Source organism: Paroedura picta, chromosome 5 (genome assembly GCF_049243985.1).
Source record: "Paroedura picta isolate Pp20150507F chromosome 5, Ppicta_v3.0, whole genome shotgun sequence".
Lineage (NCBI taxonomy): Eukaryota > Metazoa > Chordata > Lepidosauria > Squamata > Gekkonidae > Paroedura > Paroedura picta.
The window spans coordinates 10,722,130-10,793,346 of NC_135373.1; the positions used below are offsets into that span (position 1 = coordinate 10,722,130).

The 71,217-nt window shown below is 48.9% G+C and overlaps 1 protein-coding gene across 4 annotated transcripts; it reads right to left on the reverse strand.

Annotated features, from left to right (window-relative positions):
* Window positions 1-746: 746 nt before the first annotated feature.
* On the reverse strand, window positions 747-53,299 carry LOC143837062 (pleckstrin homology-like domain family B member 3). 4 transcript variants are annotated; one of them, XM_077336484.1, is made up of 16 exons: window positions 53,131-53,299; window positions 37,238-37,520; window positions 32,326-32,472; window positions 31,029-31,169; window positions 26,916-27,044; window positions 25,831-25,986; window positions 24,534-24,644; window positions 21,152-21,238; window positions 16,936-17,034; window positions 13,842-13,935; window positions 12,930-13,098; window positions 11,615-11,702; window positions 7,500-7,556; window positions 6,458-6,677; window positions 4,618-4,703; window positions 747-1,762 (listed from the first exon to the last, which is right to left on the reverse strand). In XM_077336484.1, the coding sequence occupies exons 2-16, from the start codon at window positions 37,496-37,498 to the stop codon at window positions 1,628-1,630; spliced, it is 1,980 nt and encodes a 659-aa protein (XP_077192599.1). In that variant the 5' UTR covers window positions 37,499-37,520; window positions 53,131-53,299; the 3' UTR covers window positions 747-1,627. The 4 variants fall into 4 exon arrangements, with proteins under 4 accessions (XP_077192599.1, XP_077192600.1, XP_077192598.1 ...); XM_077336485.1 differs by having other exon boundaries at window positions 31,029-31,166; window positions 37,238-37,525; XM_077336483.1 differs by having other exon boundaries at window positions 37,238-37,525.
* Window positions 53,300-71,217: the final 17,918 nt, after the last annotated feature.

Consider the following 71,217-nt stretch of genomic DNA (forward strand, 5'->3'; position numbering starts at 1 on the left):
GTTGTGGGGAGAGGAAAGGGAAGGCGAATGGAAGCCGCTTTGAGACTCCTTCGGGTAGAGAAGAGCGGCATATACGAACCAACTCTTCTTCTTCTTCAGTAATATCAAGGCTCTCTCAGCCTCCCCTCCCTCACAGGGTGTCTGTTGTGGGGAGAGGAAAGGGAAGGCGAATGGAAGCCGCTTTGAGACTCCTTCGGGTAGAGAAGAGCGGCATATATGAACCAACTCTTCTTCTTCAGTAATATCAGAGCTCTCTCAGTCTCACCTCCCTCACAGGGTGTCTGTTGTGGGGAGAGGAAAGGGAAGGCGAATGGAAGCTGGTTTGAGACTCCTTCAGGTAGAGAAGAGCGGCATATAAGAACCAGCTCTTCTTCTTTTTCTCCATTTAGGACCTGGGAAGGGGAGATCCTGCTTGTCCTTAATCCTCTTTTCCGTGCTCCAGATTGCCCCTCTATCCCAGTTGTGCTCTTGGTGAAAATTCCAAAAGAATGTTTTTAAAATCAGTTCAAAGTCCTGTGGAGTTGGATTGTGGGCAAGGAAACAGACAAGCCAGTGCGATTTGGGGGAAAGCACAGAGAGATCTGGACTGGTAGAGACCAGCTGCCCCACCCCTGGATCTGGACAGGGCTGCCCTTAAAGCTCTGATCTGCTCTCCTAGGCATGCTTGAGAGGCGTGTATAGTGCAATATTTTAACAGAGGACAAAGAGAGAGGTGCCCTTTGCAAGTAAATCTAAAGAGTCTCATATCTGTTTCCATTTGACAGGTTTATGTAATAAATAGTCTACAGTTTTTACACAGTTCCCTTGAAACAGTGTCCCAGCTATTCAAAAGAGACCCAAAGCATACAATAAATACAAGAGCTGTACACTGTCTTGTCATCCTGTTTACAAGGTACGGCAGTTCCCTCAAGACGGTTCCCTGCACGTAGAAACATCTTCCATATTCCAGACAAACTCATGTCAAGGCACCATGGCAAAGTATTGTGGGACGAAAGCCTCAAATGCTTGCGGGAATCTAAGTGCGAGGGACGTGGGAATCAGAGCTGCTGTGAGCGGTCAAAACCAAGGCCTAATCTGACCTCGTGCAGAGTAAGTCTCATCTTCTACTTGGTGGTGAAGGCGGACAGGGCAGTCGAATCTTTCCCGCTCCGCGGAAGTTCTGGCCAACTCACTAGTTAAAATTCATACAAAATCTCTTCTCTCCAAAGTCTCTTGCTTCTTCAGCAGATGATATCCAACCAGGGCAGGCCCCAGAGATGTTGATTCGAATTCAGCGCAAATTTGATTTCATAAAACTGACAGCGGTTCGCATCCACAAAGTCCATCGACTGAGATGCAGTCCTTTCCTAATTGCTCCGATCTTGTTTTTTAAATTAGGATCTTCAGGCAGGCTCCAGCAATTCTATGATGGGGCCCGTTGGGTACACAGACACCGTCCTTTTGATCCAACGATTGGATGAACTACATGCTTCCAATCAAAAACACACAGCCTCTCCCGTTGGCTACTGTGCTGTCAACCCCCTCTTTGGGGGTGGAGTTCTACATCACGCAAGGAAGCACCTTGGGACTGGAGGTCATAGTGCAGAGGTCAAATGTGCAAAGTCAAGTCCTGGGCAGATCACGCCCATTAGTAGCGAGCATTCTCCTCTGCTGCAGTAACGATCGCGTCTATCCAGATGCGCATGGCCTCGGGGCTGGGCGCCACCATACAGAAGAGGCGGTCATAGGTCTTGACGCAGAAAGTCAGCTTGGGATTGGGGCTCTGGTGAAAGGAAGCAAAGGTTGAAATGACAAAAAAGAAAGTTATTTCACACATACATCATCTGGCAGTCTTTATTCCAGACCTCAGTTTAATTTGTTGGCACCTTAGATTTTTAAACTTTCTGGTAAATGATCCAAATGTGTAGTTTCCTATTTGGAGGGGGTGTTAAAAAGGAAATATTATATTATCAGTGGCAAATTTCCTATCTGTCGCAGTGAGAGAGCAGTTAAAATTGTCAGGTCAGTGTAAGAAGTGTATTTTGCTTCTCTGCTAAGAACTAGATGACATTTGAATTGGGTATTTGTGGTGTGGCAGTCGAATGAGAAAAAGCTGCCTTGGGTCCCATAGGGATGGGCATGAACCAGAGGCATTTGGTTTGTATGAGTTCGTGGTTCAAGGCCAAACCACAAACTGAATCGAGAGGTTCATTCTTGAACTAAACTGGTTTGTGGCCCTGCAAACCCTATTGAAAGGATTTGTAGTTCCTTTATACAGGTTTTGTAAAAAGCGCAAAAAAAACAGCTGAGCAGGTGGGAGCAGGCTGCTCCTCACTGCTCAGCTGCTTTTTGTACTATCTTGTGCTTAAGTTTAAAGAGAGTAAACAAGAAAGCATAAAAAGCTGCTTTAATTTTTAAATGGACTGCACAAGAAAGTGCAGAGCAGCTGAGTGGCACAGAGCAAACTGTTTTTGTGGCTTTCTTGAGGAACAGAAAGCAATGGTTTAAAGGGACTTGCAGTCCCTTAAAGAGCCTTGCAGTCCCTTTAAACATCTGTTTTCTGCTTTATCCACAAACCACCACACACTGTTCTAAAAGTTTGTAGAAGTTCATGATGATCGACCCATCGCAAACTTCAGTTCACAAACTGCAGACAGGGCAGAATTCATGACGAATTTTGCTTTGTGGGTTGGTTTGTGCTCACCCTTACCCAGCAGCAAGACTCACCTGGGCAGAGCAGAATGGGTGCAATGGCACAAAAATGCAATAGCCTCAGCAACAGGGCAGCCTTTGCTGTCTGGCTCAGGGAAGGTCAAAGGGTATGGATGGGAGCATGCTTGGGTGAAAGAATAATGGTTCAGTATTTTGCATGGTACTTTGCAACCTGGAAGGTGGTGAGGGAGGGGGGAAAGGCAAAAGTGCTCGATGCCAGCCCACAGCACTGCTCTGGGTCAGAGAGACTCCTGCTCTGTGGGGAGGCCTGGAGCATTTTTAAGATGTGAGACATGGCAGTTTTTAAAGAGGGAGTTGTTGCATCTGGCTGCCCTGCAGCACAGCACAGCTTTCCTGACCCGGAGCAGCAGTGCGGGAGGCATCAGGCATCTTTGCTTTTGGATTACATTATATTAGATTTATTTATTCTGGATTTCATTATACTGGAATTGCATTGTAACAAAATTACATTATTCTTTTTTTTAAATAATAAAACCAGATTGATCTGAACCTCCAAAGAGGTGGGTGGGAAGGGGGCTCCTTCATAATCAAAAGGTTGAAAAAGTCTGTCCTAGTACAAAATTTGTTCTGTACTAATTCAGCCCAACAGAACACAAGATTTTAAGTTGAGTTTCCTGTTTTGCATTCACAGGGAGAAAGACAGTGGGTGCTTTCACACATGCTAGATCATGCTATTTGTTATTGTTATTTGTTATATTGATATCTGTTATATTGTTATTGTTATTTTGATATTATTCTATGTAAATATTCTATATGTTTTATGTAAACTGCCCAGAGCCGTAGGGAAGGGCAGTATAAAAATATGAATGAATGAATGAATGAATGAATGAATGAATGAATGAATGAATGAATGAATGAATGAATGAATGAATGAATGAATGAATGAACGAATGCAGCTTCAAGCCACTCCACCGACAGTTTGCAAGTGGATTTTGCCATTTCTCACAGACTATTTCCATAGTAGGGTTATCATTTGGATTTGCATTTTTAAAGGGCCGAGTTTTCGTCCATTTCCGCACTGAAATTTACCTCTTTGGGCGCAGAACAAAATTGCCCCCTCACTTGCCCTGCAGCAAAGGAATCTCCAAAAAAACTGGCATTCATTTTTTAAACCAAGGTCTGATGGACTCCAATTCAGAGCTGCCCAACACACAAATGCATGCAATCGAGATTTTCTCCACATCCACCATTTTAAGTTGTTTGGGAACCCTTTCCTAGTCACCATCCTCCCTTCCCCTCCCTCCCTCCATTCCAAAAAATATGTTTTTTTATTTTTAAAGGGGTATCGTGTTATAACACTGTTTCTAAAAAAAAAAAAAAGCAGTTTTGCAGTATTACACAGCAGTGTAGTAATGTTATAACATTATAACATTAGAACCGTTGTTTAAAATTACATTTGGGACACTTTGGGGGAAGCAGGGAGGTGATCAAGAGCGCAGAATGGTGGGATTAAGGGGCTTTTGCAAAAAAACACCTTTTTTGAAAAGGGGAAGGGAGCAAAGCATGACGGGAGGCTGCCTCAGACTCAGTGCAGAAAGCACATCACAAATTTCAGCCTGGGAAATAAAGGGAGGGAAGCCAAATGTGGAAAGGCTAGAATCAACTCACAGCATCCAAAGGAAATCCAAAGTGTGACTAAAACAAGGAATGTCTCCTAATGTGGAAACGGTCACAGTCAAATCCAGTTGCCAAGTAGATTGACAGTGCAACGGAATTCCCAATCCATTTGGCCCTGCAATGAGCCCTGCAAATCCAGCCCCACAATGGGGTTTTCATAGAATCATAGAGTTGGAAGGGGCCATACAGGCCATCTAGTCCAACCCTCTGCTCCATGCAAGATCAGCTCAAAGCATCCATGATATTGAGAGGAGAGCCCCAGGGGAAAAGGAAACCTTTCCTCAATACCTTGAAGGCACTGCGGAGATGGTCATAATAGACTTCTTCAATCGCTTGGAAGTAAATCACACCTTTGAGCTTGGTCTCTTCTTTGTCTGGAATGAGAAAAAGACAGGGATTCGCATTCATGAGGGAAGTCGAAGGAAGTGGAAAGGGTGGTGGGACGGAATGCAGGGAAAGAGGGGGAAAGGCATGCCTCTTGGGTGTGCAGCTCCGTTCCCAAAGACACGCATACCACCCCGAGACTCAATGTGCCTAAGGACATGCAAAGAGAGGCCATGCTTAGATGGTGTTCGCAGAGAAATTCTAAAAAACATGGGGAGAAAAAGAGATTTTTCATCTGAGTTTTCATCTGAGTACCGCCCTGAGCCTTCGGGGAGGGCGATATATAAATATGAATGAATGAATGAATGAATGAATGAATGAATGAATGAATGAATGAATGAATGAATGAATGAATGAATGAATGAATGAACGGAGAAAGGAAATAAACACACACACGTTTTTAGGTGCATGGAGAGCACAGAGATAAGCTTGACTGTGTGAGAGGAGAAATCGCACAAACTGAATGGGTAACGGAAATAGTTCTGAAAAGATCAGGAATGGGAATTAACAAATTTGTTTTTAGAGCCTTGTACAGACGGCCTTGATCAAAGAGACACAAGATCAGAGAGGTACAGGAAACAGGGTGTTATGTGTGTTTGTTTGTTGTTTCGATTTATCGGCCACCCCTTCAGGCTCAGGGCAGATAACAACAAAGTAATAGTTACATAAAAATCAACAATAAGACCATTATGAGCATCTGCATTTTATTTTATTTATATCCCACTTTTGGGCTTGCAGTTTGGACTCAAATTGGCTTGGAAATTGTCTTCCCCTTCTCCGTTTCCCCACAACAACCCTGTGAGGCAGGCCAAGCTGAATGTTTGTGACAGGTCCAAGGTCACTCACTGAGCTTCTATGGGAGAAGTAGGGATTCGAACCTGGGTTGCCCGGGGTCCTCTATCCATGATACAGGCTCTCTAGTGTAGGGGTAGTCAAACTGCAGCCCTCCAGATGTCCGTGGACTACAGTTCCCAGGAGCCCCTGACAGCGAATGCTGGCAGATGTCCGTGGACTACAGTTCCCAGGAGCCCCTGTCAGCGAATGCTGGCAGGGGCTCCTGGGAATTGTAGTCCACGGACATCTGGAGGGCCGCAGTTTGACTACCCCTGCTCTAGTGTGTAGACAGCCAGGTTCAAATTCTCACTGTGGAATCACAGATATCCTGATGATTTGATACACTTAGCATATTTCTAGAATTCTTTCCAACTGTATTGAATTTCCCAGGTGGTTCACAATACATGTTTAGAAAATAACTGAAAATCGTTATGCAGGTAAATAAGAGAATTCATTCTCCGCAGCCACCACAGTCTAAATCCAAAGACCTGGAAACCACCTGGAAGTCATCATGGGTAGCATCACACTGGCTTAATACCTTCACAGTAGCATACCCCAGTAAAAATGGTTTCTGGGGCATTTTGCACAAGCTTCAAGGGCAGCCCCACTCAGACTGTGTCCCAGTAGTCAAGTCTGAGTGTTACTAAAGCATCTGTCACCAGCAAGGTTGGAAGATGGGCAAGACCAAATGCATCCAACAATCAGGCCTATGGAAAATCCAGGGGGAAAAAAAGATGTGGATTGTTTCTTGTTTGACATCAAAAGCTTGGTGGGTGGGGCTACAAGGAAGGTGTAAGTTTTTTCCGTTTTCCCATTTATTTGATCCGAACTGCCCCCTTGAGTTGCTGTTTGATCTCAGGCACCTTGCATCATTCAGCACACGCTGGACAGAGGATGTACTTTATCTCACCTGCATAGTACGCCAGGACACGCTTCTGCCGGTCAAAGGTGAACCAGCGCTTTTTCCAGGTCTTGATTCTTCCACCCATCTTGACAAGGTAACCTTTGCAGGCCTTGCTGCTTACCCACACCTGCGGGCAGGTATCCACGCTGTGCCCCGACGCCTCCAGGTGTTTACGCAGGTCAAACACAGCCGGTTTGGCCTCCCAGATCTCCACAGGATCGGGAGTCTGCAGGAGAGGGACACACAGAGAAGCTTAAATTCAAGAGAGGTAGAGGACAGCATAGCCTATTGTATGAGGGGCTTTATTTTCTCATACAAGGACACCCAAGACATTTGCTGGTTTCAGACTAGAGCAAAGATACATGCCCATCCAAGATCATTTCAAAGCTTTATTGGTTGGCAGAAGAGCTAGATTTAAATCCAGTAGCACCTAAAAGACCAACAAGATCTTCCAGGTAAGTCCTCTTTGCATCTTATGAAAAAGGAGAGCTGCGGTTTTATACTCCCTTTTGACTACCCACAGGAGTCCTAAAGTGACTTACAAACATCTTTCCTTTCCTCTCCCCCCCAACCACATCCAGTGAGGTAGGTGGGGTGGAGAAAGCTCTGGGAGAGCTGGGACTGGCCCAAGGTCACCGAGCTGGCTGCATGTGGAGGAGGAGCAGATAATCAAACCCGGTTCTCCAGGTTAGAGCCCATCATGCTAAACCACTACCCACCACTGTCTCTCAAGGGATGAAGGGAGTTTTGACTCTTGAAATCTCAAACCCTGAAAACCTTGGCCGTCTCTGAGGACTGAATGCCCACCCAACAGGCCCTTCCAGAACCACTAGCAATCTGGGAAACGCACTCCAGGCTTGCTTAGGCTGATTCCTGTCTTACTAAACAGTAAACGGGGGTTAACCTTAGCTGCTTCTGCTGCCCACCTGCGCGCACACAGGTTCTGGCACCGCGAACCCTGCCCAGGCTACCTGGCTCAAAAGGATGAATGAAAAGCCCCCGCCCAGGCTAATTCTATCCCAAAGACACCGCCCACAAGCCAACTTACCTTGGTCGACGGGGGCAACTCCATGCGCTTGGCCTCCTCGGCGGCTCTCTTGGCTTCCTGGGGGGAAACAGCCATAAGCCAAGTCTGCAGGGGCAAGGCAGGGCTGCAGGCATTGTGGGAAGGGGGGAGGGACAACCCCCCCCCTCGCCAGTTTCCTGGCATGGTTTAGAGCCCTGCCACCCAATCGTTCACATGAACGCTCAGACAGCAAGCTGACCGAGTGAAACTTTCAACTTCCTTGTTCTGGAACCCATGGGGAAGGCAGATGAAAAGGGTTACTTGAGGTCAGGAGAGGGGGAAGGATGCCTGGGTTCTATTCCTGAAATGGTGTCTGTCTCTAATGCGAAACAAGCAGGGGGTGGGGGGGGGGGTGCTAGTGAGTGAGATTCCTGGATTTTATATAATGGAACTTGGGAGTTGATAGGAAAGAGACTTGTGCATGAAAATCCTGGGGTCAGTTACTGTCTTTTGACAGGAAGGAAGAAATCTTAGCCTTTTAAGTTGAAAGGTACACTGCATGCCATTTTTAATTGATTTTAAGATATTTATGTAGGCAGGGTGTAAATACGCAAAGGAGGTGCACAGCAGCAGTTGCTTGGGCTAGTTACAGCCCTGGTAGTGTTATTCTGACCGAGCAGTCCTGTCAGGTCTCTCTCAGCCTCACCTACCACGCAGGGTGTTTGTTGTGGGGAGAGGAAAGGGAAGGCGAATGTAAGCCGCTTTGAGATTCCTTCGGGTAGAGAAAAGCGTCATATAAGAACCAACTCTTCTTCTTCTTCAGTAATATCAGAGATCTCTCAGCCTTACCTACCTCACAGGGTGTCTGTTGTGGGGAGAGGAAGGGAAGGCGATTGTAAACTACTTGGAGATTCCTTTGGGTAGTGAAAAGTGGAGCATAATTCTCTTAAAAACAAATATATTTATTGATAAAATTAATACCTTTGTAAAGAGGGAGAAGAGAGAAAGAATTAACAGTTTAACTGACTGGTGTTCTGGAGGCAATCAGGGAGGAAGTGTACTCAAAGGAGCAGGAAGTCTCCGATTGAACCTATCAGAATATAGGAGGAGATTATTTGAAAAACATCAGGAAGTTTCTAATCTAAATATGCTAACCACGCATCTCCTCGAATGCCCCCTGTAGGATATTCTCCGTGTACAGTTAAATCATGCACACTACAGAACTTGCAGATTCCAACAATTTGTACTCCGCTTCTCTCCAACAGGGGGCAGCAAAAGAGTGTAATGTCATTCTCCCTTGCTCCATTTTATCTTCATACCAACTTGGTGTAGTGGTTAGGAGTGCCGAATTCTAATCTGGCGAGCCAAGTTTGATTCCCCACTCCTCCACATGCAGCCAGCTTGGTGACTTTGGGCTCACCATAGCACTGATAAAGCTGTTCTGACCGAGCAGTAATATCAGGGCTCTCTCAGCCTCACCTCCCTCACAGGGTGTCTGTTGTGGGGAGAGGAATGGGAAAGCAATTGCAAGACACTTTGAGACTCCTTCAGGTAGAGAAAAGTGGCATATAAGAACCAATTCTCTTTTTCTTCTTCAGTAATCTCAGGGCTCTCTCAGCCTCACCTCCCTCACAGGGTGTCTGTTGTGGGGAGAGGAATGGGAAGGCGACTGTAAACCGCTTTGAGACTCCTTCGGGTAGGGAAAAGCAGCATATAAGAACCAACTCTTCTTCTTCTAACCTCATGAGTCAGATGAGGCTGAGGGAGTGACTGGCTCAAGGTCACTTGAGCTTCCATTGGCAGAGTAAGGATTCGAACCTGGATCTCCAACAACCTAGACTGATCCTCCACACACATCATCTCCCAGTGACAAGAGGGGGAAAAAATCTTTCTTCTGGAATAAACCTGACTCCACTGGATATACCACAATAATAATAAAATTAGCATCCTAAGCTATTTCAGAAGACATAAAATGTCAAACGCACAGTGAAATAAACCGGGGTTGTTCACCGGTAACTGTTGTTCACCGAGTATTTCCTCTGCAGGAAGACAGGGGGGACTGCGCATGAGCAGGCTTGCCTCAGTAAGGTTTTTGCAACTAAAAGCCTCTAGGTGGCGCTGCACGTCAGAAGCACAGCTCTTGGTCCTGCCCCAAGAAGCACATGCAGCACCTTCCACCCTCAGTACTGCTAGTGCCGGGGGCCGGAGGGAGGGCCTGTATTTCTGCTACAATTCAGCCCCACCCACAGCACCGTGAAACACCGGATAGCTCCTCCTAGTGGTGACTGTTGGTAAATGGCTGATATGTATGTTCAGATTTAGACAGGCTGTTGGAGTGAAAGGACTAACAACCTTAAAGCTGGCCTCGACCAGGACCTGGGCCTTTTCAGCTCTGGCCCCAGGCTGGTGGAACATGCTACCGGAAAACATTAAAGCCCTCTGGGACCTCAAACAATTCCAGAGGGCCTATAAAACGGAGCTGTTCCGCCAGGCCTGTGGTTGAGGATAGAAGAACAACATCTTGGACCCCCCCTGCTGAAAATTTATCCGCAAACTGAAAACCCCTCCAAGTTCTGCTCAACCCTGACCGGGGCTCATTTGAAAGGAGGCGGTTTTTACTAATATTATCGCTGTTAAAACATTTTCTTACACAACCGTTTTAAACTTTGTTGTTCACTGCCCTGAACCTATTAGGAGAGGGCAATATAGACATGTAATGTGTATTAATCATTTACTATTCCAACATGAGTTTTGGACTCAGAGCTCCCTTCTTCAGATGTAATCCTCCACTCAGCCGTGAGAAACATTCACACAGCTTGTAGGTTTTCTGCACTAGCAAAAGTATCTGCTGAGAGTCCAGGACGTTTGAGTTCATGGAAATAACAGGAGAGATGCTGGCCCCTCCCGAATCCACATCAGGGCCCTCCATATCAGCAGGTTCCTAATAAAAAGGCAGTCAAGAGAGAGACCCGTCTCCCAATCTCCCAGCTTCACATTTTGCCTTTTAGTCTGGGAGCAGTTTAGTGGCTGAGGGGGAGGTGGGTTACCAGCCTCCTGGTGGGGCCTAGACACCTCCAGATGACAGAGATCGGTTCCTCTGGAGAAAATGGCTTCTCTGGGGGGTGAACTTTATGGCACTGTATCCCACTGGGGTCCCATTTCTCCCCAAACCTCACCGTCTGCAGAGTCCACCCTAAAATCACCAAGTATTTCCCCACCCAGAGTTGGCAACTCAAGGTGTGAGGAGAGAGAGTTTGATAAGGCCATTATCACTTTGAAGGGGGTGAATAAGGAGGGGGTATCTTCCCCCACCCCCAAAGTTCCCAGTGCCACACATTAAAATGGATTACAGTTTCTATAAACCCACTGCGTTTTCATAGAACACAGCTGTGGAACTCACTGCCACAAGATGAAGAAGAGGAACTGGTTCTTATTTGCTGCTTTTCTCTGCCCAAAGAAGTCTCAAAGCGGCTTCCAATTGTCTTCCCTTTCCTCTCCCCACTGCTGACACCCTTTGAGGGAGGTGAGGCTGAGAGAGCCCTGATATTCCTCCAGAAGAAAAAGAGTTGGTTCTTATATGCCGCTTTTCTCTACCTGAAGAGAAAAGCGGCTTACAGTCACATTCCCTTTCCTCTCCCCACAACAGTAAAGGAAGTGAGGCTGAGAGAGCCCTGATATTACTGCTCAGTCAGAACAGCTTTATTAGTGCTGTGGCGAGCCCAAGGTCACCCAGCTGGCTGCATGTGGAGGAGCAGGAAATCAAACCTGGCTCACCAGATTAGAAGTCCGCGCTCCTAACCACTACACCAAGCTGTGATGGCTACCGCCGGAAATAATTTTTAGAAGGGACGGAGGGGGGATGTGATAAACACATGGAGGACTGGACTGATGGGGGCTATTAAATGGGAAACACGGACTGCCTGCTTTCGTATTCTGAGACCGTTTCATGAAGTGCTCGAAGGAAGGGTTGCTATTGATGTCCTGAACAGAGATCTGGTCTTTTTCAGAGAGAGAATGGCGAAACATAATTGACCTGAGATGGCCTTATGATTCTCCTTACGTGCTTAAGTGAGGATTCTCACAGAACACTGCCCCAGGCATCACCTGCGATTTGAGGGGGGGGGGAGAGGCTCGGATCCCTTCTCTCTGCTCCTCACCCTTTCCTGCAGCAGCCGTTCCCTCTCAGCCATGGCTTCCCGCACCTTCCGCTCCATCTCGGCCAGTGTGGTGACACAGTTCCCCAGGCTGCAGAGAGATTTGCATCTGGTTAGCATCAGGACTGGTGGGAAATTCTGGAGATTGGTAGGGGGAGGAGGTTTGTGGGCTCCAAAACAGATGCCATGCAGGAGAAGCACCATCTAATTTCCAAACTTAAAAGTGGGGGAGGAAGTAGCTATGGAGTACTCTGACTTTGAACAGAGAAGCAGCACCAGTAGACATGATAGCCCTCTTTAAGTATTTGAAAGGTTGTCACTTGGAGGAGGGCAGGATGCTGTTTCCGCTGGCTGCAGAGGAGAGGACACGCAGTAATGGGTTTAAACGACAAGTACAACGATATAGGCTAGATATCAGGAAAAAAATTTTCACAGTCAGAGTAGTTCAGCAGTGGAATAGGCTGCCTAAGGAGGTGGTGAGCTCCCCCTCACTGGCAGTCTTCAAGCAAAGGTTGGATACACTTTTCTTGGATGCTTTAGGATGCTTAGGGCTGATCCTGCGTAGAGCAGGGGGTTGGACTAGATGGCCTGTATGGCCCCTTCCAACTCTATGATTCTGTGATTCTATGATTCTAGAGAAGGTACCTAGCCTTCACCCCATGCATATCTTGCCCCAAATCTAATTCCCCTCCACAATTTCTTTTAATTTAAACCAGGCTTTCTCAACCAAGGTTTCATGAAACCCTGGGGTTTCTGGACAGCCAAGGAAGGGTTTCCCGAATGAGTGGGAGTTAATTCAGTTTCTATATATATTTTAAATGTGTTAAACATTTATCAGGTGACACTCCCCGTTTCCAAAATGGCCAATGAGGGTCCCTGGTTGGGCATGTACACCGCTCTGCTTCCCTATTCTGCATGACTGCGCCACTTCTGGGGTTTCTCGGAGCCTGGAGGATGTTTCAGGGGTTTCTCAATGGTTAAAAAGTTAAGAAGGGCTGGTTTAGACTCTGCAGGGTCTAGCAATGGCCAGCTAAATAGGAACAATTTAGACTGAGAAAATGGCCCTCACACAAAGATCCGTAAGGGCATTGCTCTTCAGCCCTATTCCTACCTGGCTTTGTGCTGGCACAGTTTAAATATGCAGTAAAACTGAGCACCAGCCACTTAAAGAATAAATCGTTGCAGGTTCTTTTTCATTTTTCCTCCCCACCCCTGCCCAATTTGGCCCCAGTTTCCACCCACTGGCCGTGTAAGCAAGTGTCAGAGGAGACAGACAGGTCTTTGCAGACGAAAGGCAGCAAGAAGGGCCCCTACTCACCTGTAAGTGCCTTGAGAGGTCCCTCCCAGCTGGCCCATGGCTCCCTGGCCACCCAACAGCTGGAAGAGGGGGTTGTTGAGACGCGAGTACTGCAGGCCCGTGCCACCAAGGTAGGACCCATTGCCCCCTCCGGTGAGCTGCACTGCCAGCACGCTGGGGTCCAGGGCGCCTGGGGATGGAGGAGGAGAGACAAGGAAAGAGCTAAGCACCCTCAAAGGCATTCTCAAAGCAGCACCTTCAGGGCCCCAAAATTGCCAGAATCCCAGAGCCTTCCAAAACTGTGGGAAGCACCCAGAAATGGGGGCCAAATGCAAGACTTCCAGCAGAGCCAGGAGACACTGAATGAAGAAGTCACCCAGCTGGCTGCATGTGGAGGAGCGGGGAATCAACCCTGGTTCACCAGATTAGAGGCTGCCACTCTTAACCACTACAACAAGCTGTCTTTCGGGTTACTCGTAGGCCAGATAACAGCCCTGAATGGGCCGCTCCCGGCCTGTGGGCTGTATATTTGACCCTCTATACTAGGCTATCAGAGCCTCTTCTGGCGCACAGTGGTAAGACAGCAGAAATGTTGTCTGAAAGTTCTGCCCATGAGGCTGGGAGTTCGATCCCAGCAGCCGGCTCAAGGTTGACTCAGCCTTCCATCCTTCTGAGGTCGGTAAAATGAGCTTGCTGGGGGGGGGGGGTAAACGGTAATGACTGGGGAAGGCACTGGCAAACCACCCTGTATTGAGTCTGCCATGAAAACGCTGGAGGGCGTCACCCCAAGGGTCAGACATGACCCGGTGCTTGCACAGGGGATACCTTTACCTTTACCAGGCTATCACATCCCTTCTGAGCTCCCTTTCCTTCCCAGCCTCCACCCCCCCCCCCTCCACCCAGAACTGGCACACTATCCTAGATAACCCTTACCATGGACTGAAAGCGGGCGCTGAGCCGTCCTACTGGAGTGGCGGTCCACACGCCTCCGGGGCAGGCTTCCAGTTCTCTGCAGTCCAATTGAGCCCTGAGCAGGAAGTCGACAGGGAAAGAATCAGGTCTGATGTAAGAATGTTACCTTTGATCCTTACTCTTTGCAAGAAGCCCTAATGATTTTTTAAATTGTTTGTTTGACTGCACCCTTGTAAAAAAGCGGTCAAAAAAACGGCACCTGGTAAACCATGTGGTCTCAGCATCTGGACATTCACAGGACATCTTGTTATGTTAGGCTAGACGGTTTCATTTCTACAAATGTCACTTCCCCTTTCTGCCTTGCGTGGAGTTTTATCTTTTCGCTTCGCTGAGAGAAAGAATGACACACCAACAACGCAAACAAAGGTACACGCACAATAGAACTCAGGACCGCCAAGCACGCAGCAGGCTGAAGACGTTCCCACGCTTCCAGTGGGGAGCAGAGGAGGAGCCGAACTCTTTGACCCTGCCTAAACTGAAAGGTAACCCTCTCTGCCACCGCCGAAAGACCTCACCTTGTTCTCCTGCTGCTCCGTATGCAGGGTAAGGACAGATCCGAGTGGGTAGACGTCTTGGTCTGAAGTAGCACCACAAAAATTTAGTCTAGTTGCACCTTTGAGACCACAAGGAGTGACACCTTGAATAAATCTTTGTTGGTCTTAAAGATGCGATTGGACTACATTTGCGTTAAGGGTAAGGACAATTCCCTTGCTATTTACACCTCTGCCTGCTCAGCCTTCCACAGAGGGACAGTGACCCATTCACCCAGCAGGTGGAGCTCTATGGCTCACCTGATGTCCCCGAACCCTGGATTTCATTGCTGGAGCAAACACCCCAGCATCCTCTGCACCCACAGAACCACGAAGCTTCTTTGACACAGGGAAAAATACATTCCCAGATTGCTTCAGACTCCTCTGCTTTCCTTTTGCTTATCTTTGCTTCAGCTGATGGACCTCTGAGCAAAGGGTAACCCGACCGCTCTGTCTCTGGCAGGGTTGCCTGGCTACCAATGGGAGGGTTATTGGGAGGGGGGGGGCAGTGTCCCAGGAGGAAAAAGAACAATAAGGCTTTGGTTGTTTACTGAAGTTCTGACAATAGAGTTCCTTGATATTCCTAGAGCAACCTGGAAGTGAAAAGAGAGCTCTAGCAATTGCCGGAAATTTTCTAGTAAGACTCCGGGAATTGTCAGAAACGTGATGGTCAGAGCTTCTGATTTTTCTTATTTTTCTTCTTTCTTCCCTGTCACTTTGGCCCCTCTTTCCCCTCAACGATCAGCTGAGCATCAGCAGGCAATGAATGCAATGGATTTCCAGTCTCTCTCTCTAAATAGGCAAATGCAGAATTTCCCAACCAGGGTTATATGTCACCCCAGGGTTACACTAGACCCCTGGAGGGGTTACTCCAGTTGGGGGGGGGGGATTTAATTTATATATGTATATTTAATTTTACATTTTCCCAAGGTGGTTTTCTCCATATTTGGGAAGGTCAACCCGCACCCTCCCCAAAGGTCCAATGATGGGCATAGAGGGGGTAGGAAGGAAAGGGGTCTCAGCCATACAATCCGTTGCTGGCCAAGGCTCCTCACATACTGTCAACCTGTTGGTGGCAGCTGGAGTCCAGCAAAGGGAGTCCTCTTGGTGTTGGTTGGGGAGGGGGGTCTTTTGTAGCTATTTTTAAGTCTGGGTGGGTGGGTAGGAGGGAGGGAGGAAGGGGGCCCTGCTGGGCAACTTCAGGGCTTGGGATGGGGGAAGAACAAGGGCCTATCTCCCACCCGCTGCAGCTGTAGCCTGGATTACAGCCATGGTGGGAGGCTGAACAAGCTACTGGGCAGCTTCAGGACTTGAGGGTGGGCAGGTAGGGAGCAGCGCCCGGCTCCTGCCCACTGCTGTGGCCTAGCATTTTGGTTCCAGAGGTGGTTGAAGCAGGCCACCATTCTCCTGTTGGATGAGTACTCTTGGGGTTGGTGGGGGGATCATTTCTTGTTTATTCTACATGGGTGGGGGAGTTGGAGTGAAGCGGGGAGGTGACATGTCCTTTCTGGGTAAGAAAGCGGGACACCAGAAGAGGGGGCCCTTCCTCCCTCCAACTGGGGTGGGGGCGGCGCGGGAGTAGGGGTGGGGCAGCGGGGCACACAAGCCCCAGCGTCATCATCGTGGGGTGGCCAGGTGCAACCATGGGGCTAGGCTGTGCTCAGCCACGGTAGCGGCATCTCGGGGCCCCGTGTGGCCGGCTGGGCTGCATCGCGCTGGACGGGGTGGCAGCCGAGCCTTGCCTTGCCGAGCAGAACCTGGCCTGGCCTTGTCGGAGGGCAGAACAAAAGAGGCCACCACGGCCTGCGTGATCCCTCCCTCCCTCCCTCAACGCCCAGGAGAGGAAAGCGGCCTGAGCCTTCAGCCCCTGAGCCACGAGCCCCAGCCCCACATATGACATCCCACCGCACCCTCTTTGCACCGACTGGGAAGGACACCCGCCAGGGAAGCTGAGAGGGAAACGGGGGAGCGGTGGGAAGGCAGCGGCAGTGGCAGCCTATAGACACACGGGCCGAGCAGGATGTGCATGGGCGGACAATGCGGGACATTCTGAAGATGGTCCGAGATGTGGGACTTCTGGGAAAATCCCGGGACTGCCCGCTATTCTCGGGACGTATGGTCCTATACTTCTGGGGTTGTGGAAGGGAGGCACATCCTGCTGACATCATTTCAGAGTTATTTTGAAACTTGCAAAAATATTCAGGTTAATTCACTGTCAAAAGGTTGAAAAAGGCTGGGTCAACGAGACTTTGCCTTCATGACACATTGCCAGTCCTCGGCATGCCCCCTACGCAGGGTCATTTCAAAAACCCATTGGCTCCACACACATTTTCCTAGGGTGTTCCCATGCCTTTCTAAAATGTCTTGCAGGGGATATCCAGCTGACTCTGATACCTGCCTCCAAATTTGGTGAAGAGTGTGTCTAAAATGCCCAGCCCACCTTCCCTGCTTTCTCTGCAGTGAAAACAGACAAAAGGAAAAGAGACATTTACAGTCAAACACAGACCAAAGAGGACAAGACGGACCTTGACAGAGCTGCGGACTGAGAAGACACAGGAGGACGAGTCGGACTGGTCGGAGCCCAACACAATGACTTTCCGATCTGTCTTTTGGGTGAATGTGAGCTGCAGGAAGACATAGATAAATCACTGTGGGGGCACAGATGAAAGGACAAAGGTGCAGACTGCTTATCACTACCAGAATTATGAAGTCCATTCTTGATTGGTTGGTGCTAGTCAGGAGAACAGCAAAGGAGAGAGACAGAGGTAAGATTTTTCAAATGTAGACAACTCCTGGAATTGACAAACTCTTGGGGCATCATCTACGGTAGCGGTCCCCAACCTGTGGGCTGCGGACCACATGTGGTCCTTCAACTAATTGGAGGTGGGCCCCGAAGGACGCCTTCTCTCCCCCCCCCCCCGGCCCTTTACTTCATCCCCCCCCCCCGGCCCTTTACAACACACTTTGGGTGTCATTGTCTCCCATCACTCCCAAATGGGACTATCTCGTTGCAGAGAAACAAGCTCAGGGTTCCCATTGATTTGTCATTGTCATGAGTTAAAATTTCCATGAAAATAAAATGTTCCTTATGTTCATTGTTGTGGCGTGTCTGTATCTTATTTTGAAGGGATGTTTAAACATTACCATAGCGATCAGAGAGCGTTAGGGCAGTGGTTGAGAGTAGAGGAGTAAACTACCCCCCCCATTGGGCCTCAGTAAAAGGCGTTGAGTGGTCCCCGGTGAGTGGTCCCCAGTGATAAAAAGGTTGGGGACCACTGATCTACGGTGACTGGCAGCTTCTGCCACCCTGGCATTCAGATAATCTTTCAGCTGGAGATGCCAGGCTTTGAACCTGGGACCCTCTGTGCACAGACCACCTGCTCTGTATGCCAATAAAGGTTCTGATTCTGAAAACATTGATCTGAGACTGAGTCACAGTCCCTCTCCTTTTAAGATGAAATGGATGAGAGGGTATGTTAGTGATCTTACACATGCTAGCCAATAGGTGCCCCTGTGCAGATGGCTGCTGGCTATTCTGGGGGGAAAAACAGAACTGTCACTTTCAAAGCACACCCCAGGACAAAGAATGGTCCCATCACTTTCAAAGTAAGAGATTGTAATCACCGTTAATTTAGAAAATGTGGTTCGCGTACACACACACACACATACAGCATGCTAGAGACACCAAATTCACAGGGGATCTTCAGCTGACTATCCTCTACCTGCCCTCCAAGTATGGTGAAGATCTGAGTTACAGCCCCCCAAAGAAGGTGCCTCCAGGAAACTGCTTTCTGGGGAAATCATATCTGACAGGTAGTAATTTTGTGAGATGAAAATTCAGGAGGTTCAGGAGTGTAAAGAATGAATCCTGTGTAAGTTGGAGCCACCAAACTTGCAAGGGATCTCCAGCTGACTCTAATTCCTGCCTCCAAATTTGGTGAAGAGTGGGTCTATGAGGTCTGAGTTATGCCTCCCCCCTCCCCAGAAGATGCCTCTTCCACCAGTTTCCAATGGATGAAAAAACAGCAAGAAAGTAATATAAGCCCAGCAGAACAGAATCAACACCCCCAGAGGATCTTTGAATTAAAACATAATAGGGGACATGTGTGCAAGCCCAGCAGACCCAGTGTCAATGTGGAAATGTCAGCTGAAACATGATCCAAGCAATGGACAGCATTTTTGCAAGCCCAGCAAAACCAGTATAAATATATAGAGTGTCCAACAGAGCCCACTGCCAATGTGGCAATGCCAGCTCAACAGGACTGATGTTAAACAAAGAGTCATAATCTAAGCAAGCCCAGCAGAACCAGTGCAAAGTACTAATGCCCAGCAGAACCCAGTGCCAATGTGGCAATGCTAGCTCAGTCACAATCCAAGCAAGGGATTGTATCTTTGCAAGCCCAGCAGTACTAGTGCAATCACAAAGTGCCCAGCAGAACCCAGTGCCACTGGCATGGCAAGCTTAAAAGAACTGATCTCAAAGCACAGAGTAAGGGCAGGAAGAGTTACAAGCTCTGTACAAGAAAGGAAGGTGGACAAAAAAGGGGGAAATCCTCTTGAAACTGACAACGGTGTTTCCAATCGTTGGAGAATTCTATACAGCCCATTGTTTTGAAGTTTGGAAAACCTTTTGTTTGAGTGGAGACTATCTGGAAATGTATCCATTCACTATCTGTCATTAACCACCATCAACAGCTTGAAAGTTCATGGAAAGTTTGTGCTGGTTAATCTGCCACAAACTTTGTTTTGTGAACTGTGAATTGGCCAAAATTTATCATGAACTTCAGTTTGTGCTCCGGTTCATGCCCGTTCCTAGTGACTGCTGTGTTTAGCCCACCCTGGAAGACTTTTGGCTATCAAGTATAGGATGTGGCTAGCAGTGTTACCTCCACAACAGAGCTAGAAATAAACTTGTGAGTACATTTAGAACTCTCATGCAGGGCAGTGGAGACATAAAATGGCTGACAGTGCAGGCAGATCCAGGCACATGGTAAAGGTAAAGGTATCCCCTGTGCAAGCACCAGGTCATGTCTGACCCTTGGGGTGACGCCCTCTAGCGTTTTCATGGCAGACTCAATACGGGGTGGTTTGCCAGTGCCTTCCCCAGTCATGACCGTTTATCCCCCAGCAGCAAGCTGGGTACTCATTTTACCAACCTCGGAAGGATGGAAGGCTGAGTCAACCTTGAGCCGGCTGCTGGGATCGAACTCCCAACCTCATGGGCAAAGCTTTCAGGCAGCTGCCTTACCACTCTGCGCCACAAGAGTCTCTACCAGGCACATGGAGAAAGCCCAAATCCAGAGGAGAAGTGGGGTAATTTTAAAAAAATGCACTGGGAAGGGGGACTGATAGAGAATAAAAACCAGTACTGTGGTGGCAGCTGCAAATGATTTGTTATTTTAGTCTATGTAGCCAATCAGATCTCCAGCAACGAATCATAAGGCCTGCTGAGCAGGAAGCCCATCCAGCTCTACCCACTTCCTCAAAACAGTCAGTGGGCACCAGGAAAGGTGTCTACAGGTACCATGGCTCCTGTGGGCCTTGCATTGGGGACCTCTGCTTTTGAAATATGAGCCATCTGGAACAGGCAGAGACAAACTTGGCTGAGATGTTGAAAACAGAAACAAGTACTTTGAAGGCCAACCTTCTTCGCTGGGACTTCCCATCCTTTTAGGTGCTGTTTGGCTATGGGAAATGGGAAAGTTTTACTAGAGGAAAACCCCTGACAGTCATGGTGCTTTCTCCTGTGACAAAGAAGAAATGCATTGTACACAGCAAAATATATTGTGTTGCCTTTGACAAGCTACCTTCGTCATAAATGGGGGAAAAGCTACCCAGTGTCAAATGACTTTCTCGTTATTCTTCAAACCCCAACTTAAATAAAGCCCAAGTGTATTTAACTTCACTAACACACACTTATGTATTCGGGTTAGCTGGTCAATTCCTTAGAGCAGGGACCTACCTCTTGCTGGGTTTTCTGCACATTTTATTCTGTAAAGTGCCTTATTCCTTTGTAGTGTACTATCACTCAACCAGTGTGTGAAATTCCACAGTCCTTTGTCCTAGCTAGGAAACACACAGGCAGATGCAGCTTTCCGCAAACCAGCAGAAAGTTGCTCCTGTTGAATTTCTGCCTGCTGCATAGCTGTTGATGTTACTAGAGCTTTACGAAGAAGTGGGAGAATCAAGGACTGGGATTCCATGTATCTAGGGCTGCCCACCTTCAGGTGGGTCTGGAGATCTCCCAGAATTAAACTTCATCTCTGGGTAGCACAGATTCTAGGAATGCCGGCCTCTAGGTGGACCTGGGGATGCCGTGGAATTATAGTTCATCTCCAGGCAACTGAGATCAATTCCCCTGGAGAAAATGGCTGCTTTGGAGGGTGGACTCCATAGCATTAGACTCCACCAAGGTCCCTCCCACCCCAAATCCTGCCCCCTACCCAAAGTCCAACTCCAAAGTCTCCAGCTATTTCCCAACCCAGAGCTGGCAACCCTAATCAGTTCCTCTGCTGCTTTGAAGGACAGCCTCTTGGGCATTGAACTCCTGCTAAGGTCTCCCCCCACCCCAAACCCCACTCCCAAACCCTCCAGGAATTTCCTAGCTGGGAGCTGTCAACGCTGCCAACATGACATACAACCAGACTGTTCAATGAACCCACTGGGAACAGGAGTCCTGGCCTCGATGGACATATAGACAGGGAGATGGTGACGAAAAAGGAACTCTCCAAAAGCACTCACCTGAGTGAGGGACTGCTGGCTGTCCGGAGAGTCCGCCCCTCTCTCCTCGAAATACTCTTGGCCCATATCCATGAGACGGTTCTTCTCCTAAGACAGACAGGCAAAAGGGTGACGCAAGAGCCTTGTCCTAAATAAAAGTATCTTGAGTTGAGTGTCCTAAAACTTGGATTGACAATTGCGCCTTCCTTTGGGAGAGGTCAGCCCTACCCACCCTGCTTCCTGCCAGCATGGATCACATCCCTGTGCCAAGGGCAAGGGGCTGGCAGGCGAACAACTCCAACCATGCCCCATTCAGGATATTTGCTAGGAAAGGGGGAGGGGGTGCTCATCCCGCTTTGTCTAAAGAGAAGGGCGCTCCGGAGACATCTTGTTTAGACATCTGTTTCACAGGAGTGCCGCAAAGGCCTCGTGGCGCCTTCGTGGTCTCTCTTTATTGGCAATTAAGCAGGGAGACATATTGGGAAGCCAGCTGACTTTGTTGATTAAACTTCAAATCCTCCATCTGACTCCCAAATAGCAAAAAATCCCAGCTCCTTTGTGCAAACTTTGTTTTAAGACAGTGGAGGGTTCCGTGTGTGCAGGAAAATGGGTACAGAGAGGAAAGGGATCTCTTAACGTTTTCTCTTGCGTGGTTTTTCTGTGGAAAATGTCCCTTCCCACAGATTCTTTGACCTGCCCTAGTGGGAAAGATATAGGCACTTTCCTGCAGGAAAAAAAAAGTCAAGGAAATGGGCGAAGATACAGCAAGTCCCAGCACATCCTCCTCTACTTTGCAGCATCAGGAAATATATCATGGGAATAGAAAACAAAAATCCAATAAAAGAAGTTGCTAAGCTATAGTTTACATGTGGTTCTGCCCTAAACCAGGGCCAACTACTAGAGGCCAGACCACAGATTTGCATTGACAAGAGGATGGGTTTCAGTCCCCTGAGCCCAACCTGGGTTCCCCTCAGCCACATAGCAGCTGTGAGGGATGGCCTTAAAGGTAAAGGTAAAGGTACCCCTGTGCAAGCACCGAGTCATGTCTGACCCTTGGGGTGACGCCCTCTAGTGTTTTCATGGCAGACTCAATACAGGGTGGTTTGCCATTCCCTTCCCCAGTCATTACCATTTACCCCCCAGCAAGCTGGGTACTCATTTTACCGACCTCGGAAGGATGGAAGGCTGAGTCAACCTTGAGCTGGCTGCTGGGATTGAACTCCCAGCCTCATGGGGAGAGCTTTCAGACTGCATGTCTGCTGCCTTACCACTCTGCGCCACAAGAGGCTCTTTAGGGATGGCCTTAAAAATATATATATATATACAGAATACTTCAGAAAAATACCGAAATAACTCCCCACCCTGAGATGTTTTCACTCAGGAAACCAGCTGAAGGAACAGGGATCCAAGTTGGGTCTGGGGAAGCGAGACCCAAAAGCCTACACATGGAGACCCATAAAATTACAGAATTGGAAGGGGCTAGACAGGCCATCTAGCACAACCTCCTGCTCAGTGCAGGATCAGCCTCAAGCATCCAGGAGAAGGATCTGTCCAGCTGCTGCTTAAAGACTGCCAGTGAGGGGGAGCTCCCCACCTCCTTAGGTAGTTGATGCCACTGCTGAAGTGCAACCCTACTCTGACTGTGAACATTTCTTCCTTAGTAGCTTCAGTTCTACATGTAGCCTATTGCAGGCCCTACCCTCTGCTGCCCACAGAAACCACTCCCTTCCCTCCTCCAAGTGTCAACCTTTCCCATACTTAAAGAGAACAGCCTCCTCTTCTCCAGGCTGAGTCTCATTTGGTGACAATAAGAAAAACACAGGATGGTCTCAGATAACTCAAACCAAGAAGAAAAGACCTATCTTTATAGCATTAAACAATTAAACAATAATAAAGAATGTTTTTAAACAATGTCCTTTCTTGAGTTTACTTTGAGTTTATTTCATTCCAAGGACGTCAGCCAGAATGGTTGCTTAATTGTTTCATGCTATAAGGATAGGTCTTTCCTTATTGGTTTGAATCTCATTTGGCCCAAAGTGACCCGCCTCGATCCAGCTGATCTTCCTACCCTTCCGAAAAATGTTCCCGTTTTGGAAACCAGCCGGAGAAAGGATCTCCCTAGATGTGCGTGAAGCACACATTCAAAGCTCATCTTCGTTGCAACACCCAGGAAAAAAAGAAGCCGGAATTTCTGTGGTTAATTGTTGTTGCTGTTGGTTATTTTGTTTTTTTTAAATCCTCAGGCTAGAAAATGAGGTTTAGCAATGGAGAACTCCTAGGTTTCGAATCCTGTTGTTTTTTTCGAATGGGATGGAGAAGGTGGTTGGTAGGTAGAAGTCCGATATTATATTGATCAGTAGAATTGCAATGGAAAGGGGGGGGGGGAATTGATCTAGAGTCCATCTATGTAAACTTTAGGGGAAATGCAAACTTTAGAAAAAAATGCATTATGAGGTGTGTGACCATGAGATCATAGATTCAGAGAGCTGGAAGGGACCTCCAGGGTCATCTAGTCCAACCCCTGCACAATGCAGGACATTCACAACTACCTGCCCACCCACAGTGATCCCAATTCCATGCCTGGAAGAAATTTCCTTCCCAATCCCAAAGTGGTGATCGGCAAATCTAAATAAATAACTAAGAGCCAAGCTCAGACACAATTCCTTCTGCCCACAATCTGTCTAAGTTCACAGAACCAGCATTTCTCTCCAATAATTATATTATAATGATGCAAAAGAATAAGAAGCCAATTGTAAAATATCAGCTTAATGCTCTTTTTAAATTATAGTCGTTCTGTAATATGTAATATTTTGGAGCTCCTCCGCCACGCATTTGGTTGAGGTCAACCAAAACAACAGCATCTACTGGGCCCCCAGAAAACCCCCCTACTCATTTACTGAATCCTGGACTGATCTACCTATGGAATCATTGTTACCACAGATAGCAAGTTAACGCTGTCACGGGAATTGTTATATGGAAATGTTATAGTAACTGTTGAAACCTCTGTTACTATTGTTTTTACTCCACGTCAAGGATTATGCTGCACTTCCTCGATGTTCTATATCAACCGCCCTGAGCTGGAAGGGAGAGCGGTATACAAATAAAATATAAAAATAAAAATATAAAAATATAAAATAAAAATATAATAAATATGAAATAAATAAATAATATGTAGTATTCTTCCTTTCCTTCCTTCCTTCCTTCCTGAATACATCAAAATTTAAATAGAAAAACAGAAGCGGCAGGTTGGCAGGCAGAGGTTGGGAATCAGGGAACCTGCCCCAGCTTCCAAATTCTGTTTTTATTGTTGAAAGCAAAGCGGAATCAGATTGGCACGCCAGAGGTTGGGAAACAGGGCTCCGGGTTTCTTTCCAGGCTCTGGGCAAGGTTGGGCATTTCTTACCGCGTTCAGACTCCTGACGGCCTCTCCCTTCTCCTGCGCAAACCGCTGGCTCTCGCCCACCAGCTGCTCCTGAGTCAAACAGGCCTGCCCTTCCAACCTCTGCACCTTCCGCTGGGTGGGAGGAGAGGACTGGGTTAGAACCTCAACGGGCTGCAAGAACTCTTCCGCCTCTGGCCCCCTGCCACAAGGAGCAGTAACCTGTAATCGATCTGCCGGGATTGGACACGCCTCTCATCAGGTGAAGTGAGCCCTGATTCGTGAAAATAACTCCTAGAACAGGGGGAGTCAACCTGTGGTCCTCCAGATGTCCATGGACTACAATTCCCATGAACCCCTGCCAGCATTTGCTGGCAGGGGCTTATGGGAATTGTAGTCCATGGACATATGAAAGACATATGAAAGACCACAGATTGACTACCCCTGTCCTAGAATGAATTGCGCTCATCTCAGGGGGCCTACTGGGCTTCCAATTAGGGAATTAAAACAGATCTCCAGATAGGGAGGATCCCCCTGAATGATCATCTCTGGTCCCTCCCCTCCCAAAATCCCATCCATTCCTGGCTCCACCCCCAAAGTCTCCAGGAATTCCCCAGCCCAGAGCTGGCAACCCTAACAGACAGACTACACTGATCTATTTTCTCAGAGAGTGGCATTCTATCCTGCTTACAGAAACCACCTGGGCAAACATTCCTTTTTCATTTGGAAAAACTTCACAATTATAATGGCTTAAACACAAACAAAGATGCTCTTTTCCCCACCAAGCCCCACTGTTTAAACCAGGGGTAGTCAACCTGGGGTCCTCCAGATGTCCATGGACTACAATTCCCATGAGCCCCTGCCAGCAAATGCTGGCAGGGGCTCAGGGGAATTGTAGTCCATGGACATCTGGAGGACCGCAGGTTGACTACCCCTGGTTTAAAACTGATCACGGCTCATTGAAAACTTACCTCCCCGCCCAAGGATAACTAGGAGCACTTTCCCAGGTGTAAGCCCCATTGAGCACAATGGGACTGACTTCAAAGTAGACCTGCACGGGCGATCTCCCTCAGTCTCTAGGCAATTACGCCTCTCCACTCCATGGACTGAGCTTTGCAGGTTTGATTTTTAAGGATCCGGATTTACATGCCGTCCCCAGGGCACGATGGCCTAAGCATCTGACTCATGCTACTATCGATAAGCACTCACTGAACCTATGCAAAGGGAAGCCTAGGAATGTGCTGGGTGGAAGTGGAATAACTTGTGTAGATCTCTGAGCCCTGGCCCTGGATCCCCAGAGAACGGGGACGCTGCTCCTCACCTTCCTCTGGTTGATGCTGTTCTGAAGCTGCGTGATTTCCTGGGCCAAGGCCTGGCAAGCGGCTTCTTTCTCCTCCTCCAAACGGCTGTCCCTCTCTAGCTGCTGGAACTCCAGGTCTTCATAGCTCCTCAGGGCTCCATCGAGCATCTCCGATGTCTGGGGGAGAGAGTCGGACCTGACTTCCAGCTTCCTTCCTCTAGGACAGCAGGGACCCAGTGGTTACAGCCCCTGTTTCTGGTCGGCATGTGATTAGTGCTGGACAGGAGTTTGGTTGGATAATGCCAACGGGAAATCTTGGGCAGGAGGGTGGAGGGGAAATCACATTTCTTAGGGTATACAAGCTTAGATGAAGGCAGTAGAATTGCATTGTTTGGATGCACCCTCCCTGAAGAAGGAGGAAGAGGAGGAGCAGGAGGAGTTGGTTTTTATACCCCACTTTTCTCTACCAGAAGAAAGTGGCTTACAATCACCTTCCCTTCCTCTCCCCACCACATATACCTTCTGTGGTAGGTGGGACTGAGTCCTGATATTACTGCTCTGTGGGAACAGCACTATCAGGGCTGTGACAAGCCCAAGGTCACCCAGCCAGCTGCATGTGGAAGAGTGGGGAATCAAACCAGGTTTGCCAGATTAGAAGCCACCACTCTTAACCACTACACCCAGCTGGCTCTCACCTGCACATTAAAAAACCTGCAAGTAGAAAATTAGCACTCGAAAGAAGATTTATAACCCTGATACCTAGCTTTCTACATGCAAGGAGGATTTTAAAAAAATAAGGGGGAATATCCATGTATTTATTTACCTGCTTCATTTCTATCCCACTTTTCTTTCCAATGGGTCCCCAAAGCTACCTAACTTTTCTTCCGCTTAGCCTTCACAAGAACCCTGCAATGCAGGTGAAGCTGAGAGTGTGATCAGCCTAAAGCCCCCCAGCAAGCTTCTAGGACAGTGGATTCGAACCCAGGTCTCCCAACACCCCAATCAGGACACCCCACAAGGGAGTTTGCAATCCTACAACCGCTCCCTGCTGGGCAGTCTCAGAAGAGCTCTCTTCCTGCAGGGTCTGAACCCCTCTCCTCGCTCACCTCCAGAAGCTGCCTCCTCATCCGCTCCCGCATGGACTCAGGCTGGTCCTCCAGATGCGTCTGCGACTCTGCGTGCTGCCTCTGCAGTTCCTCAACCTTGTGGCGTTCCTCCTGCAGCCGCGCCTTCTCCTGCCAAAAACAAAAAGAGGGCAGGGTAAGAGTTGCCACATTCCCATGGGAAACACCTCTCCAGCCGCCTCTCCCTCGCCAGGCAGGGCTTTAACCCCTCCAGGAGAAGCTGCAAGGCCCAGGTGCCTTTCTCCATAGAACTGAGGGATACCATCCATGGGGAGGATGGCCAACTCCTTGCCGGGAAACCTCTGGAGATCTGGGGGCGGAGCTGAGGGAGGGCGGAGCTTGTGGAGAGATGGCAGCAGAAGAGTTGGTTTTCACACCCCACGTTTCTCAAAGCGGCTTAGGATCGCCTTCCTCTCCCCACAACAGATACCCTGTGAGTTAGGTGGGGCTGAGAAACCTTCGGACAGGACTGCTCTATGAGAACAGCAGGACTGTGACTAGCCCAAGGTTACCCAGCTGGCTGCATGTTGAGGAGCAAGGAATCAAACCTGGCTAGCCAGATTGGAAGCCACCGCTCTTAAGCACTACACCACACTGTCCCGTTATAGTGCTGTACAGTTCACCCTATAGGGTTGCCAGCCTCCAGGTGGGGCCTGGAGACCTGCTTCCAAAACCAATCTCCAGCTGATAGAGATCCATTCCCCTGGGGAAAATGAAGAAGAGTGGACTTTAGGGCCTTGTACCACGCTGAGGTCCATCCCCTCCGCTCTAAACCCTGCCTTCTCCAGGTCACCCCCCCCCTAAAAAAAAATATGTCCAGGAATTTTCCAACCCAAAGCAGCCATTCTCTCCAGGAGAACTGTGCCAGAGGAAAGGGAAGGCGACTGTAAGCCACTTTGAGACTCCTTCGAGTAGAGAAGAACGGCATATAAGAACCTTCTTCTTCAGTAACATCAGGGCTCTCTCAGCCTTCCCTCCCTCACAGGGTGTCTGTTGTGGGGAGAGGAAAGGAAGGTGATTGTAAGCCACTTTGAGACTCCTTCGGGTAGAGAAAAGCAGCATGTAAGAACAAATTCTCTATTTCTTCTTCTATAATATCAGGGCTCTCTCAGCCTCACCCACCTCACAGGGTGTCTGTTGTGGGGAGAGGAATGGGAAGGTTACTGTAATCTGCTTTGAGACTCCTTTGGGCAGAGAAAAGCGGCATATAAGAACCAACTCTTCTTCTTCTTTATCTCCAGACCCCACCGACCATCGGATAGAAGGGACGTGAATACAATTCTTGCGGGGAGCACCCAAAAGAATCAGATAGTTATGCCAGAACCACAGGCAACCTTTGCCCTGGTCCAATTCTTCCGACACAACAGCACCTACACAAGCTCTATGGCGGCCAGCAATGTGACCGATCAGACGGAATCAGCGCTGCTGGGTTCTGAAGGCATGGACTGACAGGGAACTGTAATTTCTGCCTAATGAGAAACCAGCCAGAGAGGGTTCCCCTCTGTCCTCGGTCCTTAAATGGCAAACGTTTGAAAGCAGAAAGGAAAGACAACTCTGAGCCCTGGATGGAACCCACAGGCAGGCTCTCGCCAACCCCGACCAACGCATTTGGGACGTTCTTAGAGGTTTGGGGGTGGTACCTAGGGGTTGGGAGGGAGACCCTCTTCAGTCAGACATAGCTGATGTACAACCCACCCTCTAAAGCAGCCACTGCCACCAGGGAAACAAATGTTGCCAACCTCCAGGTGGCATCTGGAGATCGCATTTCCAGTTGACAGAGATTAGTTCCCTGGAGAAAATGCCTCTTTTGAAGGGTCTCTATGGCAGGCTTCCTCAATCAGGGTTTCTTGAAGGCCCTGGAAGGGTTTCCCAAATGGGTGGGAGTTCATTCATTTTGTACATATTTTTAAAATTTGTTAAACATTTATCGGGTGATAGGACCATATATGGTCATGTCGACCTCCCCCGCAAATAACCAATGACGGGCCGGAGGTGGTGGGAAGGGGAGGAGCCCCAGGTGGGCATGTCCACAGCTCTGTTCAGCCCCTGCAGGCAGAGAACTCTTCTGAGACTGCCCAGCAGGGAGCGGCTGTACAATAACAACCTCCAGGTCAGTGGCTCTTAAACCTCCGTAAATAATGCCTCTGAAGTGCAAAATAATTATTTCAAGAGCATCATTAAGATAACATACGTAAAAGCCACACAATATGAGTATAAATTGACATGCAATAATGCAACAAATGTAATACATAGAATCATAGAATCATAGAGTTGGAAGGGGCCACACAAGCCATCTAGTCCAACCCCCTGCTCAACGCAGGATCAGCCCTAAGCATCCTAAAGCATCCAAGAAAAGTGTGTATCCAACCTTTGCTTGAAGACTGCCAGTGAGGGGGAGCTCACCACCTCCTTAGGCATACAAAAAATAGTTCAGGCAAAAGTCCAAACGAGGATCCGGAAGTCCCCCGTTTTGCAGGGTGGCTTCTACAGTAGGCCCAGGCCAGTCTTGACCACTCAGGCTGGCAGCTGCTCTGTAATGTCTTAGTGTCATTTTCCCCGCTGATCCTTTTAACGGGAGAAGCTGTGTACTGAACCCAGTGAACTCCCACACCCACTGAGTCACAGCCTGATCCTCTGAAGCACCTGAGCACAGGGAGGTGCTTTATTTCAAGCCAGATGGTTGGTCTGTCAAGATCAGTATTGTCCACTCAGGCAGGCAGTGGCTCTCCAGGACCTCAGGCCAGGACCTCATACCTGATCCTTTGAAGTGGAGATGCCAGGGAGTGAACCTGGGACCTTCTGAGCACAGGAGGATGCCTTGTCCTCGGTTAGACCATTGGCCTCTCAAGATTACCTTTCGGAGATGGCACTGGAGGCTTTTCATATCACCTGCTCCCTCAGCCTTCCAGATGTGGAGGTCAGGGGTTTTGAACCTGGGACCTTATGCATGCCAGGCAGATGCTCTGCCACTGAGCCATGGCCTCTCCCTAACAACTAAATACATGAAGCTGCCTGACATGGATATAGATCAGGGGTAGTCAAACTGCGGCCCTCCAGCTGTCCATGGACTACAATTCCCAGGAGCCCCTACCAGTGAACGCTGGCAGGGGCTCGTGGGAATTGTAGTCCATGGACAGCTGGAGGACTGCAGTTTGACTACCCCTGATCTGGATCATACTATTGTCTACTGCATGGACTGCAATTCCCATGAGCTCTCCAGATGTTTGTGGCCAACTGGAGAGCCACAGTTTAGCCACCTGTGGTCTACTCCAATTGACTCTCCAGGGATGTAGAGAGACTTCAGCGGCTCTCCAGGCATTTAGACAGAGGTCCGTCGTATCATCTGCTACTTGATTATTTTAACTAGCAATGCTGGGGATTGAACCTGGGACCTTCGGCATGCCGAGCAGATACTCTGCCACTGAGCCACAGCCCTCCACGGTGCCCTGAGAAACAGATGGTTAAATGGTAAAGGGAAATCAGTAACAGACAGCACTCTCTGCACAAAGTTGGGGGTAAACTGTGAGTTCCTTATGACTGTGCTTGTCAGTGGCAGCTCCTTTTCCCAAACCCACGTTTTATTTTGTCTTAAATCCAACAGAATGAGCCCAACAGTGCATCCTCGTAAGGTAAAGGTAAAGGTATCCCCTATGCAAGCACCGAGTCATGTCTGACCCGTGGAGTGACGCCCTCTAGCGTTTTCTTGGCAGACTCAATACGGGGTGGTTTGCCAGTGCCTTCCCCAGTCATTACCATTTACCCCCCAGCAAGCTGGGTACTCATTTTACCGACCTCAGAAGGATGGAAGGCTGAGTCAACCTTCAGCCGGCTGCTGGGATTGAACTCCCAGCCTCATGGGCAGAGCTTCAGACTGCATGTCTGCTGCCTTACCACCCTGCGCCAAAAGAGGCTCTTGGCATCCCCGTACTTTTCTCCAAACACAAACAACTTGTGCATCGATTCCAGTTCCAAAATTAAGCAGGTAGATAAGCGTATACAACAAGAACTGCATCCTCCGCTCCCCCTGGAAGCAGCTGGCGAGAAGCCAGGCTGAAAGCCGCCCGGGGAGGAGAAGGCCACCGCGCCGCTCCTCACCTTCTCTCGCTCTGCTTGGCACCTTCGCTCCGTCTCCAGCAGCCGCCTCTGCAGCTCCACCAGCCGCTCCTCCTCCTGCTGCAGCTCCTGCTTCTCCCCCTTCAGTTCTCCTGCCAGCAAAGCCCCTTCCAAGTCCATCTGCTAGGGAAGGGAACCGAGTTAAAAGCCCTGGGTCCTAATACCAAGTCCAAGGTCTTGTTTTTGACCTTTAAGGCCATTTGCGGCTTGGGCCCAGCCTGTCTGAGGAACTGCTTGTCTCCTTATGCCCCCGGCTGGGCTCTTTGCTCTGCAGGTACTGATCTGTTAGAGGTCCCTGGCCTCAGAGAAGTATGCCTGGCCTAGACCCAAGCCAGGGCCTTTTCAGTCCTGGCCCCAACCTGGTGGAATGAGCTCCCGGGAGAGCGGAGGGCCCTGATGGAGCTATCACAGTTCCGCAGGGCCTGCAAGATGGAGATCTTCCACCAGGTCTTTGGTTGAGGCCAGGTTTTAAGAGCAGCGGGCGCCCCTCAGGCTGCACTATTCCATCGGGCGAAAGCCTCGGTGGGTGGCTGCGGGAGGAAGGAGGGATTCTGACATCTTGGTATGCTGGGACGGAGTTGATTTTAAGGGATAGAAGCATTCATGGGGATTGTTTTATATGAACCGCCATGAGTCTTTGGACAAAAGCTTTGGACGCAATAAATGTAATTAATCATCATCCAGTCTAGGTCCAAATCTAGTCTCGCATGTCCACCAGTGGGCAGAGGTGCAAACAGGGGGGACAGAACCCCATGTGCTGGCAATCCATGGACATCTGGAGAGCCACAGTTCGGGCACCCCTGCCCTGAACGTTCCTACACAGACCAAACCCCATTTTGGACCCCACTTTTTACTCCCCAAAGGAGTCTCAAAGCGGCTTACCGTTGCCTACCCGCTCCTTGCCTCACAATAGAAATAGGAGTGGCTGAAAACGCTCTGAGAGAACTGTGATTGGCCCAAGGTCACCCAGCTGGCTTCATGAGGAGGAGAAGGAAGGAACTGAACCCAATTCTCCAGCTGAGAAGCCGCCCCTCATAACCACTACCCCAAGCCAGCTCTTGATGCACTCCCCACAGCAGGACAGCCCCAGTGACAGATTCTTCCAGGAGGTTCTGGTTTCTGTCCTATCTGTGACTTTCCCCCAGTTCTTCCCCTGCACTCCACTGTCTGCCAGGGCGTGGTGCCTCGACAATACCTGTTATACAGGTGTTTGTGGCTGCCCTCCAGACATCCTTGTCCCCATGACACCGGGGAGGGAGTAGAACAGGCCCAGGCCTACCTCAATGTTCATCTCCTTCTTCTGGCGATGCAGCTCCTTGATCCGGTTCTCAAGAGCTGAGATCTTGCTCAGAGCGTGATGACGGGGTGGCGGTGGGTGATCCCATTTTGTGGGGCACCCATTCCTTCCTGCGCAGGGGCTCTCGTCCTGGGAACAAAGCATGGTACAATGAGATGTCACAGGCGCCCACGGGCAGCATGTGTTTTGAATCAGTCCTGCACGTCATTGTCGTTACCCAGTCGCCAAAGGGGTATCGTATAACTAGGGGGAAATAAACAAAAAGCTTAAAACCATCAAAGGGGTGAAGCGAAACTTTGAGGAACATGAAAAGAAGGGGGAGGCGGCTTGTTTTTCTGTTTCGGGAAAGGACAAATGAGGACTCGTCTAGAGGAGTCATCAGAGGCCTGGGATCGAACCTCAAGAGAGGCACAGGTTTCTGTTTAAATGCTTTAAACGTTTCGTGTTATTCATTCGTATTGACGGCTGTCTTTTAGGAATTCCGTTGCCTGCCCTCAGCCCCATGGGAAGGGCGGTTACCAAAATAAAGTGTCATTAATAAATTTATTCAAGATGTCCCTGGGGGTGAAAGTAAACCCTCTTGAAAAGGGGATTAGATTCATGGAGACAACTTCAAGAGGGGAACGGATAAACATATGGAGTAGAAGCACATCAGTGGCGTTTAGCCACAGGGGGAGATGGAACATGATGTTGGGGAAGAGATGCTTGGGAGAGCCACAGTGGGGACTTCCACAGTGCTGACCCCACTGGGTGGCCTCTGGATGGCCCCTTGCATTTGGCCACTGTGGGATGCAGAGTGTTGAACTGGAGGGGCCCTCTGCTAAAAGAAGCCTTCACATTCAGCAGTAGTAAACCTCTGAATCCTAGTGCCAGGAGGCAGCATGGGGGAAAGACCTCAGCCTCTGTGCCTTGTTGGCTACCATGCAAGACATGAGAATGGATTAGAGGGACCACGGGCCTAATTCAGTAGGGCTCTTCTTATTGTCTTCCTCTAGAGCAGGGGTGGCCAAACTGTGTCTCTCCAGATGTCCACGGACTACAATTCCCATGAGCCCCTGCCAGTTGGCAGGGGCTCATGGGAATTGTAGTCCGTGGACATCTTGAGAGCCACGGTTTGCCCATCCCTGCCAAACCGGCTCACTTTGACTAGGACCTGCCCAGACCTGAATAGCCCAGGCAAGTCCGATCCCGTCAGATCTCAGAAGCTAAGCAGGGCCAACCCTGGCTAGTATTTGGATGGGAGATCTCCAAGGATTTAGGTGGTAGTTCCTCCAAGGAACACCAGGGGCAAGATAGGAAGGCATGCAATGGCAAGCTGCCGGATTAGCCTTGGATCTCCTGGCTATATTAGCCTATGCCACAAAGCTGGGCTTCCCAAAAGCTCCCCAGTCTTTCCCTTATAGCCTGCCGTAATGCAGGGGTAGTCAACCTGTGGTCCTCCAGATGTCCACGGACTACAATTCCCATGAGCCCCTGCTAGAAATATTTCAGGGGCTCCTTCACAGTCAAAAGGTTGAAAAGGTAGCGGTAAGAACATCATGTTAGGCCAGGGTTCTGCTCTTCCCCTTTGCATGAATCTTGCTGGTTACCCTTGAGTTACACAGTACCCCTCAACCTCGCCTACCACAGAAAGCTGTTGTAAGGATAAGATGGAAGAGCAGAGAGGCATGTACAGAGACGTGAGTGCCTTGGAGGGGAAAGGTGCAGAATGTGGCATTCGGTATAGAATTTGGCTATCTGTAAAGAGATTTACAGATAAAATCAAAGTTGATTTTAAAAAAATGGAGGAAGTGCTGATGGTTGCAATGCAAACATGCTCAAAAACATCTGGGTACCGCTTGTGGGAAACTCAGAAACCAGGATGCTTCCTGAACCAGGCTTCCAGTTATCGGGAGCAGGGCGCTGTTGCCTTTATTCCTCCCCAAGATTAGGGAAGCCTGGATAAATTATGCAAAAATCACAAAAGCAAAAGTGCAAGCTCATGCAAACGTATCCAAGTCGCATAATATAGAATCCTAGAATGGGAAGGGTCCTTAGAAGCCATCTAGCCCAACCCTCTACTCCACGCAGGATCAGCCAAAAGCATCCAGGATAAGGATCTATCCAGCCACTGCATGAAGACTGCCAGTGAGGGGGAGCTCCCCACCTCCTTAGGCAGCCCATCCCACTGCTGAACTAGACTCATACAATCCGAGAGTGGGAAGGGCCGTACAGGCTATCAAAGTGTAGCAAATGTAATTAATTTTAAAAACCTGGGTTATAACATTACAATGTTAGTACAATAACATTACAATGTTGTAACTCCATAACAGTGTTGTGTAGGATTGCAAGACTACTTTTTTAAAAGTGTAGAAATTGCGTTGTAACGCAATCACTACGTTTTTTTTTAAAGTAGATTTTTCAGAATGGAGGGAGGGGGGAGAGCAACAAAGAAAGGTGCATTCCCAAACGACTGAAAATGGCAAGCACAGGTAAAAACCCGACTGCACACATTTCTGCAATTGGCAGCCCGAATTAGAACCAGCTTGGTGTAGTAGTTGATAGCGGCAGCTTCTATTCTGGAGAACCAGGTTTGATTCCCCACTCCTCCCCCACATGCAGCCAAGCTGGGTGATCTTGGGCTCACCATAGCACTGATAAAGCTGTTCTGATTGAGCAGGAATTTCAGGGCTCTCTCAGCCTCACCCACCTCATAGGGTGTCTGTTGTGGGGAGAGGAAAGGGAAGGCGACTGTAAGCCGCTTTGAGCCTCCTTCAGGTAGAGAAAAGTGGCATATAAGAACCAACTCTTCTTCCTTTTCAGTAATATCAGCGCTCTCTCAGCCTAACCCACCTCACAGGGTGTCTGTTTTGGGGAGAGGAAAGGGAAGGCGACTGTAAGCCGCTTTGAGCCTCCTTTGGGGAGAGGAAAAGCGGCATATAAGAACCAACTCTTCTTCTTCTTCAGTAATATCAGGGCTCTCTCAGCCTCACCTTCCTCACTGGTTTTCTGGGGATTCCTTTGCTGCAGGGCCAGCGAGGGAGCAATTACGGTCTGCGCCCGAAGAGGGGAATTTCAGTGCGGAAACAGACTAAAACCTCAAACCTTTAAAAATGCAAATCTGAATAATATCCCTAGTGCGGAAACAATCCTAGGTAATGAAACCGGCCAGCTGGAGAATTCATACCCATCACTGAACAAACACTCTCTAGCCAGTCAGCTGATCCTCCTTAAAAACAGCCCCACATCACCTCATACGGCCTGCGGCAAACATGTCCTGATATGTTTTTGGTTAAGTGTACACCTACAAGCACAAAGGGCAAAGGCGACAGGTGTTTCCAGAGATATGCATCATCTGGGGACATTAATCAGTGAATCAGGAAGCCACTCCCTTTATGCAAATGTGGGATTACTGAAATGGGTTGCCATGGGTTGTCAACCTCCCGGAGGTAGTTGGAGATCTCCTGGGATTACAACCGACCTCCAGGCAAGGAGATCAGTTCTCCTGGAGAATATGGCTGCTTTAGATAGCATTATGCCCCATAGAAGTCCCTCCCCTCCCCAAATCTTGCCCCTTCAGGCTCCAACCCCCCACAATCTCCAGTTGTTTCCCAATCCAGAGTTGGCAACCCAAGGTAACCCACTCTTCTTTCCATCATGTTTGCAAAGGCAAAGGCAGGCCTGAGGCTGAGGCCTAAGAACACCTCATCAGCAGGCCTCCCTGTCAGAACCCAAAGCGGCCATCTTTATGACCCCCCCCCCCCTTCTCCTTGATAGAAGAGCAGGCAACTAGTTAAATTCCTGGTTTAATATTTATAACTTGATGTACTTATTCTAAACCTGCATTTTTTGTGTCCTCTTTTTACATGTTTCTGCTGTTCTTGTGATCCGTCCTGAGTCCAAGGAGATAGGGCAGATAATATAAAAATGTGTTCAGGTTTGGGCATCCCAGTTGAAGAGGGATGTTGACAAACTGGAGCATGTCCAGAGGAGGGCAACAAAGATGGTGAGGGGTTTGGAGACCAAGACGTATGAAGAAAGGTTGGGGGAGCTTGGTCTGTTTAGCCTGGAGAGGAGACAAATGAGAGGGGTTCTGTTAACTATCTTCAAGTATTTAAAAGGTTGCCATATAGAGTGGGGGTCATCAACCCCCAGTCCGTGGCCCGGTGTCAGGCCACAAAGGCCACAGTACCAGGCCGCAGGCAGACGCGCCTTGCCTCCCCCCACCCACAGCGAGAAGGAAGGGAAGAGGCAGGCACAGCCGCCGGCACGGCAGTGACGCAAATGCGCATGTGCGCAGTTGCTGCGCATGCGTGTTAGCACCCCTGGTGGCGAAAACGTGCATGCACAGCAACTGCGCGTGCACGTTTTCGCAGCACCCGGGCCGTCGGCTCTCCCCTCACCGGAGGCGGTCCCTGACCTGAGAAAGGTTGGGGACCGCTAATGTAGAGGATGGAGCAGAGCTATTCTCTCTTGCCCCGGAGGGACGGACCAGAACTAATTCCGTCTAAACAACATGAAGAAGTTCCTGACAGTTAGAGCAGTTTTTCAGTGGAACAGGCTTCCTCGGGAGGTGGTGGGCTCTCCATCTTTGGAAATTTTTTAACAGAAGCTGGATAGCCATCTGACAGAGAGGCTGATTCTGTGAAGGCTCAAGGGGGTAGCAGGTTACATTAGATGAGTGATAGGGATGTGAGTGTCCTGCATAGTGCAGGGGGTTGGACTAGATGGCCCGTGAGGTCCCTTCCAACTCTATGAGGTCCCTTCCAACCCATTCTATGATTCTATGATTCTAAAAAATAGAAAAGCTGTAAAGCCAGAATGCTCATTCATGTTACAAGTGCCTCTCTTCCTCCTCCCCATCCTCGGCTACAGAGTGAAAACAACTTTGGACTCCACCTGCCCTAATACTCACCCCTTTCTGGGCGCTCTCTGTGCTGCTGGCCTCATCATCTTCTGTCGTGTCGCCGGCATTCTCCCCAGGGCTACAGCCACCCTCTGAGGAGAGCGAGTCGCCTCCCGTACTGCCACGGGTCGGGGATCCCTCCTTATCTGGCGACCGGCAACATTTCGGCAGACATGCATCCTCCAAGTGAGCCTTCTCCAAGTAAGCTGGACACGGATACTCCTCCGACTGGCTTAGCACCCCCATGGCATCTGCATTCTGGAGCACCATTGTTCAGGGGCACATGGTAGCTCTGCTCTGCAGGCACAAACAAACAAACAAAAAGAAATTGGTGCTATTATTAATGTTAATCATTGTCACCTTGGCCTGAATAGCTGAAAGCCCTGCTAGATCGGACCAAGGGTCCATCGAATTCACCGTCCTATTTCAGATCAGTCAGGTATTCCAAAAAGCCCAGAAACAGCAACCTGTGAAACATTTCTGGGGAGGAGTGAAAGAGTATTAAAGACCACCATTAAAGAAGTGAGAATTTTGCTATTTAACATTAAATATGTACTGCATAGAATGAACTGATATAATCTCCGTGCTCTCGATCAGTGCTCGACGATGTTATAAACAGGAATTGTTCATCTGGCCCAGACGGAACAGAAAGTGGGAAGGAAGGGACTGTAAATAAATGTATAGAAGTTAGGAATAGGGTTACTGGTAAGATTATTGAATGATAATGGGAGGGTGTGGAAAGCGTGGTGTAATAGTTAAGAGTGGCGGCTTCTAATCTGGCGATTTGGGTTTGATTCCCCGCTCCTCCACATGAAGCCACCTGGGTGACCTTGGGCTAGTCCTGATTGAGCTGTTCTGACCGAGCAGTAGTATCAGGGCTCTCTCAGCCTCACCTCCCTCACCTCCCTCACAGGGTGTCTTTTGTGGGGAGAGGAAGGGAAGGCGACTGGAAGCTGCTTTTAGACTCCTTTGGGTAATGAAAAGCAGAGTATAAAAACAACTTCTAGTTAGGGGTAGGTGAGTAAAAGAGATACGAAGGAGAGAGTATAAGCAAAATAGAGGGTGAGTGTCTAGAACTTGAGAAGAGAGGTAGTGAAGAGGTCAGAGTAAGTGAATAAAGAGTGTAGAGAGTAAGAGTAGTGAACAAAAGGTGACTGTATCGGATATGAGTGACAGAGAGGTAGTGATGAGGTAGGTTGAACCTGGAGAGAGAGCGGGATGAGAGAAAGAAAGTAGTTGGACAACAAAGAATAGGGAACTGATTATCAGGGTTGTAATAGACTAGGTAGACTGTTATTAGAGGAATAAATTGGTTGTTGAGGAGTGTCAGAACTGAATGAATAGAAGCACCGGTGAATGATGACTTTGACCAGACAGAGAGGGTGGTGATTATAAGGGAAAGGGCCCGACAGGGTCAGGGATCCCAACAATAAGAGGGCATGGAAAGTATGGTGCTGGGAGAAGCCTGGGCAAGATGAAGCGGGAGATGCAATTTGCCATACAGCAGTCATCCTCGGTATTCTCAAGGACAACTGCCATGTGTCAATGATCACACCCCATCTAATCCCCAGAAATGTAGCGATGGAGGCTAGGAGGATCAGCACATCTGCAACACCAGGTAAATTAACAATAAATGAATCCTCAGCTCTGCAAACAGAGCATGGGATTGACCTGGCATGCATGACCGAGACCTGGGTGAGGGAGGGTGAAACAGTCATCTTCAAGGAGGCTCCCCCGCCCCCGCCCCAATGCATTCTCGTTCCTCCATCAGTCTCAGGCTTCAGGCCAAGGGAGGAGGCTATCCTGGACTGGGAGGTTTACTCCTTCAGAACAAAAGATCCCAGGCATTCATAGAATCATAGAGTTTGAATGGACCTCCAGGGTCATCTAGTCCAACCCCCTGCACAATGCAGGACACTTACAACTACCTGCCTACTCACAGTGACCCCAATTTCAAGCCCAAGTTATTCCCCCCCCCACCAAAAATCTCCAGAATTTGGCCTGGCCTGGAGGGAATTCACCTACCATTCCACACTGGTAATTCCCTGGGTATGCGAGGAAGGGCCACAAGAGACAAACACTCGCACATCCCTTCCTGCCTACCCACTCACAATCTACTTAAGTTCATAAAATAACATTTCTGTCCGATGACTATCTAGCCTCTGCTTAAAAACCTCCAAAGAAAGAGAGCCCACCACCACCCAAGGAAGCCTGTTCCACTGAGAAGCCACTGTAACACTCAAGGACTTCTTCCAAGTGTTTAGCCAAACATTCTTTTGAATCCATTTCAACCTATTGGTTCTGGTTCGAGCAGAGTAAAGTGGTAACATCACCTCGTGTGATCTGGACACTACTTTTGATACAGCCCAAAATCCTGTTTGCCTTTTTAGCCACCGAGTCACACTGCTGACTCATGTTCAGTGCCTGGTCTGCTAAGACCACATATACTACTACCAGGACAACGATCACCCATCCTGTAGTGATGCATATGATTCATCCTATCTAAATGAGGAACTTTACATTTTTCACAATTGAAATTCATTTTAGCCCAGTTTTCTAGCCTGTCAAGATCATCCTGTATTCTGATTCTGTCTTCTAGTGTGCTTGCTACCCCTCCCAATTTAGTGTCATCTGCACTGAATGTGTTGGCGAGAACTTGACCATCCAGTGGGAATGCCATCCGCCTAACACACCACTGAGCGTCAAAGAATTGAGTCTTTTGATCTGCTGTTGGAAAAGACTCTTGCGAGTCCCTTGGACTGCAAGGCAAACAAACCGGTCAGTCGTAGAGGAGATCAGCCCTGACTGCTCCTTAGAAAGCCAGATCCTGAAGATGAAACTCAAATACTTTGGCTCCTCATGAGAAGGAAGGACTCCCTGGAGAAGAGCCTAATGCTGGGAGCAATTGAGGGCAGAAGAAGAAGGGGAAGACAGAGAATGAGGTGGAGTCACTGAAGCAGTCAGTGCGAGCTTAAATGGACTCCGGGGAATGGTAGAGAACAGGAAGGATCATTGTCCATGGGGTCGCGATGGGTTGGACACAACTTCGCAACTAACAACAACAACAACACACCACCAGATGCCCTGTTGAGCCTCCTGTAGACCACAGCCACCTGCACTTCACAGTTTCCCAGACTACAGATTCTGGGGGACTTTAATGTCCATGTAGATATGCCTACCTCCATGGCAACACTAGGGTTCCCGCTTGTCATTGCAGGCCCAACCCTGGATCTGATCTGTGCAGCAGGGGTTGAAGTGGATCTGGTGGCAGTTAATGCCATAACATGGTCAAGCCTGAAGGCCCACCTCAGTGTACCACTACCACGTTATGTAGGCAGAGGACGCATTTTGACCCACCATCAGAGACTTATGGAACTGGATGGTTTCCTGAATGTTCTGTGGGATTTGATGCCTCCTGAGAACTTATTAGATGACCTGGCACAGCCAGATGCTTCCTGATACCCTCTCCACCCCATCCCAAGCTCGCTCCTTGGTACTCAAGAGACGACGTGCGCTGAGACAGTTAGAATGTGTTTGGAGTAAGACTCGCAACGGGGCTTTGAGAACATCCTGATGGAGGGCCCTTCCAACTTTCCCCTGGAAACATTCACCAGATGTTTGAAAACAGTGACGGTCTGGTTCAAGTAGAGACACCTGAAACTCAGACCCTCCAAGACAGAGGTCCTGTGGCTGGGTGGGAAAGGACCAGATGAGGAAGCGCATTTGCCATGCCTAGACATTGTGCAACTGACTACTAAACAATCTGCTAGGAACTTGGGTGTGATCTTTGACGCCTCCCTTGCAATGGAGGCTCAGGTCACTGAGCCTCCGGGGAGGGCGGTATTTATCATACTTCTATGATAAATAAATAAATAAATAAATAAATAAATAAATAAATAAATAAATAAATAAATAAATAAATAAATAAATAAATAAATATGCTAGCGCACCTCCCATTTTTCCATCTTTGCCAAGCCAAGCGTTTAGTGCCTTACCTGGCCCTGGAGCACCTAGAACGGCAATGCGGAAAGGGGCCTGCTCAAACGACTCAAAATGGCAGAGGCAGGGAAATACCTGAATGCATGCATTTCCGCACCGCACCGGATTAGACGCAGCCTTTACTGATGAAATCACTAACATCGGGAATTCACAAAACGTGCATTAAGTCAGACAGCAATTTGAGACTGCATCTGGACAGGCGAATTTTAATACTGAAACGGACGGAAACGCCGTCCCTTTAAAAATGCAAATCTGAACGATACTGCTGGTGCAGAAATGGTCTGAGTGTGTGTCACTGGTCACCCAGCTAGCCTCCACGGCACAAATGGGGATTCAAACTTGGGTCTCCCAACTATTAAACTGACGCTATAATCATGACACCATGCCGATTCTTTATCCTTTATTTTATTAGTTTTATTATACTGCCTCCCTTGCGGCTCAGGGCGGTTACTGAATACATGAAGCTGCCTTTTACTCCTTTATACTTATACTGCTTTATATCTGACGAAGTATGCTTGCACACAAAAGCTTATATTTTGAATAAAACTTGGTTGGTCTTAAAGGTGCCGCTGGACTCAAGCTTTGTCCTGCCTTATACGATATTACATCATTGATCCTTGAAGGTCATTGTGTACTCTAGCACCAGCTCATGGGGTCTTTCCGTCACCTTCTCCTTGACCTTTTTAGCCGGAGATCTCAGAATTGAACCTGGGACCATTCACATGTCAAACAGACATGGTACCTCTAAAGCCACAGGCCCTCCCTGATCCTTACAGTCATTCCTCTATGAAGGCCATAGTCCTCCCTTGTTTTGGTCCATCTTCCAGCAATTGGTACTCAAAGGAACACTGCCTTGGGATTTGGAGGCTCCACTGTTCCACCACAACTATTCCCTGTTGTTCATTTTAAAAACAAAACAAATATATATAGAGAGAGAAGGAACTGGTTCTGTCCTTGGAACCTGGTCTCCTGGGCAGAGACGCCCTTTGAGCACAGAAAACAGCTCAGCAAATATTTTAATATTTTAAAAGAGCCACAAATTATACTTTAAAAGAGCCACAAATAAAGGCTAAACAAATCCCTTTGGCTCCGGGTGTGGACTCGAGCCAGCAGCTACAATGGCTTGGCTAGGATGGAAAAGCCACCCCGCCGTATGCAATACCTGCAGATGGCGGCTGCTTTGAATTTGACAGTGCAGCCCACACCCCGTGTCTACCTGTCTGCTTCTCTGGGCAGAGAGCACAAGAGGATAAGCATGAAAATGAGTAGGATTTTCCATGACAATACAAGCTAGTCGTCACATGAATAATGCATAATAAATAAATGTTTTATGTTTAGCCTGCCCTTCCGAAACACGCAGGGCTGGTCAACACAGTAAAATCAGCATGCAAGTGATTACCACAGAGCGGCGGGTAATAAACCAAAGCATCAGCATCATCAATTAAAATGGTTACAATATACAAAATGACCCCCTCTAAAATTTCCAGACAGGGGAGTTCTCTAGCAGGGATGTAATCTTCTGACTTCTCCTCCTAGCTGTTTTGGTGGATGTTACTGTGGGCCACAATCTGGAGGAACAGGTCAGTTTGACGGGCCCTGTAGAACTGAGTAAGGTCTTGCAGGGCCCTGATCTCTCCTGGGAGCTTGTTGCACCAGGCTGGGACCACTGGCAAGTTTCTCCTCTCTCAGGCAAGGGACCTGAGCAGATGTTCATCCAAAGATTGCAAGACTTTTGGGGGATTATAAGGGGAAAGGCAGTCCTGCAGGTATGCTGGTCCCATTCCAGCACTCTGGGCTGGCTACCAGTTTGCCTTTCTTTACCAAAGGAAGCTTGCAGTGAGAGCCTGCAGAAACACGGTTGGGGCAGGCCTATGCTGCTCCATCACCTCCATCGGCCCCCCAATGCTAGAAACAGGCCCCACCCCTCCGCAGTTAAGTTAACATGACAGTACTTACTTCACTGGACTCCAGTTGCTAGTACATGTGATGACCCTCGGTCAGCAAGGACTTGTATGGCCAGGGCACCTCCCCTTCTCACCCCTCCATTGGCCATTGGAGGGGAGGCTGGTTGACATAACCATATATCAGTGGCTCTCAACCTTCCTAATGCCGCGACCCTTTAATACAGTTCCTCCTGTTGTGGTGACCCCCAACCATAAAATGATGCACGTGTTCTTTCACAGATATGAAACCAAAACTCACCAATGGTGTGAAGATCCATGGTTCAGGATTGTATATAAATTGTTTTTGTTTTTTTTTACGGGGTCTCTCAGTTCAGTTCTGCCTCTTGTCCCACCATGCCGATCTCGCTCTTTTCCGCTGCTCCAGACAGACGAACGCTCAATCTCGATCTACCCTACAAGGCTGTTGTGTAGATGGCGCCCCCCCCAGCCAAGCTGCTTGCCCTGCTGCAACCCCTGTGCAAGGGTCATTCAACCCCCCCAAAGGGATCCCAACCCCCAGATTGAGAACCACTGCCATATATGGTCACATCACCTGATTTTTTTAAAATTAAAAATATATTTAAAAATAATTAAATTCCACCCAGTTGGTGAAACCCTTCCGGGGCTCTCACCAAACCCTGGTTGAAAAAGCCTGGTCTATTCAGATTGGCTTTGGCTCTCAAGTTGAGGTCTTTCCCATCACCTCTACCCCGTCCTTTTGGATGGAGATGCTGGGGTTTGAACCAGGGACCTTTTGCACGCCAAGCAGTTGCTCCGTCACAGAAATACATAGGGCTGCCATATACTGAATCAGACCACTGATCCATCAACTCTGACAGGCAGCAGCTAGCTCTCCAGGGACTCAGGCAGAGGTCTTTCCCATTACCTCCTACCTGATCCTTTCAATCCTGGAGTTCACCTGATCCTGGAGTTGCTCAGGATTGAACCTAGAACCTTCTGCAGGCCAAACAGGTGCTTCTACCACAGAGCCACAGCATTTCCCTAACAAAGGATCACACGAAGCTGCCTTACACTGAATCAGATCACTGATTTAACATAGTATTGCTTACTCTGGCTGGCAGCTGCTCTCCAAAGTGTCAGGCAGAAATCTTTCACATCACCTCCTACCTGTTCCTTTTATCGGGAGTTGCCAGGGATTTCTGCCTGCTAAGCAGATTCTCTACCACTGAGATATGGCTGCTCTCTCTCTCTCTCCTACCTGAGGTGAAAAAACAGGCCAAAGACCAGGTGTTAACATGCTGCAGGAAGCAGGGCGAGAGTTACCACCAAGGTGTAATCACCGTGGCAGTGAAAATTAAGGACAGCCCTCACCCCTGGACCAGCCATTTCCATTTCAGCCCCTGAGGTAAAAAGGCCAAGCACCACTTTCCAAGCCACCTCAAGCAACATGGGGCGTGGCCAGTCAGCCACAGTACTGCTCAAGGTTGTGTGTGAATTGGCTCTTGGCCTTTTAAAAAATAAATTCAGTTCCTGAAAGCTCGGCCCAAGAACAAAATGTGTCCTTACGCTTCATTGTGAGTTGACAGCAGCTGGCTCCCAAAATGCTCCAGATGTGGCCTCCATTCACCTAGCTAGGATGGGCTGTGCAATTCATCCTAAACCACCCCTACTGCCCAGTCTGAGACAATATAGTGGCTGAGGAGGAACCAACACTGCATCTGTGCTGGTGGTGAAATGAAGCAGTGTCCTTCCATGAGGAGTGTCTCTTGGACCACATCCACGCAATGCAGGATACTGTGTTGTAACAATAGTTTGAACCTGGTTTTCTTTTCCAGGACAAGGCGGCCCAGTTTCAAATGACTCCTACAGCGCAATGACAGTGCAACATCTAGTAATGTGCAGATGCGGCCTTTTGATATACCTCAGGTCAAACCAGATCTGCCCGCTTCCTGCTGTGCCACCCTTCACTTCACGGTTCCAGTTTCTGCTGCCTCGTCTTGCTTCATAAAGAGGCCAGAATTTGGCAAGCGAAACTAGCAGGCCCCATGAGGGAGTGTGGCACCAGTGTGGTATATAGCGACCGTTTGATCGGCCCTCTCCCTATTGAGGCTCAAGAGACATGTTGGAATATAAATACTAAAACTAAATAGCCATATCATCATCATATATACAGATAATAAAACTGGATCCACAAATATACACATTGGCTTGGATCCCAGCGAAATCCTCTCATTGAATGCAGTTTTCCTGCCTGCCCTTCCTGAAAATAAGCCCCCAGAATCTGCCACTGGGGGACACTGGCCCCTGGGGAAAAGCATGATGGGAAAGTTGGAGGACCAAGAGGGGCAAATCGACAAAAATCATCTCCTTTTTTACGCCTTGATCTAGGAGCAACCACTGAAGATATATCAACCAAACTGCACTAGGCACTAGATCAGGGGTGGCAAATTGTGGCTCTCCAGATGGTCATGGACTACAGTTTCCATGAGTCCCTGCCAATTGGCCATGCTGGCAGGGGCTCATGGGAATTGTAGTCCATAAACACCTGGAGAGCCACAGTTTAGCCACCACTGCTACTAGGCTAGATTTCCAAAGCAGAAATTTTCTTCTCTGCAGTCTGGATCCCTGAAGTCTGGAGTTTTCCAGGCCCCCACTTGGAGGCGAAGATGAATGAAAGGGAACCACAGCGATAAGCCATAAATCAGAATACCAATACTAAATTGCTATCATGGCATGGGGGGAAAACACCCCTTAAACCATGGGTAGTCAACCTGTGGTCCTCCAGATGTCCATGGACTACAATTCCCAGGAGCCCCTGCCAGCTGACAAAAGAGAATACGAAGACATAAGTATTACAAAAAACTTGCAGGAACCCTTTCAGATCTCTGAATCTTGCCATCTTGCAGCCTTGAAGGCAGAAACCTTCTTAATCTCAAAATTGTCAATAAGTCACAGTCTTCATTCAGTCTCCCGTGAGGTGTTGATGGAGAATATTTGAAACAAGCGAATTAAACCAGGGAGGTCCATTATCACACCTTTAGCATCTTATAAATTCAAGATCGTTATAGCGATCGTTATAGCGCTACATTTCTGCCTTCAAGTTCAAGACGGCGAGATCCAGAGATTGGAAAGAGAAACTGAGAAAAGTCATATTGACCGAAACGATCGTACTGATGTTGATGATTTGTTGTGAACATTTACAGCGATACATTGAAGGGAAAGACTTTGGACAACTACTCTTGCGGAAATGAAAACCGAGTCCTAAAGCACCTTTAAGACCAACAAATATTTATTCAAGGCATGAGCTTTCGAGTTCAAGCACTCTTCCTCAGACTGAACAGCCATCATAACTGTGTAAATATAAGGGAAAAGCAAATTATGGCAAATTAGTAAATTAGTGTCGTAACCAACAACAACACGGCTTACCCACTTGAATCTTGTAGAAATGGTTTGTTATACTTTTAGGCATTATTTGCACAGGCATTTCATAGAATCATAGAATCATAGAGTTGGAAGGGACCTCATGGGTCATCTAGTCCAACCCCCTGCACTATACAGTAGCGATCCCCAACCTGTGGGCCGCGGACCACATGTGGTCCTTCGACTAATTGGAGGTGGGCCCCGAAGGACACCTTCTCCCCCCCCTGGCCCTTCACTTCATCCCCCCCCCCAGCCCTTTACAACACACTTTATTGTTGTGGCATGTCTGTATCTTATTTTGAAGGTGAGTGGTCCCTGGCATTGAGTGGTCCCTGGTGATAAAAAGGTTGGGGACCACTGCTATACAGGACACTCACAACCCTATCGCTGCTCCATTGTAACCTGCCACCCCCTTGAGCCTTCACAGAATCAGAATTTCTTGTGTAGCAGAGCGGTTTGCCTGGATATTGCGATGCAAGTTTTTTGTAAAACTTATGTCTTCGTATATTCTCTTTTCACTTTTGTCAATCCACTCTTTGGGACACTTGTTCGATAAATATTGTTTAATGGTTGTTCCGCCACCCCCAAATTCCATGGAATAGCTATACAGCAATTTATTATTATTTGCTATTGCTATTCCCACTTGGAGGCTGGCATCCCTAGTCACTGCCAAGAGCTCTCCCCTGCAGATATCTCCTTGTGCAGAGGCACCTCGGAGCCACCCAGATCACTCATTCTCCGAAACCATGAAATGATCCAGCATTTTATCAGTCCACCCAACTCCCACAACAAGACTGAGCTATAGCCAAGGTTGTTGTTGTTATTGTTGTTGTTGTTGTTGTTGTTGTTAGGTGCGAAGTCATGTCCGACCCATCGCGACCCCATGGACAATGATCCCACAGGCCTTCCTGTCCTCTGCCATTCCCCGGAGTCCATTTAAGTTTGCACCTACTGCCTCAGTGACTCCATCCAGCCACCTCATTCTCTGTCGTCCCCTTCTTCTTTTGCCCTCGATCGCTCCCAGCATTAGGCTCTTCTCCAGGGAGTCCTTCCTTCTCATGAGGTGGCCAAAGTATTTGAGTTTCATCTTCAGGATCTGGCCTTCTAAAGAGCAGTCAGGGCTGATCTCCTCTAGGACTGACCGGTTTGTTCGCTTTGCAGTCCAAGGGACTCGCAAGAGTCTTCTCCAGCACCAGAGTTCAAAAGCCTCAATTCTTTGATGCTCGGCCTTCCTTATGGTCCAACTTTCGCAGCCATACATTGCAACTGGGAATACCATAGCCTTGACTAAACGCACTTTTGTTGGCAGGTCTCTGCTTTTTAGGATGCTGTCTAGATTTGCCATAGCTTTCCTCCCCAGGAGCAAGCGTCTTTTAATTTCTTTGCTGCAGTCCCCATCTGCAGTGATCTTGGAGCCCAGGGAAATAGAATCTGTCACTATAGCCAAGGTACCTTGTGCATATTTCTTAAAGGAAACACAACTGAAAACTACCACCTCTAAAGGTTAGCTCAAATCCATCCTCATAAACAAACACGATTCCTATGTGGGGTATGCCAGAATACAAGCAAACAGTTTAGTCTCAGAGCCTATTTGCGGAGTTCATTTTCACCCCACCATTCTCCCCAATGAGGATTCAAAGAGGCTAATCTCATTCCTATCTCCTCCATTTGACCCTCACAACAACCCTGCGAGAAAGGCCAGGCTGAGTGACTGGCCCAAGGTCACCCAGGAAGGCTTTGTGGCACATGTAGAGACTCAAACCAAAGTCTCCTCAGTTCTAGTCCAACTCTCGTCCCTGCTACGCCACTGCGGCTGTCCTTCCAGTCAACCTAGAACGGCACAAGAGCTGGATTCAAATCCTCACGCTCCATGAAATTTACTGGGCAGCACTAAATTGGTTGCCGCCGATCCCGATGGAGCCAACAGGATTGTGCTTACCCCTGCTCCATGGAGCAAGGGCAGGATGGGAAGGAAAGTCAAGGGAATAAAACGTAAATAACTTCTGAACATTCCCAGGCCTGACCTGAGCCACAGTGCCTCTCATTTACTGGCCGCTCCAGAGATGCAGACCTGCCATGAGTTCTTCAGCGCCGGCTAATCTAACGCAATGACGTCAAGTTGGCCTCAAGTGTCCGAAAGGACGGAGTCCGTTTCAGCAACCTGCATGTTTATCCCTCGCTATCACCCCCTGGCTGGTTTCTCTCCACTTGAGAGCCTCGCTGTGTTCTTTTTTTTTTCACAAAGGACACCAATAACAGCCAAGGTCAAAGTTTTCCGTAAGAGCCACGTTAACGTGCCGACTGAGAAAAGCCAGATCTGTGGCGATAGCATGCCGGCGTGCAGTTAAGCCACAGCATATACATTGAGGGTGGGAGGTGGGTGGGGGGAATTCACACCTGTCCCTGCAAACAGCTCCCAGGGGCTCACCTTTCAGAAGGTGGGAGAGCTTTTTAATTTAACCTCTTCCCAAACGCATGGACGCACTGCGATTACGGTGCGCCCAACGAAAATCAGCCTGCGTCTGCTCTTCTGTCAGCACCTCGCCCTGACGTAGGCGTGGCCGCATTATTCAGTCTTGTTTTTCCGGCAGGAGGGAGTCACCACAAAGAGAAAATGAAGGCAGGACACGGAAGACTCTGCCGTGAGAGAGGCGGAACCAGAAATCCTGAATTACACGAAACTGCCAAATATTGACTCAGACCATCAAGGTCGGTATCGTCAACTGCCTGGTCCTCTCAAAGAGAGATGTCAGGGATTGAACCTGTGACCTTCTGCGTGACGTTGTACCGTGAGCCAGGGTCCATCTCCAACTTCCAAGGGTCTGTTCATGGTAAGGCACCAGGGGTGGTCTGCTCATTGTAAGCCACCAGGGGTGGCCAAATTGTGGCTCTCCAGACGTCCATGGACTACAATTCCCATGAGCCCCTGCTGGCAGGGGCTCATGGGAATTGTAGTCCATGGACGTCTGGAGAACCACAATTTGGCCCCACCTGCACTAGACTCTCCTTTATTTCCATGATAGAACTGAGATTCATGCCAGACATGGTCAGTCACTGGCACAGAGCTCTGTCATGGTACCGATCCACAGGCACAAATCAACACAAAGGTAAAGTTTCTCTTTACAGAAGCCCAGCCGAAAGATCCCTCTTCCCACAGAAGAAGAAGAGCTGGGGGTTTTACACCCTGCTTTTCTCTCCCCGAAGAAGCCCCAAGGCAGCTTACAAACACCTGCCCCTTTCCTCTCCACAAAACAGATCCCCTGTGAGGTCGGTGAGGCTGAGAGAGCTCTAAGAGGACTGCTCTGCAAGAACAGCTCTAAGAGTCTGGCCCAGGGTCACCCCGCTGGCTGCGGGGTACAAGGAATCCAACCCAGTTCTCCAGAGAGTCTGTCACTCTTCACCACTACACCACACTGGCTCTCGGTTTGAGAGGAGATTAAATGGGGATCAAAAGTTTCGGAAATACTGGTGTTTGGGGATACCTTTTCTTCTTCGCCAGCCATTTTTTTATCTGTCCAGGCCTGGCCTCAGTTCTCGGGGGTGACACAGAAAAGAAAGCACTGACAACATACCTCCTGTTGTTCATTTAAACTGGGTTATCCGTATTTATCAGGGCCGGACTGGGCATTTTGTTCATCAAGCCCAGCAACCACACATTTCTATGTCAACTTTTCTTCTCAAGAGCTCCGAGTGGCATATGCGGTTCTTTATTTCCTCACATTTACATTCCAAACGAGGCTCAGAGAATCACCGATCCAAGCTCTCCCAGCGAACATCACAGTAAAGTGGGGATCTGAGCCTGGGTCTCCCTCTCCGACCACCATGCCCCCGTGGCTCAGCCGCCAGACACGAGCCACGTGGGAAGAGGGCCACCGTTCAGTTACTGCCTCTGTTGCACGGGCCGATTGCCTCGAACCCGGCTAGGACGACTGGTACAGCCTGATCACATGGCCACAGGAATTGGCCTTGATCAGAGAGCTTCACGGGCACAGACCAACAGACCCCTGCCCCTAGGAGGTTACACGCAGCAGTCCCTGTATCTCTGGCCAGGGCACTGAATCTACACTCTGGCTCGAAGGGTCGGCGTCCTAGATAAGGACACCCAGAGCCCCAGTGCCTTTGCACAAACAAGGAAGGAAGGAGGTGTGCATTTCGGCGATGGTCAAACCGGTGTCGATAACATCAGCACAGTTATTACGAAATATTTGTTTGTCTTTTGTCACTATTTTTACTCCCTGCACTTCTAGGCAAAGGCCGCTCAAGGCTGGGCACGGCCGGAAAAAAGCAGCCGTATTCATAACCTTTCATTTTTTAAAAAAAGAATATTTCAAATAATAAAACCGATGGGAGCCTATGTGCTCGTGACCTGGTTCCGCGCTGGAAATGGCAGCTTGAATTACCCGAGTCGGCTATTGTGTCACAAAGCGGCAACACGCTCTCATTTTCAGTGCCACACAGCAAGCTGCTCCGGACAGTGCAGAAGCTGCAGCCAGTTCAAAATTTGGCAACCTTAGAGGGGAAAGCCTTCATCTTGTACCCTAACACAGGGGTAGTCAACCTGTGGTCCTCTAGATGTCCATGGACTACAATCCCCATGAGCCCCTGCCAGCGTTCGCTGGCAGGGGCTCATGGGAATTGTAGTCCATGGACATCTGGAGGACCACAGGTTGACTACCCCTGCCCTAACAAACCTGCTGAAGCCATTAAAAAAATTTAAAGATCTGGCTTGTTTTCTAAAATGGACCGGTTTCCCTAACAAAGCACATTACACAAACCAGGTGCCACGACAGGGAAGTCCCTGCGGCCAACGAGGAGCTAGGCTAGATGCCCATAAAGAAACCTTACAAGTCCAGCACTATATATTTTTGGGGTTTTTTGTCACTTAACAACAAAGGCAGCCTTTAAACCTTTCTAGGCCTTTCGCCCATGCCCCTATGACAGGGGTAGTCAAACTGCGGCCCTCCAGATGTCCATGGACTACAATGCCCAGGAGCCCCTGCCAGCATTGGCAGAGGCTCCTGGGAATTGTAGTCCATGGACATCTGGAGGGCTGCAGTGACTACCCTTGCCCTATGAACTCTGAAACAGCAGCTCAAGAATTCTCCCCTATCAGGAGGAGCAAAACTCACTAATCCGCCAAACAATCGAATCCAGCCATCCCCCTGAGCTGACCGGAGGAGTTCTCCTCCCACAAAGCTGAATTGCCGTTCTTGGATCTAACCCAACGCTTTTTAAGGGATTGATTAAAGCACTCACTGGGTTAATGAAATGGCTTTTAATCAATGGCGATTAAATCTGCATATGTTTGCCCTTTAATAAAAAGCATTCTTTCTGGCTTTGAAGGCAGTATTCGGAGAAGGAGCCCTCTCAAAAAGGACGGGGAGGGATATCTTTCCTTGGATATCTTTCCACCTACCGAGCCGTAAGTATCTCTGTTCAAAACAATCCAACTTAAAATAATTAAAGTGGCCCATTGTTTGATTATCAGCCGGAAAGCTTTGGACTCAGCGCTGCTTTTGTTTCTCCCTCTCTCCCCCCCTCTCCCCCAAATAGGGTTTCCGTCTTGCCAGCGGAGTCCCGGGTTCAAATCCCGGCTGAGATGGAAAGCTGTCTGGGTGGGTGGGTGCTCCTTGGGTAAACAGCTCTCTGTTTCTGGGCTTAGTTAACCTCAACCGCCTTTTGTAGGGATAAGAGAAGGATTAGTTTTAATCCCTCTTCAGGAGACAGCGAGAAAGAGACCTCGATGGATGGTTCATATCCACTCTGGGGAGCATCTACCAAGGGAAGGGGGTGGATTTCTGGGCTATGCCAAAACAGCCAAGCCGGGTGGGCTCCTCCGCTGCCCTCCCTCGGTTTCCCGCAGCCCAGTGTGGCCAGAGAGAGAACTGCTGCGCCAGAGCCCTGGCCTGGGTTCGAAACTAGCCATGCTTCCTCGTCAGCATCCTCCAAACCCGGGCCCTGCAGCCCTTCGCCCAAACCGATCCGGTTCCCCCGAAACATCCACGGAGAAGGGAGCCTCCCCCCCCCACCTCCGGCATGGGTCCAGATTCGGGAGCAGCGCTTTGGGGGAAGGCGACTCTGGCTTCCATCAATCACCCCCCCCCCAAAAAAACAACTCTTTTCCAACAGCTGGACCCTCCGAGTGGTAGAGCTCCCTGTTTCGCAGGCCCCCTTCTCACCTGTACGCGCACCCCTCCCATCTGTCCCGCACCCGAAGTCAAGTCCCACCCCCACCCCCCATCCCCATCACCACTTTGACACGCCGATCTTTGGGGGCTTCGACTCCTGGTATGACCGTCCCCGAAGCAGACCCCCAATGTCTTGAAGGGGGGGGGGTGGAAGAAAGCTCCCGTCAATCCCAGGGTGAGTTTTTTTTTGGGGGGGGGGGTGCAAGCTCACTCTCCTATGAGAACTTGGGGAGTGGGCGTCCTGCCTTTGTTTCCTTCTCCCCCCCCCCCCCAAATCCCGGCTTCCACCCCACTCCCATGCCTCCTTGTCGTCTTCGTCGGTTCGAGACTGCCCAAGCGCACCGGCGCCCGCGGGCGACCAGGACCAGCGGTATGGACAGCTGCCACTCACCCGGCTGGACGAGGGTGCGTGGGGGGGGGGCGCAGATCAGCCCCGGTCGCCCCCAGCGCCGCTGCCTCCCTGCCCGCTTGGCCGCCCGGGCACTGCCGCCACGAGCGCTTTCCGCTGCCGGAGTCGCCCTCGCCCTCGCCCGCCTCGCCGGCGTGCAAACAAGTTTTACAACCCAGCTTGCCTTGGAAAAAAACAAGAAACCCGTGACATCAGAGCCCAGCGAGGGGGAGGGGGGGAGCATCAAAGCCAGCCCTGGGCAGCGGGGAGCCCGCAGCTCCGCCCCCGCTCTGGACGACAGGCAGACGTTCGGCAGGTGCAGCTTCCGGCCGACAAACGCTCCAGCTCTCTGCTAGTTCATAAGATTTCTCAGACACACACACACACTCCTCTGCATGCAGCCTGGTGGGTGATCTTGGTCTGGCCACTTCTCCCAGAGCTCTCTCAGCCTCATCCACCTCACAGGGTGCCTGTTGTGGGGAGGGGGAAAGGAAAGGTGTTTGTAAGCCACTTTGAGACACCTGAGGCCTGCTGGGAGACCTCGGGCAAGTCACAGTTCTCCCAGAGCTCTCTCAGCCCCACCTACCTCACAGAGCGCCTGTTGTGGGGAGAGGAAAGGAAAGATGTTTGTAAGCGACTTTGAGGCCTGCTGGGAGACCTTGGTCAAGTCACAGTTCTCCCAAAGCTCTCTCAGCCTTACCTACTTCTCAGGATGTCTTTTGGGGAGTAGATAGGTGATTTTAAGCCACTTTGAGACTCCCTTGGGTAGTAAAAAGCAGGGTCCAAAACAACAGCTCTTTTAGAATCATAGAATAATTGACTTGGAAGGGACCTCCTGGGTCATCTAGTCCAACCCCCTGCACTATGCAGGACACTCACATACCTATTGCTCATCTACTGTAACCTGCCACCTCATCCTTCTTCCCATCCTGCTCAAGGATCAGTGTCTGAGGGGTGAGATGCAGAAGGGGCCTTTGCATATAGCAGCCTGACTTTGGCCTAGGGCAGTGAGGCTACAGTCACCCTGTTTGTGCTTAGATGCTTTCTTGTTCATCACAAGATGTATTTAGAGGCAGTGGTTTCCCCTCAGGGGTGGGCAGCAGACCTCTTGGCCATCTCGGGGCTTTCCAAACAACTTGGCTCATGGAATCCAGCAGGTTTGGGGAGAAGCGAAGATTGCCATTGGGGAGCTTAGATGTGATGCCACATGGAGTCCACCCTCCAAAGTGTCCATCTCCTCGGGCGAAACTCTTTTCTACAGTCTGGAGACCAGTTGTAATTCCAGGAGAACTCCAGGCCTCACCTGGAGGTTGACATCTCTCTGGCTGTGCATCAAACTCCAGATGAAAGCCAGTCGTCCCCCAGAAAGAAAATAGTCAGCTCTGTTTTCCTACCCTGATGAACATTGTCCCAAGAATAATTTATACAATTTCATTTCCCTTCCAAAAAACGGAGCATAGAGTCCAGCAAGGAGCTGGACAACCTCTGCTTGGCATCCAGGCAGTCCCAGGTTCGATCCCTGGCATCTCCAATTAAAAGAATCAGGTAGGAGGTAGAATAATGGAATCATGGGATCTCAAGGGTCATCTAGTCCAACCCTCTTCACAGTGCAGGAACTCACAACTACCTGCCCACCCGCAGCAACCCCAGTTCCATGCCCAAGTGATCCCCCACACCACCACCACCAAAAACCTCCAGAATCCAGTGTGGCCTGGAGGAAAATCACCTACCATCCCACAGTGGTGATCAGCAATTCCCTGGGCAGATATGAAAGACCTCAGTCTGAGACCCTGGAGAACCACTGACTAACCACTGCTTCATGTGTACATGCGCCTTCCATCCTTGGCACTTGCCTGATATACTGGCCCAGCCAGCCTTAATTGTGAGCTTTCCTGCTCCCCTCCCTGGTAATGGAGGGGCAGGGATGTCAGCCACGGGTAGGAGAGAGAAAATGAATGCTCCTTTTCATCCCCTCCTTCTTTAATTAAAATACCCCTCCCCTACCCACCAAGGAATGCCTGTTGCCATATTTGAAAGAGGCCGTTCCAAGGGACGGAACAATCCCAATTTTCCTCCAGTTAGCAGCTACAAGACTCAGACCAAAAGTTAGATCAGCCTTTCTCGACTTCTTTACCATTGAGAAATCCCTGAAACATTCTTCAGGCTTAGAGAAACCCTGGTTGAGATAGCCTGAGCTAACTCAGCCAGGGTTTGCAATAGAAGGACTAGTCTGCAATAGTAAAACTGGACTTTAGCCCAGGGGTGCAGATTGTCAAGGGATAAGCTTTCCAGAGTCAAAGCTACCTTTGCCAGATGGCAAAGTTACACACATTTATTATATTATATAATAATAATAATAAAATATGTAGCCAAGTTGGTACAACGGTTATGCAGACAGCTAGGTCAGTCCCCCTAAATACTAATATCTGAGTTTCCAATCCATTCAGTCGCAGATGGAGAGAGTTCAAAAAGCTCCATCGCATCTCCGTGGAAAGCACGATGCTCGCATTTCTGCGACAGATGAAAAATAGTTTGGCGGGCTGGACCACAGTCACTTTGGGGGCCTGGCCTTTGGCCTCATTTCAATAACAGGTCTCCACAGCTGCCCAAGATAACAGGTAGTATCTGGTTCCGGTTCAAGGTTTTGGTTTTGACTTTTAAGGCCCTTTGCACTCTGGACCCCCATATCTGAGGGATAGTCTGTCGCCCTATGCCTTGTGTTCTGCAAGTACTAACTTGTTGGTTGTTCCCAGCCCTTGAGAAGCTTGCCTGGCCTCAACCAGGGCCAGGGCCTTTTTGGTCCTGGCCCCCACCAGGTGGAATGAGCTCCTGGGAGAGCTGCAGCCCCCGCGGGAGCTTTCTGTGTTCCACAGGGCCTGCAAAACAGAGCTCTTCCACCAGGTTTATGGTTGAGGCCGCAGTCCATAAAAGCAAACTCTTGAATACAGGAGGAGCCAGCATCGGAGTCGGTTGGAGAGTCAGATTAGGATCTGGGAGATCCAGGTTCGATTTCCCGCTCCTTCCATGGAAGCCTGCTGGGTGGCCTCCTTTCTCAATCTGACCTACCGCACTGGGTTATTATAGAATTCAATGGGATAAGAGAAGAATGAGGCAAGCCCCTTTGGCTTCCCTTTGGGGAGAAAAGCTGGGTACAGATGGAGTCATAAGTTACCGGTGCTGGAGAAGGCTTCTGCGGATTCCACGGACAGCAAAACTCACAAACAAGGAAATCCTACGGCTCAGAAAGCCCGATATATCATTAATAGGCAAAATCACAGAACTCCGGCTCGCTGACTTTGGCCGTACCATACGATCTGGCTTGTTGGAGAGAGAGCAGTGGTGCCAGGACTGGTCAGTGGTAAAAAGAAACCAGGCTGACAAAGAACGCAATGGTTAGATATGACCAGAAGGGACCCTGACCAGAGTATTATCCAACTAAAAGAAGCAGTGAGAGATCGAAAGACACGGAGACAGCTGAGACATGGGATTGCCAAGAATCAGACACGACCGAATGGCTAACATCATCATCAATAACGAATAAGTAAATCAGGACCAAGAGTTTTGTGAGTATTCTGATGGGGTATTTCTTCTTTCTGGTCTGCTGGCTTCTGGTTTCTGATTTGCCTTCTGAGCAAGGCTCTGCCTCCTGCAGCAGTGTGGCAAATGTGTTGAGCTAAGTCTTGGAAGACCCAGGTTCAAATCCTTACCCGTTCAGTGACCTCATCCAATCCCCACCACTCTCTTTCGACCTAGCCTACCTCGCAGGGGTGTTGTGAAGGTGAAACGGAAAACGTCTACCACCCTGAGTGACTCCAAAGCTGCTGGGGCAGGGGGTGTGGGGTGGAGAAGGGATGTGTGCAAAACAAACCTACACATTCCAGACCTCCCTGATATTTCTTCCATATTTGGGGCAGCCTTCCCTCCCAAACACAGTGGCTTCCACAGTGACGGCCGTTTTCTAAGCCCAGTAACGATCCCTGGAGAAAGCATCAATCAGAAAATGCCAATGTCCCAGTTTTTAAAAACAAGGGATCTGCACAGTCTTGCAAGAAAAAACAATTTTGCAGTTTAAAGCTCATCCGTGGTCTCAAGATCCCCTGCTCATGAGAAATAGCATGTTGCCAAGTTTCTCCCAAACATGTTAATTTCTTCCGTGGAGGGAAGGTTTTGCATCTTCATAAGGTTTTGCATAAGGAGGGCGGGAGCTGCAGAGGGAGGGCCAATCAGGCCCTGGTCCATCTCGGACAGCCAGGACACTCTCCGCCCCCAAGGCTGCTTCACAAATATTAAGAGGAACAATGGATATTAACCACTTGTTGTTAATATTTTTATTCTAAAAGCCTTATGGGTTGTTATGTGAGGGGGGTGTTTTTATGGGATGTTTTTATGGACATAATATTTTGCGAGCCGCTGTGAGCCAGCTGTGCTGGGAGTGGCAGGATAAAAGTATCATTAATAAAATAAATAATTCCTTGATATCAAGCCAGTACCGTTCTATATATAGCTTAAACTGTGGTTCTATAATCCTCTGCTGCCAACAAGATTGGCACTTGGAGGAAAGTAGGGAATGGTTCCTGTTGGCAGCAGGAACCATTCCCTGCTTTCCTCCAAGTGCCAATCTTGAAGAAAGCGATCATGTTTCAACCTCCTCTTCTCCAGGCTGAACATTTCCAGGTCCCACAGCCTTTCCTCCTAGGGCTTGGTTCCTAGGCCCCGGATCACCCTTGTCGCTCTTCTCTGAACCCTTCTCAATTTTATGCACATCCTTTTTGAAGTGAGGCCTCCAGAACTGCACATGGGACTCCAGGTGGGGGCTGACCAGTGCAGTATAACAGCAGGACTAAGACATCTTGTGATTTTGATGGGATTCCTATGTTGATACAGCCCAAGACTGCATCTGCATTCTTTACCACCGCATCATGCTGTCTGCTCATATTTAGCTTACAGTCCACAAGATCTTATTCACGCACACTGCTACCCAGATCTTCCATCCAGTATGCATGCTTCTCATTTTTGTGACCCCGATGTAGAACTCTGCACTTCACCTTATTGAATTGCATCTTGTTCTTATTTGCCCACTTTTCCAGTGTGTTCAGATCTCATTGAACTCTTTCTCTGTATTCTGGGTTGTTTGCTACTTCTCCTAATTTAGTGTCATCCTGCAAATGTAAAGAAGAGTCCCTCTACCCCCCTCCTCCAGGCCATTGATAAAAATGTTGAAAAATACCAGACCCAGTACCGAAGCCTCTGGCACCCCACTGCTCACCTCCCTCCAATCTGATGAAACACCATTGGCAACTACTCTTAGGGTGCAGTTTTCTAACCAGTTCCCTATCCACCTAACCATCCCAAAATGCAGTCTGCAGTCCTCCAGTTTACCCATCACAACATCAAGGGGAACCTTGTCAAAAGCCTTACAGAAATCCAGGTAAACAACACCAACTGTGTTTCTATGATTTAGTAATCCCGTTGTCACTCGATCAAAGAAGGAAACCAGGTTGGTCCGGCAGGACCTGTTGGAGTCAAATCTGTGCTGGCTTCCCTGGAATCAACAAATTGTCCTTCAGATGTTTGCAGAGCACCCGCTTTAATATCTGCTCCACTATCTTCCCTGCAATTGAGGTCAAACTCACTGGCCAAACTCACTGAGGTCAAACTCTCTAGTTTCATGGGTCATCTCTTCTTCTTCTTCTTCTTCTTCTTCTTCTTCTTCTTCTTCTTCTTCTTCTTCTTCTTCTTCTTCTTCTTCTTCTTCTTCTGGCACCTCTCCAGTCCTCAAAGAGGTCCTAAAGATGATGGACAAGGGTTCTGCAAGCTCTCCAGAAAGTTCTTTGAGCACTCTCGGGTGCACACCATCTGGCCCAGGGGATTTGAACTCATCCAGTGCAGCCAGGTGTCTCTTGACAACCTTCCTGTCCCTGTCAACTTGCAGTCCATATACTAGACTTTGCCTACTACCACGAGTACCCAAATTCTTCCAGGGAGGAAAGGCAAAATAAGTACTGAACCTTTCTGCATTCTCTCTGATTTCTGTCAGAGTTTCTTCATCTTCACCCAACAGCGGGCCTATTGCCTCATTTACCTTATGTTTGTTTCTTACCTATCTGAAGAAGCTTTTCTTGTTAAAGTGGGCTTCCCTGGCCAGTCTCAGCTTTGGCCTCTGTTATGGTGCCTAGCAACCTGCAGGTACTCTTCTTCAAAAGTCTGTCCTTCCCTCCATTTTGTGACAATTTCTTTTTCTTCCTTAGCTCCTCCTGAAGTTCTCTGTTCATCCAAATTGGCTACCATATTTCTGTCAGTCGTGGCTTGAGCACAGAATAGCTCTTGTTTAAGGAGAGCCCACCCATCACTTGCTCCTTTCTCTTTCCACATTCTTGTCCATGGGATGACTCTCATCATAGAATCACAGAGTTGGGAGGTACCTCCAAGGTGATCTAGTCCACCCCCCTGCAGAATGTAGGGAATTCACAACTACCTGTCAACCCACAGTGACCCCAATTCCATCTCCAGATGATGCCCTCTTCCCCAAGAAAACCCAGAATCCCTGGTCAGTCTGCTCTGGAGGAAATTCGTCTTCTCACCCCAAAGTGGCAACCAGAATTTCCCTGGGCATGCAAGAAGGGCCAAGCTCAGACACAATCCCTTATGCCCACCCATGTCTCTGAGTTTATTGAAGTCCATCCCACGAAAGTCTAACCTGCATGTCTGGCCACGAACTTCCTTTGAGACACCCCCAGTATGGCCTTCACTGTCCAAAGATGAAAGTGTCTTCAGTCCTCCATTTTATTTCTGGTTCACTATAAGCAAGACAGTAGAGCCTACCCAGAAAGCCTACCCACGAACTTCCTTTGAGACACCCCCAGTATGGCCTTCACTATCCAAAGATGAAAGTGTCTTCAGTCCTCCATTTTATTTCTGGTTCACTATAAGCAAGACAGTAGAGCTTACCCAGAAAGCTTTGCATGTCAGAAACAAGCCAAAGGCTGGCTCTTTGTGAAGCCTGTCTCCTGTTAGTGATTTCGTGGCTATCACAGGAGTGATGCAATTAATTTGCAGTATGATCTCTCCCCCACCCTAGCACAAAAGGAGTAAGACAACACTTGGCCAGTGGCTGATCATCTCAAGGACCCTGTATTGTTTTATCTTAATGTCTCTTCTTGGTGAAGTAATCCTTTGGGCAGCTTCTTTCTGTCTTTTCATTACTGGGACATCAAAATCCCAGTAGCAAAAGGGTCCACCACACCTGGACTCCGCTTCCAGTCAAAATGTAGATGTGATCAACCCCCAGGACTTGTCCATAGTCTTTCACCAGCTCCAGAGGTTCCCAAATAGTCCATTAGAATTTCTTGATCAAAGTCTGGTCTGCCCATTAACAAACCCTCAGTTTCTTTGTTATAGTTCAATTAATCTTGTCAGACTTTGTTTTAGGATTTATATGAACTGTTCCTAGCCCCCAAGGTCCAAAATTCACTATAAAAAGAGAGCAGAGACAACCCAGCTTGCCAGTGGACTGCTGCTTCTCTTCTTGTTGGATGGTAAATATACTTTTCTATGCCCCAAATCATGATCCTTTTTCTTTACATCCAATCACCTCTTTTGTTTCCTCTGTGTGTATGTGTTTAGTTTAAGGAAACTTTTTAGTTTAGATTTTAAATGAAAATCCTTTTAATTAATTCCTAAGTTAAATTTCCATCTTTATTTAAATAGGTTTCTATCTGAGTAAAGGAGCCATGGGTAAAAAAAGATCTTGCAGTTGGTCAGTCTCTCGCTATATACCTAAATTTCCCATAATTCCCCTCATGGGATCCATTTCAGATAACATCTTTGCCGCTCATCTCAAAGGGAATTCTAGGAGGACATGGTCACTTCCTCCTTTACCCTCACCACCAACTCCTGCCTGTTGGTCAGTATTAAGTCAAGTATGGCTAGGCCTCTCATAGGGTTGATAAACGAAATTGTTAGCCAGGCAGGTCAGAAAGTTGCGTGACTCTAGATACTGAGCAGAGCTTTTTTCCGCAGCAAACAGGGAAATTAAATCACCCATAATTACAAGGTCCTGTTCCCCGGATATTCTAACATGCTATTCAAGGAGGGCAGCATTCCATTCTTACCCTGGTCAAGCAGTCTGTAGCAGATGCCAACCACTATACTCTTTTTTCCCCCTCCCTTATCTTCAGCCAGATACATTTCACTGGAGTGTCTTTCCCTTCCTCTAGTATTTCTTAACAGGCAATCCCTCTCCTCACATACCTCCTCTTCAACCTTTTCTGAATTTCTTGAGCGACTCATATTCATCCATTACTGTATTCCAGCCATGGGAATCATTCCACCAAGTCTCTGCAATGCCTACTAAATCATCTCTCTCTGTCAGCATGAGAAACTCAAGCTCTTCCTTCTTATTGCCCAGGCTTCAGGGAATGGTGTACCGGTAGCTGAAACCTCTTATCTTTGGTTCCACTGGACCTGGCCTTCCCAGGCTATTTGCTGTCCTACTTTGAAATCCCTCTGTTGCATGTTTCCTTCCCCTTGTGGTGTCAGTTTAATGCTCTCCTGATTCATCTTTCAAGGTCCCCACCAAACACAGTTCGGTGTAGTAGTTAGGAGTGCGGACTTCTAATCTGGCGAGCCGGGTTTGATTCTGCACTCCCCCACATCCTTGGTGACCTTGGGCTTGCCACAGCACTGATAAAGCTGTTCTGACTGAGCAGGAATATCAGGGCTCTCTCGCCTCACCCACCTCACAGGGTGTCTGTTGTAGGGAGAGGAAAGGGAAGGCGACTGTAAGCCGCTTTCAGACTCCTTCAGGTAGAGAAAAGCAGCATATTAACAATCAACTCTTCTTCTTCTTCTTCATCCTTCCTCTTCTTTGACAAGTGAAGTCCATCCCATGCTATTGGCCTTCTTCTAGATTCTGGTGGTCCCAGAATCCGAATCCCAGAAAACAGCACCACCAATGCAGCCAGCGGTCCACCTCCATTATCTTCAGCTCCCAATTAATTCCTCTTCCCCTGACAAACTGAATCAAAGAGAATACTACTTGTTCACTCTTTTGTTTCAGCTGCCTCCCAAGATCTTCACAGTCAACCTTAATATGTTCAATTGTGTTCGTAGTCATGTCCTTCGTTCTCATGTGGACCATCACAAACGGGTAATATTCCATAGGTTTGAGCAGTTTCAGCATCCGGTCTGTAATGTCATTAATTTTGGTCCCTGGCAGGCAATACACTTCTCGGACTAGGGGATCAGGCCTAAACATATGAGATTCCATACCCTTCATGAGAGAATCACCAATTATTTCTATTTTCCTTTTTCTTCCATTGCTGTTTCCTCCTATCCTCATGCCCTCTTCATTCCGTCTTTCATTTCGGTTTGGTTCCTCCTCTGTCCTTGTTGCTGCTCCCATGTCCCCCACAAGGACCTAGGCCTAGTCTGCACACATAGGATAATGCACTTTCAATGTGCTTTGGCAGCTGCATTTTCCTGTGCAGAACAGGAAAATCTACTTCTAAAGCGCATTGAAAGTGCATTATCTATTGTGTGCAGACTAGGCCCTAAACTCTGTTCCTAAGCCCCAGTGGCTCTGAATGCTGTCTTGGTTGACTCCTTTGGGATCGTGTGGTAGGGATACTCCCATAGGGAAGTCAGCCCTCTCATTCCTCTCTGGCATGGTCTCTTCTTCCCTGTGCAGGTTTAAACAGCTTGTCAATGAAATCTTCTCCTTCCTCAATTTCATTTGATTCTGCTGATACAGCAAACTGCGCGAAATTGGCTTGGTGGTTAATCATGGGCTAGTTCCCAGAGTTGGGGAATGGATTTGTTAAACCTCAATGCCATAAATGTCGGCCAATTTTCTGAAACGGGGTTATTTTGCCAGTCCTGTCTACTTTGTGTTACGTAACTCCTTTCTTTCAGAAGCAGAACATACTTCACTGAGTTCTAGTTTTTGGCAAGGGAGTAAAAGACCAGAGGAAATTTGGATTCCTAGACTGTCATCAGCGGTAGGAGGTCAGAGACGGCTGCAGTGAGATGGGGGCTGTTTGGCTTACTCCTCTGAACTCCAAAAGGAAGTAGCCAAAATCAAATGGGAGAAGCTGAGATCAAGACTGGTCATTTTATTAAGCTCCAGGAAAAGGAGCTCAGCGCCACTCCCTGCCCTTTTGGTTGCTGGCAGGGGCTCATGGGAATTGTAGTCCATGGACATCTGGAGGACCACAGGTTGACTAGGTAAAGGTATCCCCTGTGCAAGCACCGAGTCATGTCTGACCCTTGGGGTGACGCCCTCTAGCGTTTTCATGGCAGACTCAATACGGGGTGGTTTGCCAGTGCCTTCCCCAGTCATTACCGTTCACCCCCCAGCAAGCTGGGTACTCATTTTACCGACCTCGGAAGGATGGAAGGCTGAGTCAACCTTGAGCCGGGTGCTGGGATCGAACTCCCAGCCTCATGGGCAAAGCTTTCAGGCAGCTGCCTTACCACTCTGCGCCACAAGAGGCTCTCAGGTTGACTACCCCTGCTTTAAAACATAGAGAAAGGGGATTTGTTTGACAGGCGGAAGAAAGCCATGTGTAATGCGAGTTGCTCTCTTCCGCCATTTCCAGCATCAGGTGGGGAGGATGAGAAGCGCAAACAGGTGGCAGACGAAAGCCAGACAGCAAAAAAGTGAGGAGGGGCTTGGAGGTGCGATAATGCCATTCAGCTGGCGTAATGCTATTTTTGCCGATGTGCAGAAATGCCCGGGGAACTGACTCGACACGGAAGCAGCCACTTAAAGGGACAGACAGTACTATTTAATAGGTTAGACCAAGCCCTGGGGCCATCAGTTGCCAAGCCCTAGACGAGAAGAAGGGCGGGGTTGTCTATGCGGCCCTGCCAAGGACCCAGCTTGAGGTCTGAGGAAGGTCCCCTGGCAGGCCTGCTGTGCCTCTGCTTGCAATCACCTACCCTTTCTCTCCCCACGACAGTCAGCCTGTGAGGTAGATGAGGATGAGAGAGCTCTACGAGAACTGTGCCTGACACAAGATCACCTGGCAGGCCTCCTGTGCCTCTGAGAGTCTTAGAACTGCCTTCCCTTCCTCTCCCCACAACAGACGTCCTGTGAGAGAAGTGAGGCGGAGAGAGCTCTAAGAGAACTGCGACTGGTCACCCAGTCGGCTGCGTGTGGAGGAGGAGTGGCGAATTAATCCCGGCCCTCCAGATTAGAGGCCACCAAGCTGAGTAGAGCAATTGACCTCAGACGAAGGTTGCAGATATAGTTATGCAGATACTTTGGGATCAGAGATTATCTAAGGGCTTTGCTGCAGTACTTTCACTATGGCTCATTCATTGTTCTCACCTCTTGTGGCCCAACAATAAAACTGATCCCCCGAAAGCCCGGTCCCAGGGCTGAGCCCGCCAAAGAGAAAATGCAGATCTTCTGGTGTCGCAGACAGAGAAGGAAAGGAAGGGAAAGCCGCACCTCGCCCTGTCTGCCTCCAGCCCTGAAATAACACCTGGGCCTGCTCTCCAGAAGGGCCACCACGCCCCTCTCTTTCAACAAGGCATTTGGTTTTTAGATATGGAACAAAGGCAGAGTGTTTGGTGGGACTCCAGAGATCAGGGTGGGAGTGGGGGGGAGGACGTAGGAGTCAGCATAATGCTCCCAAAATAGCACTTGGGGCCAGTAGATGACAAGCAGCATTCCATAGAGTTCTTCGGAAGGCCCAATGGGGATCTCACAATTTAAGGATCACGGAGGAGTGGTCGTTGACCAGCATTCCCCGCAGTACCCTCGAGCAGGGGTAATCAACCTGTGGTCCTCCAGATGTCCATGGACTACAATTCCCACGAGCCCCTGCCAGTGTTTGCTGGCAGGGGCTCATGGGAATTGTAGTCCATGGACATCTGGAGGACCATGGGTTGACTACCCCTGCCTTAGAACACCTGCAGAGCACGTACCCTCCCCATAGCATAAATCAGGTCAATTCCCGCATTTATGCACCTTCAAGTTACAACCAACTCCTGGTGACCCCAGGGCCCTGGGTTTTCCAATATATGAGCAGAAGTGATTTGGCATTGCTTTCCTCTGCAGAGTAGTAATCCTGATCTTCCTTTGAATCTACATGTGGAGGAGGAGTGGGGAATCAAACTCGGTTCTCCAGATTAACCACTACACCAGAATGGCTACTCTACACTACATCAGGCACCATAAGCCCTAAAAAGGCCAATGTCGTGTAAGAATAGCAATGCTCCACATGTGTCTTCTGCTTCCTAGTCGTAAACTCCCCAAATCTGGCAGGAAATAATGCAGAATTGCAGATCAATAGGAACAGCTATGATCTTCCAACTTTCCTCCAAGTCCCATTGTACATCATCAAGGTAATCCAATATTAATCCTAAAATGAATCCAAACATCACAGCCCCGGCTAGGCAGCTCTTAACTTTTGAACAGATAGCAGCTGATTGCACCCCCCCCCCCTACCCCCAAGAAAGACTAGACAGTTCTCCAGCAGCCAGCCCTGGGGAGGAGATGTGCTTTTCCCCATCAAAACTGAGCTGCCAGCATTACCATTTCATATTGATTGTCCTTTTTGATGATTCCACACTGATCTACTACCCTCATTCATGAGGGGAGGGAGAGGTAGAAGCTTGCAAGGCAGGTGGAAACTGGCCCATGGATGAAATCACATTCAGGCCCATGTGGTGTCAAGAGGAAGAGCGCTTCCTTATCCAGAGGCAGGGGCTCATGGGAATTGTAGTCCATGGACATCTGGAGGACCACAGGTTGACTACCCCTGCCCTAGAGAACCTATGGCAGGGGTAGTCAAACTGCGGCCCTCCAGATGTCCATGGACTACAATTCCCAGGAGCCCCTGCCAGCATTCGCTGGCAGGGGCTTCTGGGAATTATAGTCCATGGACATCTGGAGGGCCCCAGTTTGACTACCCCTAACCTATGGGCTATTGATACTAAAATATTAAAATAGTAAGATAAGGAAAGGCGATAGGATTTTGCCACTTTCGATACTACCAACTGTTTTTGGAGGATTCAACCTCTAATGAAGTCAATGAAAACTGAATTTATCTAGAAGCCATGATAGTTGTTCCTCCTGGTGTATAAAATAATTGTAAAAGAAATTGAATTGAAATTCATCGTATACATTATTACAAACATATTGCCTTGGAAAGGTTCCCAGTTTTCTTCGGTTGATTTTTCATTGTGAACCTTTCTTTTTTCGTTTTGTATCCTGGGTCCCTTGGGGAGCCTTCTCCATGGACGTGGGGCTAGGGCAGGATCCTACACACCTAGGCTGACTCTCCGAATGAACACAGAGTCTACCCCTCAGTAAAATTGTCAAGGGTTGACCAGATCCCCCGGTGATAAAAAGGTTGGGGACCACTGCTTTAAGTGACCCCATGCTCTGCTTTCTCTGGATATTCAAACTCTGCCAACATTTTAAAAGAACTGTCTGAACAATGTGGGGTGGAGAGGGGATTAGCTCTCTCTCTCTCTCTGTGTACTCTGGGCTTGCAAATGAAAACTGCTCCTTGTTCCTGGAGATGCTTTTAGACCTAAGAGGGAGGGGAAGAGACTGGCTCACTTTCTCTTCTCACACTGACCCATTTGGGGAGGGTTTGCAAAACAGGGGGAGGGACCCTTTGAAGGAGGAGGTTCACAGAAATCGCTTTTTGGAGATATAAAAGGGAAACAAGGGGATTATTCTCAGCTACTCCGTGAGAAGGGAGTATTTGGGGTAACTTCTTAAAACCCTGCCTTTCTCCTCAACGGGGGCCTAAATCAGTTCACATTGTTCCCTTCTCCACCCTTCTGTCTTCACAACCGCCCTGCGAGGTAGGCCAGCGAGCTTCCATGGCAAGAGTAGGGTACACAAGTCTTTGAGAACCTAATTTTAACTAGGAGGCCACAGTGGGTCTTGTTCTAGTTCCACGTAAGCAGATGTAGCCCCGGGTGGGAATGTACCCCTTATTCAAGAGTGCCAACCAGCCTCTAATCTAGTGGTTCTCAACCTGGGGGTCAAGCAGCTTGGCAGGGCAAGCAACTTGGCGGGGGGGGGGAATAATAATGAACAATGGATCTTCACACCATTGGGCAATTTTGGTTTAATTTTTGTGAAAGAACACTTAATTTTATGGCTGAGGGTTACCACAACATGAGGGACTCTATTAAACTGTATTAACTGTTTTCCAGGTATGAAAAGGACCCAGGTGTCTCTGGAAAACATGGAGCAATGCAGAATTACCAGCATTGGTTGCCCACAGGAAGAAAGAGACAGCTGTGGCATGCTTGGGCCCCTCTGCCCAGTCTGACAACCTAGGGATTGCCCCGAGCAACTTTGTGGATGGGCCGGGCAAAGGTAGCTAAGGCATTATTCCAGGGATCCCCAAAAGGAGTCTCAAAGGGGCTCACAATCGCCTTCCCTTCCCCTCCACTCCAAAGACACCCTGTGAAGGAGGTGGGGCTGAGAGAGCTCTGAGAGAACTGTGACTGGCCCAAGGTCACCCAGCTGGCTGCACAAGGAGGAGTAGGGAATCAAATCTGGTTCTCCAGATTAGATGCTGCCACTCTTAACCACCACACCAACCTGGCTCTCAAAGTAGAGCTGTATTTTTGTACCCCACTTTTTACTCCTCGAAGGAGTCTCAAAACAGCCTAGGTTTCCTCTTCGCCGACAGGCACCCTGTGAGGTAAGGGAGGCTAAGAGAGCTCTGAGAGAGCTTGGACTGGCCCAAGGTCACCCAGCTGGCTGCATGTGGAGGAGTGGGGAATTCAACCAGCTCTCCAGATTAGAGGCCACAGTTCTTAATCATGACATCAAGCTGGCTCTCAAGCATCACTGACTAGAGCTATCTGTGGTCCATGTTTTTACTGGTGCCTTTCTCTTATGCACTCAGCAGCAGCTACGTTTTAAGCTTCTAGGTTGAAAATCTTCCACAGAAACAGGTCTCCCATTTTTCAGCCACCCAGGGCATCCGGGAGGAGGAGAAGAGTTGGTTTTTATATCCCACTTTTCTCTGCCCAAAGGGGTCTCCAAGCAGCTGACATTCACCTTCCCTTCCTCTCCCAATAACAGACACCCTGTGAGGTTTGTGGGGCTGAGAGAACCCTGACAGAACTGCTCTTCAAGAACAGCTCTAACAGGACTGTGACCAGCCCAAGGTCACTCAGCTGCCTGGGTGGGTAGGCAATTGTTAGCCACTTTAAGACTCCTTCAGGCAGTGAAAAGCAGGGCCCAAAAACCCAGCTCTTCTTCTTTTGCAACCTTTTAAACTGGAGATAATTGTCTGTAAATTTTTCAAAGCCTTCCTCCTGCCAAACTCGTCCTCCATGATCTGCTCAGTGCCATGTCTGGCTGCTGCGGCAGATCTTGGGTTTATACAACCCCCGCGCCAACCTGGCAGGCGGCCAGCGGCACAAAGAGGATCAGACAAGGACGCATGTGGGCCGCAGATGTGGCGCGGGTTTGTTGCCCTTGCCAGCAAAAACAGAGCAGGAGAAAATTGGTCTGCTCTTTTCTTTGATGTGCCTCTTCTGGGGCTGCATCCTTAGCTGTGACCCAAAAAACGGGGGGAAGAAACGGATAGGGAACGGCAACATGCAAAGAATCAGGCCTGCTCATTACCGACCAAAGATTTTCCCATGCCATTAATTTTATTTCTTTAGATTATTTATAGTCATGTTCTCAGAGGTAATCCAGGCAGACGACGCTGAGTGAGTCAGTAGGCCCAACAAAATGGAACATCCTAACCTGTGAGTTAGGATTTTAGAAAGAACTGAGGTTTGTAGGTGGTCGCAGGAAATCCCCTGGGGTTATAACTGCTCTCCAGGTGCAAGAAATTTGCTCCTTGGGAGAAAATGGCTGCCTTGGAAGGCAGATCTTATGGCACGGGTGACCAAACTGGCTTTCCAGATGTCCATGGACTACGATTCCCATGAGCCTCTGCCAGCGCAGGGGAATTGTAGCCAATGGACATCTGGAGAGCAACCCTTTGGCCACACTTGTTCTATAGCACTATAACCACTTTGAAGTCCCTCCCCTCCTCCAATCCTACCCTCATTAGGCTCCACACACCCCAAATTTCTAAGTACTTCCCAACCTGGCAGTCTTCAAGCAAAGGCTGGATACACACTTTTCTTGGATGCTTTAGGATGCTTTGGGCTGATCCTGCGTTGAGCAGGGGGTTGGACTAGATGGCCTGTATGGCCCCTTCCAACTCTATGATTCTGCGATTCTATAACCTGGACCTGGCCATTGTAGCAGCACAGCATCTTACCTTAAGCCACGGGTGGGCAAACTGCAGCTTTCCAGGTGTTCACGGACTACAATTCCATGAGCCCTGGAATTGTAGTCCATGAACATCTGGAGAGTCATAGTTTGGCCACCCCAAACAGGGCAAGATTTACATAACAGGATCCTACTTACAATAAGCTATGCACAGCAGTATAGACCACTATCTCTAATCATCTTGTCCAGGGGTAGTCAAACTGCGGCCCGCCAGATGTCCATGGTCTACAATTCCCAGGAGCCCCCTGCCATCTGGAGGGCCGCAGTTTGACTACCCCTGATCTTGTCCAACCTCATTCACCCTCCCCCTTGCAAAACAGACCCACAAAAGTGGTGACAGGGGCCAGTGTTCGTCATGCCTGGCGTTAAAAGAGAGACCCATTTTTGCCAAAATGACCCTCCCTGGTCGCTGGCCAGAGATTCTTAACTCACCGTAGCCGACCCAAGGCATGTGCCTAATTAGAAGCCGGCTGGCTTAGCTTCCTAATTACACGCACGGCCGATCCCTGGTTTAGGGAGGGGACTGAGATTTGGGAGCTAGCATTTATGAACTTGTGTGTGTGCGTGCACATGTACGCACGTGCGTCCACAAACGCACACCTTAGGCCGAGAGGCAAGATATATATCTTGGGATGTTTTATTTACTCGCAGCGATTTGTCACCTGGCCATATTCCACTGCAGCCTCCTGTAGCTCATTTTCCGGGAGTGGGGCCTGTAAAAGCTGCCATACAGGTAGGAATTCGACAGCTTGGCCTTTCCCCGCCTTGCGACTGAAAGCCAAAAAGCTGAAATTTCTACCTGATTCCCCTCCCAACTTAACACAGCAGTACAGGCTCTGCTCACTTAATCCCGGAAGAAATCGGATTGTGGACCCCATCCCACCCCCATCCTGTCCCATAGCCTCCTCCTTCTGGGATCCTTGCTGGAGAGGTTGAGAACAAGGGTAGCCAACCTCCAGCTGGTGGCTGGAGATCTCCCACTATTACAGCTAATCTCCAGGCAACAAGGATCAGTTCAGCGGGTGGGGTGGGGGGTGTCCACTTTGAAAAGGTGGACTCTATGGCATTGTACCCCATTGGATTCCCTCCCCAGACCCCATCCTCCTTATGAGGATCCACCCGTTGGCATATGCCAGATTTATACTATTCATGATTCAACAGACTATGAAGAACAAGGGGGCATCGGAGGAGAGATGGCATTAGCATATTCAGATTAGGAGTTCCGTAATATCCTGATTGGCTCCCTTGGCGACTTCCTTCTTTGAGAACGCTTCCTCCCTGATTCCGCCCAGAATGGAAATTGCTTTCCTTCCCATACGGTTTTTGCGACAGCAGCACTCAAAACAGTGGGAGATGGTGAGCCACGAGAGGCTGAGTCAGACCTCTGGTTCACTGGATTCAGTATTCCCCACTCAGACTGGCTGGGGCAGCCCTTTTGCAGAGTCTTCCCTGGTGGTCTCTCTTCCAAATTCTGAACCTGCTTTGTTTCTGAGGTCGCATTCTACCATGCTGCCTTCCCTTTCCCTAGAATCTATAGCAGGAGTAGTCAAACTGCAGCCCTCCAGATGTCCATGGACTACAATTCCCATGAGCCCCTGCCAGCAAATGAGCCCCATGGGAATTGTAGTCCATGGACATCTGGAGGGCCGCAGTTTGACTACCCCTGATCTATAGTATACCATGAGGTTTGCCTTTCAAACCCCTGTTTTCTCCATGGGACCTCTAATCTGGAGATCAGTTGTCATTCCTGGAGACCACCAGGCCCCGCCTGGAGGTTGGTAACCCTAACAAAAGTCCATCTAGTCCAATCT

Coding starts and splice junctions, on each gene's coding strand:
- LOC143837062 (XM_077336484.1), bottom strand. CDS start 37,498: ATGGTGCTCCAGAATGCAGATGCCATGGGGGTGCTAAGCCAGTCGGAG. Junction 24,645..25,830: donor ACAGCATCAACCAGAGGAAG/GTGAGGAGCAGC, acceptor CCTCCCACCCAG/CGGAAGGTGCAGAGGTTGGA. Junction 13,099..13,841: donor GCGCCCGCTTTCAGTCCATG/GTAAGGGTTATC, acceptor CTCCATCCCCAG/GCGCCCTGGACCCCAGCGTG.